A 72,089-nucleotide genomic window follows, 5' to 3' on the forward strand; every position below is an offset into this window, starting at 1 on the left:
TGAGGGGAATTATAATGATAATATAATAATGTAAAATAATATATAACATATAATAATATGTTGCTTTTTTCTAGGCAATTGTTGTGTTGCTATTTTCTACACAATAGCATTCATGATTTATCTATTATTCAAGTTTATCACATACAATTTTATCAAAATGGGATTCCATTTAGATTTCCTTGTAGGTAAACAGGAAAAGCTAAACCTATTTGTGAGAAATTTGTACCTTAATCACAGGAAAGTGAAAAAGCAAAAGTCGCTCAGTCATATCTGAATCTTTGTGACCCCCATGGACTATACAGTCCATGGAATTCTCCAGGCCAGAATGCTGGAGTGAGTAGCCTTTCCCTTCTCCTGGAGATCTTCCCAAGCCAGGGATTGAACCCAGGTCTCCCGCATTGCAGGCAGATTATTTACCAGCTGAGCCACCAGGAAAGCCCAAGAACACTGGAGTAGGTAGCCTATCCCTTCTCCAGTGGATCTTCCTGACCCAGGAATCAAACAAGGGTCTCTTGCATTGCAGGTGTATTCTTTACCAACTGAGCTAATCAGGGAAGGCCGTTTATCACAGGACTAGATAGGAATTTAAGATCTAGTGAGCCATAATTTGGAGATATATCTATATCTATCTATCTATACATATATATATACCATGTATACCATTTAAATATGATATTCATGTTGCTCATTCACTACTCTTTCATTGATTATAGCAGAAATTGAAGTGGGGACTATTTTGTCTAGAGCAATGGAAGGAGTCATTTATTTGTAGGCAACAATGGAAGTCTTCAAGTAGAAAGATACAATTACGCCAAAAAATTCTTCACCCCAATGATAAACCCCTTTACAGAGAGATACTAAATCACGTACATCAATAAGTAAATAGACACCATTAAAAAATTGCTTGCAAATATATAGTCTGACACAAATTTTTGCTGCATAATACTTAAGGTCTTCTCTGACTCTAGGTCTTATTATGTCAAAGTCTTTTTTGAAGTTTCTGTTTCACGTAGATGTCAATTAGAGACATGCATTTGATGCTCAGCTTTACCAGTAACTCCTATAGAGAATGTAGACACTAGGCTAAATAGAGAATAATACACTGTGAGGGAGTAAAATCAGATGACTGTTTATGAAATACACTATCTGTTAACATCCACATTTTCTGAAAGAGCAATTATGGTAGTGACACTCCAAGATATGAAGAACTAAAATGTGATAAACTGTAGTTTCATGTTTTACTCTCCTATGAAATTACATAATTGATTTGCTTACCTAGTGTTTTTCCATAGAAGTAACACAATTCTTGATTATTCTTTTAGCAAAAAGAAAGAACAATTACTCAGTACGAATTATATCATTTCAGAAGAATTTATTCTTAAGAAATGCGTGAAGCCTCATGAGATAAATGGGAATTTACATATGTTTCACACATGGTTTTGAATCCATTTGAGAGAGTAGAAAAATAATGAGAAAAAACTTAGAGAACAGCAAAGTTAATCAATGATGTTTTAAAAATTGTACAGAGAAGTTGAAATCAAAGAAATGGAAATATTAGGCTATAAATTGAAGAAGCAATTGCTATTATCACAATCTGATCAAAGAATCACATATCTGGCTATGAGGCTTTGAGCCTTGCTATCATGGGCAGTTCTTCAGCCCAAGGGCAAATGGCCCTTTTATAAACGTTTCCACCACAAATAATCTTTTCAGAGCCCTTTTTATGTATTTATTTCTCAGACTGTAGATGAAAGGGTTCAGCAAGGATGTGACCACAGTGTATATCACCGAGGCGATTGTACTTGAATGTGAGCTGTGGATAGCACCAGAGCTAAGGTAAATTCCTAAGACTTTCAATATTGTTCCATTGATCTATATTTCTGTCTTTGTTCCAGTACCATACTGTCTTGATGACTGTGGCTTTGTAGTAGAGTCTGAAGTCAGGCAGAAAATAAAAAGCTCAGAGAAAAATCCACACACCTATGGACACCTTATCTTTGACAAAGGAGGCAAGAATATAAAATGGAGAAAATTTTAAATTGTTCCACCCACCTAACAATTGGTGCTGGGAAAACTGGTCAACTACTTGTAAAAGAATGAAACTAGAACACTTTCTAACACCACACACAAAAATGAACTCAAAATGGATTAAAGATCTAAATGTAAGACCAGAAACTATAAAACTCTTAGAGGAGAACATAGGCAAAACACTCTCCGACATACATCACAGCAGGATCCTCTATGACCCACCTCCCACAATATTGGAAATAAAAGCAAAAATAAACAAATGGGACCTAATTAAACTTAAAAGTTTCTGCACAACAAAGAAAACTATAAGCAAGGTGAAAAGACAACCTTCAGAATGGGAGAAAATAATAGTAAATGAAGCAACTGACAAACAACTAATCTCAAAAATATACAAGCAGCTCAATTCTAGAAAAATAAACGACCCAATCAAAAAATGGGCCAAAGAACTAAACAGACATTACTCCAAAGAAGACATACAGATGGCTAACAAACACATGAAAAGATGCTCAACATCACTCATTATCAGAGAAATACAAATCAAAACCACAATGAGGTACCATTTCACACCAGTCAGAAAGGCTGCTATCCAAAAGCCTACAAGCAATAAACTTCTGGAGAGGGTGTGGATAAAAGGGAACCCTCTTACACTGTTGGTGGCAATGCAAACTAGTACAGCCACTATGGAGAACAGTGTGGAGATTCCTTAAAAAACTGGAAATAGAACTGCCTTATGACCCAGCAATCCCACTGCTGGGCATACACACTGAGGAAACCAGAACTGAAAGAGACACATGTACTCCAGTGTTCATCGCAGGACTGTTTATAATAGCGAGGACACGGAAGCAACCTAGATGTCCATCAGCAGATGAGTGGATAAGAAAGCTGTGGTACATATACACAATGGAGTATTACTCAGCCATTAAAAAGAATACATTTGAATCAGTTCTAATGAGGTGGATGAAACTGGAGCCTATTATACAGAGTCAAGTAAGCCAGAAAGAAAAACACCAATACAGTATACTAACACATAAATATGGAATTTAGAAAGATGGTAATGATAACCCTGTATGCAAAACAGCAAAAGAGACACAGATGTATAGAATAGTCTTTTGGACTTTGTGGGAGAGGGCGAGGGTGGGATGATTTGGGGGAATGGCATGGAAACATGTATGATATCATATAAGAAATGAATCGCCAGTCCAGGTTCAATATAGAATCCTTGGGGCTGGTGCACTGGGATGACATGGAGGGATGGTACAGGGAGGGATGTGGGAGGGGGGCTCAGGATGGGGAACACATGTACACCCGTGGCAGATTCATGTTGATGTGTGGCAGAACCAATACAATATTGTAAAGTAACTAACCTCCAAATAAAATAAATAAATTTAAAATTAAAAAATAAATAAATTAAAAAAGGAAAAAAAAATTCCTAAGGCTGTAAAATAAAATAGGGAGACAACCAAAAGGTGGGACACACAGGTAGAAAATGCTTCATATTTCCCTTGAGCCGATGAGATCTTACATGTGCAAGAAACTATTTTAGAGTAAGAGTAAAGGATACCAGCAAAAGGACCAACACCCATCAGGACAGCTGCTAAATACATCACTATGTTATTAAGAAAGTTGTCAGAACTAGCAAGTTGTACCACTTGATTGAGTTCACAGAAAAAGTGGGGGGTTTGCATTTCTGAAAAGAAGGACAATCACAGCATTATTAAGCTATGTAGCAAGGATTGCAAGGCAATCAGCACCCAGGATATCAAAACCAGCAATACAGAGGCAGGGGCTCATGATAACTGTGTAATGCAAAGGATGGCAGATGGCCACATACCAATCATAGGCCATCACTGTCAGGAGAATGTTATCTAATTCTGCAAAGAGAATGTAAAAATACATCTGGGTGATGCAGGCTTCATCGGTGATAGCTTTGCTCTATGTCTGGATGTTCCACAGTATCTTTGGGATGGTGGTGGAGGTGAAGCAGATGTCTACAAAGGACAGGTTGGAGAGGAAGAAGTACATGGGGGTGTGGAGGTGGGAGTATGGGCTGACAACCAGGATTATGAGCAGGTTTCCAAACACAGTGATCAGGTACATGGTGAGTAAAAGTCCAAATATGAAGGGCTGTAGTTCTGGTTCCCTTGAAAGTTCCAAAAGAAGAAATCCTGAAATCTGCTTATTGTTACTTGGTTCCATGGGGTGGAGCTGACTACCAGGAAAAATGAAAATAATGACAATTTTCACTCATACTGGTATAATAGCTTAAATACTGCAATTCCTATTTAGCCCTCAAGAAGTTGATGTTAATATTTTATTTACAGCTAAGTTCTATTTTAGCATATGTGTGTATGTTTAGCCACTTCAGTTGTGTCCGACTCTGTGTGACCCCAAGGACCATAGCACACCAGCCTCCACTGTCTATGGGATTTCCCAAGAAAGAATTCTGGTGTGTGTTTCATTTTGATATTTGGCAAAACTAATACAATTATGTAAAGTTTAAAAATAAAATAAAATTAAAAAAAATTAAATTAAATTAAAAATATTGATGGATGAATGGATAAGGAAAATGTAATATGTAAATATGTATATATGTTATGCTATGCTAAGTTGCTTCAGTCATGTTTGACTCTTTGAGATCCTGAGGACTGTAGCCTGCCAGGCTCTTCTGTCCATGAGATTCTCCAGACAAGAATACTTGAGTGGGTTGCCATAACTTCCTCCAGGGGATCTTCTAGACACAGGGATCAAGCCCATGGCTCCTGCAGCTCCTGAATTGCAGGCAGATTCTTTCCCACTGAGCCACTGAACTGTGGTGTTGGAGAAGACTCTTGAGACCCTTGGACTTCAGGGAGATCCAACCAGTCCATCTTAAAGGAAATCAGTCCTGAATATTCATTTGAAGGACTGATGCTGTAGCTGAAACTCCAGTACTTTGGTTACCTGATGCGAAGAACTGACTCATTAGGAAAGGCCCTGATGCTTGGAAAGATTAAAGGTGGGAGGAGAAGGGGACAACAGAGGATGAGATAGTTGGATGGCATCACCAACTCAATGGGCATGAATTTGAGCAAGCTGGTGATGGAGAGGGAAGCCTGGCATGCTGCAGTCCATGGGGTTGCAAAAAGTCAGACAAGACTGTGTGACTGAACTGAACTAAACTGAACTGAAAGTTAAAGAAAGACCCATGAGAAGCAGCATGTGTTTCCTGGGGTTATTTTGACTTGAATAAAATACCATATGAATGCAAAGATATACCATTAAAAAAAAAAAGTTCATATATTCTAGAGTTTTAATGTGATACTCCTTCATTCATTTGAGAAATACATATTTAGTACTAACCATGTTCCAAGCACATGGAGGCAGAGTGTTCAGGAAAGTCCAGCAAACTAGCTGTTGTTTGAACAGATTCCTAAAGAGAGACAAGGAGCTAGTGTGATGTCGGAATTGTGTGCCTGGGAGAGGGAGCTGGCACTGCTAAGGACCTGAGGAAGATGCTTGATCCACATGTTCAACAGCAAAGAAGGAAGCCAGTGGGGCAGAGAGATAAGGGAGAGGGGGGAGTGATTAGAGATGGTGTTAGGGATGCTGAGGAACAAGGTGGCCTTCCTGCTATGCTGAACTTTCAGTCCAGAGAATTCCTCCTTCCATGAGGTTCCTTCAGTTTCAGTTCAGTTCAGTTACACATTATCAATTTAGGTATAAAACCATCCTGTGAATCATATCAGATTCACTTCTTGGTTCAATCTGTTGTTCTGATCTGTGTATATAAGTCATTTAGCATATGGGTCCAGGTGCCTCTGCTGTAAGAACTGTTCTCAGTTTCAAGACAAAAGCACATACACAGTCTTATGGACTCTGAGGGAGAGGGAGAGGGTGGGATGATTTGGGAGAGTGGCATTGAAACATGTAAAATATCATGTATGAAACGAGATGCCAGTCCAGGTTTGATGCACGATACTGGATACTTGGGGCTAGTGCACTGGGACAACCCGGAGGGATGGTATGGGGAGGGAGGAGGGAGGAGGGTTCGGGATGGGGAACACATGTATACCTGTGGCAGATTCATTTTGATATTTGGCAAAACTAATACAATTATGTAAAGTTTAAAAATAAAATAAAACTTAAAAAAAAGCACATACACAACACACACATACACACACACAGCATGTTCTTCTGTGTTGTGTCACCATCATACATTGGTCACACAGATTCACCCTCTTTAGGCTGTGAGTGGTTACAGCTCAGCTGGTCAGGTCAAATAATTATTCTTCAAAATAATATATAATTTTACCATGAAATTCCAGTTTATAAACTTCTCACAGAACAATTAATGTGAGGTTCAGTTTTGCTATAGCCAATGTCTGCTTGGTATTTTGAGAAGAATAAAAAGTTTGAGAGTGAAAGAAACAGAGAGAAATGAAATGGATATATGGACATTAAAGGAAAATAATATCCAATATACTCAATGACCCCGAGACAATGCAATAAAGAAAGATTTCCTTGCTTCATCAACATTCCAACTCCAGTGACATCTCCTTGATGTCCTGGAAAAATAATAGAGAAAAATATATTTTGTCCAAAGATGTAAAAAATGATATACTTATGACATGGAACATCTTGGACTTCCCTTGGTGGTTCATTCAGTAAAGCATCTGTCTACAATGTGAGAGACCTGGGTTCGATCACTGGGTTGGGAAGATTCCCTGGAGAAGGAAATGGCAACCCACTCCAGTACTCTTGTCTTGAAAATCCCATGGACAGAGGAGCTTGGTGCAGGCTACTATCCCTGGGGTCGCAAAGATTTGGGCACAACTGAGCAACTTCACTTTCACTATGACATGGAACATCTTACAATTTGAATATCCCAAGAGGAAAAGAAACAATTGGAATATAAACTACCAATTCAATATCAGAAATATACAAAATACAACAGAAGTTGGATATATTTTATATGAAGCATATAAAGCAGAAGTCTTTCTTAAGGACTTTCCCTATTTGTTTCCTCCTGTTCATAAATAAGATCCTTATACTTATTTTCTACTTTTACTGGAAGCATTTTATGCCTCCTATTCCTTCTAAAGGAATTTCCCTGGTGGCTCAGAAAATAAAGAATCTGCTTCTCAATGCAGGAGACATAGGTTCAATCCCTGGGTCAAGAAGATACCCTGGAGAAGGAAATGGTAACCCACTCCAGCAGTTTTGCCTGGGAAATCCCATGGACAGAGGAGGCAGTGGGCTACAGTCCATGGGGTTGCAAGAAGTGGAGCAGGTTAGAGACTAAACCACCACATCATTCCTTCTGAGCTTCCACTATTACCATTTAATTGTCAGGATTGACATTTGTATTTTCAAGAGCAATGTTCACTTTATTTTTAGACCATAAATAAGAACATTAACACCTGGAAAATCAGAAAACAATGGCGAAGGCCTCTGGCCCCTGGGCTATGCAAGATTGGTCCTTGGGTGACCTCAGGTACATGTTCCTGGTTTCCATCCTCTCTGATGCTCTCCTGCAGCGTCTGTGGACCTATCAGAATGGCCTGCCTGCAGATTGAGAGAGAAAGCTTTCTCTGTAGAAGTCAAAATTCCTCCCTAAATGATTACTGATGCAGACAGAATTTTTGTCCCCAAATAAGAAAACAGGAAGTGATTAAATCAAGCATTCGTTGCCAGACAGATGTATAACTTCAAAAGCAAGAACCAGGCCTTCACCAACCAAAGTGACACTGGCTGAGGTACTGCAGCAGAGGAGATATTTACAGCTTCCTGTGTCAGCTTATTAGGCATGTTTTCCTCTGGTTACTCCAACCTTTAAATATATGATTTTCCATGGGGACTCTTTACTGGACAGAATGGATTATTTTTCCTGCTGATTCTCTTCCTAATACACTACATTAAAAGTTAGGTGAATTTATTTTTTATTACTCCTTCCTCTTTAATTCTCTTGCTTCTAAAGCCCTAAGGCTCCCAGTGTGTCATCACATCCCTGAGTACAAAATTTTCTTTAAACTGTAACATTCAGGATTTGTCTTGGCTAGGTCCCTCATGGCTTTAACACTTTGATTTGGGTCAGGGACAGAACCACTGAAATCTCTAAACATTACTATTCTCCTCTTCAAAATGGGGGATGACTTTGCTACTTTAGAATAAAACCATGGTCAGTATACTCCTTGGATGCATGATAGTTTCTCCAAGCCAATTAGAAATTTCCCAGTTATATCAGATGTTAAGAGATATCCTTTAATACCTCAGTACTAAATGTTTGTACTTAGAGATATTTATATGTTGACATGTACTGTAAACTCTCTTAGTGTAATATATGTGTGTGTGTGTGTGTGTGTGCTATGCTCAGTCACATCTGTCTTTGTGACCCCATGGACTGTAGCCTGCCAGGCTCATCTGTCCATGGGATTGCCAGTCAAGAATACTGGAGTGGATTCTTCCCATCACAGTGAACTTCCCAAGGCAGGGATCAAGCCCATATATTCTGCATTGAAGGCAGATCCACCAGGTGGATCAGGCAGTAAAGAATCTGCTTGCATGCAGAAAATGCAGTACATATATACAGATAGATAGATATAGATATACAGATATATAGATATATAGTGTGTGTGTGTGTGTGTGTGTGTGTGTGTGTGTGTGTGTCTATGTGCCATAACCTGACATGAGTGGATATTTGGGAACCTGGCGGTGAGACACAGCAAAGGCTCAGACGTGAAGCAGTGTCTAAACCGGGCCATGGCACCTACTACTGGTGCTTACATGGGCTTCATATCAGAGGCAACTCCAATCATTGACTACAGCTGGATGCCACGGCCACACCCCTACCCATGCCAGAAGTCCATGCAGGTCCCAGCTTCCTGTATTTGCAGCCCATAGTATTACAAGAACAGCAGCCCTATTATAGGACCACAAGAGCTTCAGACCCAAAGATGCTTCTGAGCAGGGGAGGGCCAACTATTGGTGGTGCTTGCAGAGACAGTGCATCAGAGGCAGTCTACATCTCCAGCTCTGCCCAGGCCAACAGGTCCATGACGCACCACATGTTGAGTGCCATACACTGGCACTTCTTGCTCCAGCACTGCTCCCTTCTGGGTCGACCAAGCTGGTGCAAGAGTGGGGAAGCACACACTTAGGGGGAACAAAGTCAGCTCAGACCTGACCCTCAGGGCTTCTGCTCTAGCAACTTGGTACCTGTCTCCCTTCCATTAGGCCAGTGTGTTGTTAGTCACTCAGTCTTGTCTGACTCTTTGTGAGCCCATGGACGGTATTCTGCCAGGCTCCTCCATCCATAGAATTTTCCAGGCAAGAATACTGAAGTGGGATGCCATTTTCTTCTTGCCTCTAAACAAAGAGAAAGACATATCTCATACCTGACTCAAGCCCAAGCCTTCCATACCTCCTAACAAGATGATTGCAATCAGTGAACCCCAAAGAAAGGCATGAATTGTGATAACATCAGAACCAGCTCTTCCAGTAAAGCCACTGGGCACACATCAACTGTATGTGACTGTTCCCACAGAAAGACACCACTTTAAGATATAAAGAGTTAACTTTGGTGCATAATTTCAGAAGACAGACAAAGGTAATTAAAATGAAAAGACAGAGGAATTTGTCCCAACTTAAATGATGAGATATCATGCCTAAAAAAGAGCTAATGAAAGAGAAACAAACAGTTCACCAGATTTGGAATCAATGCATTAGTAAAGATATAAAACTCTATTTTCTCAACCTAAAATGATTCAAGGTCTCTTCCAAGAAGTTTTACTTTCACATTCACCCTGTGCATTTAGTTAATAAGTGGAAGAACATTGTGTTACATGTGTCTCTTTCAATTCTGCTTTCCTTGGGGTGTATGTCCAGCAGTGGTGTTGGAGGGTCATATGGCAGTTCTATTTCCAGTTTTTCAAGGAATCTCAACAGTGTTCTCCATAGTGGCTATATTAGTTTACATTCCCACCAACAGTGTAAGAGGGTTCACTTTTCTCCACATACTCTCCAGCATTTATTGTTTGTAGACTTTTGGATAGCAGCCATTGTGACTGGTGTGAAATAGTATTCATGTGGTTTTGATTTGCATTACTCTGATAATGAGTGATGTTGAGAATCTTTTCATGTGTTTGTTAGCCATCTGTATGTCTTCTTTGGAGAAATGTCTGTTTGATTCTTTGACCCATTTTTTGACTGGGCTATTTACTTTTCTGGAATTGAGTTGAAGGAGTTGCTTATATATTTTGAGATAAATTATTTGTCAGTTGCTTCTTTGTTATTTTTTTCTCCCATTCTGAAGTTTATCTTCTGACCTTGCTTATAGTTTCCTTTGTTGTGCAAAAGCTTTTACATTTAATTAGGTCCCATTTGTTTACCTTTGCTTTTATTTCCATTACTCTGGAAGGTGGGTCATTGAGGATTCTGCTGTGATTTATTTCAGAGAGTGTTATGAATGTGTTTTCCTCTAAGAGGTTTATAGTTTCTGTTCTTCTGTTTAGATCTTTAATCCATTTTGAGTTTATTTTTGTGTATGGCGTTAGAAAGTGTTCTAGTTTCATTCTATTACAAGTGGTTGACCAGTTTTCCCAGCACCACTTGTTAAAGAGACTGTCTTTTCTCCATTTTATATTTTTGCCTCCTTTGTCCAAGATAAGGTGTCCATAGGTGTGTGGATTTATCTCTGGGCTTTCTATTTTGTTCCATTGATCTATATTTCTTTCTTTATGCCAGTACCATACTGTCTTGATGAATGTAGCTTTGTAGTAGAGCCTGAAGTCAGACAGGTTGATTCCTCTAGTTCCATTCTTCTTTCTCAAAATTGTTTTGGCTATTCAAGATTTTTTGTATTTCCATACAAATTGTGAAATTATTTGTTCTAGCTCTGTGAAAAATACCGTTGGTAGCTTGATAGGGATTGCATTGAATCTATAGATTGCTTTGGGTAGTATACTCATTTTCACTATATTGATTCTTCTGATCCATGAACACTGTATACTTCTCCATCTATTAGTGTCCTCTTTGATTTCTTTCACTAGTGTTTTATAGTTTTCTAACTGGTTCCAAATAGGAAAAGGAGTTCGTCAAGGCTGTATATTGTCACACTGTTTATTTAACTTATATGCAAAGTACATCATGAGAAATGCTGGACTGGGAAGAACACAAATTGGAATCAAGATTGCCAGGAGAAATATCAATAACCTCAGATATGCAGATGACACCACCCTTATGGCAGAAAATGAAGAGGAGCTAAAAATCCTCTTCATGAGAGTGAAAGTGGAGAGTGAAAAAGTTGGCTTAAAGCTCAACATTCAGAAAACAAAGATCATGGTATCCAGTCCCACCACTTCATGGGAAATAGATGGGGAAACAGTGGAAACAGTGTCAAACTTTATTTTTCTTGGCTCCAAAATCACTACAGATGGTGACTGCAGCCATGAAATTAAAAGACGCTTACTCCTTGGAAGGAAAGTTATGACCAACCTAGATAGTATGTTCAAAAGCAGAGACATTACTTTGCCAACAAAGGTTCGTCTAGTCAAGGCTATGGTTTTTCCTGTGATCATGTATGGATGTGAGAATTGGACTGTGAAGAAGGCCGAGCACCAAGGAATTGATGCTTTTGAACTGTGGTGTTGGAGAAGACTCTTGAGAGTCCCTTGAACTGCAAGAACATCCAACCAGTCCATTCTGAAGATCAGCCCTGGGATTTCTTTGGAAGGAATGATGCTAAAGCTGAAACTCCAGTACTTTGGCCACCTCATGTGAAGAGTTGACTCATTGGAAAAGACTCTGATGCTGGGAGTGATTGGGGGCAAGAGGAGAAGGGGACGACAGAGGATGAGATGGCTGGATGGCATCACTGACTCGATGGACGTGAGTCTGGGTGAACTCTGGGAGTTGGTGATGGACAGAGAGGCCTGGCATGCTGCGATTCATGGCGTCTCAAATTGTCGGACACGACTGAGCTACTGATCTGATCTGATATATAGGTCTTTACTTTCTTTAGGTAGATATACTCCTAAGTATTTTATTCTTTTCATGGCAATGGTGAATGGGATTTTTTCCTTAATATCTTTTTCTGTTTTCTCATTGTTAGTGTATAGGAATTCAAGGGATTTCTGTGTGTTAATTTAATATCTTGCAACTTTACTCTATTCATTGACTAGCTCTAGTAATTTTCTGGTGAAGTTTTTAGGATTTTCTATGTAAAGGACCGATGTGGTCCTAAACTGGTAGAGAAATAGGACGGGAGAACACTTTCTCCCCAACAAATTCATCAAAAGAACATTTAAACCCTGAGTAAATTCCACAAAACATGTTCTGAATGCTGGGAGAGGACATCAGGCACCCAGAAAAGCAGCCCATTGTCTTCGAAAGGAGATGTTTTATCAATGGTGCTGAATAGATGGAGAAGTCTTGAGGCTACTGTAAAAGTAAGACTGAAAACCAGAAGCAGGAGGCTTAAATCAAAATCCTGAGAACACCAGAGAACTGCTGACTCCAGGGAACATTAATCGACAGGAGCTCATCAAATGCCTCCATACCTACACTGAAACCAAGCCCCATCCAAAGGTCAACAAATTCCAGACCAAGACCATGCAAATTCTCCAGCAACACAGGAACACAGCCCTGAGCTTCAAAACACAGGCTGCCCAAAGTCACTCCAAACCCATTGACATCTCATAACTCATTACTGGACACTTCATTGCACTCCAAAGAAAAGAAGACCAGCTCCACCCACCAGAACACCGACACAGGCTTCCCTAACCAGGAAACCTTGAAAAGCCAGTTGTACAATCCCACCCACAGTGAGGAAACTCCACAATAAAGAGAACTCCACAAACTGCCAGAATACAGACCCCAAATACAGCAATCTAAACAGGATGAAGAGATAAAGGAATACCCAGCAGGTAAAGGAACAGGATAAATGCTAACCAAACCAAACAAAAGAGGAAGAGATAGGGAATCTACGTGATAAAGAATTCCGAATAATGATAGTGAAAATGATCCAAAATATTGAAATCAAAATGGAATCACAGATAAATAGCCTGGAGACAAGGATTGAGAAGATGCAAGAAAGGTTAAACAAGGACCTAGAAGAAATAAAAGAGAGTCAGTATATAATGAATTGGAGAAGGAAATGGCAACCCACTCCAGTGAATAATGCAATAAATGAGATCAAAAACACTCTGGAGGGAACAAATAGTAGAATAACAGAGGCAGAAAATAGGATTAGTGAAGTAGAAGATAGAATATAGGAAATAAATGAATCAGAGAGGAAAAAAGAAAAATGAATTAAAAGAAATGAGGACAATCTCAGAGACTTCCAGGACAATGTTAAACGCCCCAACATTTGAATCATAGAAGTCCCAGAAGAAGACAAAAAGAAAGACCATGAGAAAATACTTGAAGAGATAATAGTTGAAAACTTCCCTAAAATGGGAAGGAAATAATCACCCAAGTCCAAGAAATCCAGAGAATCCCAAACAGGATAAACCCAAGGCGAAACACCCCAAGATACATATTAATCAAATTAACAAAGATCAAACACAAAGAACAAATATTAAAAGCAGCAAGGGAAAAACAACAAATAGCACACAAGGGGATTCCCATAAGGATAACAGCTGATCTTTCTAATAGAAACTCTTCAGGCCAGGAGGGAATGGCAGGACATACTTAAAGTGATGAAAGAAAATAACCTACAGTCCAGGTTACTGTACCCAGCAAGGATCTCATTCAAATATGAAGGAGAAATTAAAAGCTTTACAGATGAGCCAAAGCTGAGAGAATTCAACACGACCAAACCAGCTCTCCAACAAATGCTAAAGGATCTTCTCTAGGCATGAAACACAGAAAGGGTGTATAAACTCGAACCCAAAACAATAAAGTAAATGGCAACGGGATCATACTTATCAATAATTACCTTAAATGTACATGGGCTGTGAAAAGAGACAAAGAAGGACATTACATAATGATCAAAGGATCAATCCAAGAAGAAGATATAATAATTATAAATATATATGGACCCAACATAGGAGCACCACAATACGTAAGACAAATGCTCACAAGTATAAAAGGGTTTTTCTATGTAGATGATCATGTCATCTGAAACAGCAAGTTTTAATTCTTCTTTTCCAATCTGAATTCCTTTTATTTCTTTTTCTGCTCTGATTGCTGTGGCCAAAACTTCCAAAACTATTTTGAATAGTAGTGGTGAGAAAATGCACCTTTGTCTTGTCCCCTGACTTTAGGGGAAATGCTTTAATTTTTCACCACTGAGGATAATGTTTGCTGTGGGTTTGTCATATACAGCTTTTATTATGTTGAGGTATGTTCCTTCTTTTCCAATGAGTCAACTCTTCGCATGAGGTGGCCAAAGTACTGGAGTTTCAGCTTTAGCATCATTCCTTCCAAGAAATACCAGGGCTGATCTCCTTCAGATTCGACTGGTTGGATCTCCTTGCAGTCCAAGGGACTGGATAAGGGGACGACAGAGGATGAGATGGCTGGATGGCATCACTGACTCGATGTACGTGAGTCTCAGTGAACTCCGGAAGTTGGTGTTGGACAGGGAGGCCTGGTGTCCTGCGATTCATGGGGTTGCAAAGAGTCGGACACGACTGAGCGACTGATCTGATCTGATCTGATGTTCCTTCTACTCCTGCTTTCTGGAGAGTTTTTATCATAAATGGATGCTGAATTTTGTCAAAGGCTTTCTCTGCATTTATTGAGATAATCATATAGTTTTCATCTTTCAATTTGATAATGTGGTGTATTATGTTGATTGATTTGTGGATATGAAAAGAATCCTTGCATCCCTGGGATAAAGCCCACTTGGTCATGATGTATAATCTTTTTACCATGTTGTTGGATTCTCTTTGATAGAATTTTGTTAAGGATTTTTGCATCTATGTTCATCAGTGATATTGGAGAGTAGTTTTCTTTTTTTATGGCATCTTTGTCAGATTTTGGTATTAAGGTGATGGTGGCCTCATAGAATGAGTTTGGAAGTTTACCTTCCTCTTCAGTTTTCTGGAAGAATTTGAGTAGGATAGGTGTTAGCTCTTCTCTAAATTTTTGGTAGAATTCAACTGTGAATCTGTCTGGTCCTGGGCTTTTGTTTGCTGGAAGATTTCTGACTACAGTTTCAATTTCCATGCTTGTGATGGGTCTATTAAGATTTTCTATTTCTTCCTGGTTCAGTTTTGGAAAGTTTTACTTTTCTAGGAATTTGTCTATTTCTTCCAAGTTGTCCATTTTACTCTCATATAGTTGCTGATAGTAGTCTCTTATGATCCTTTGTATTTCTGTGTTGTCTGTTGTGCTTTCTCCTTTTTCATTTCTAATTTTATTGATTTGATTCTTCTCCATTTGTTTCTTGATGGGTCTGGCTCATCTGGATGAGTTTGTCAATTTTATTTATTTTCTCAAAGAACTAGCTTTTAGCTTTGTTGATTTTTGCTATGGTCTCCTTTGTTTCTTTTTCATTTATTTCTGACCTAATTTTAAGATTTCTTTCCTTCTACTAACCCTGGCGTTCTTCATTTCTTCCTTTTTAGTTGGTTTAGGTGTAGAGTTAGGTTATTTATTTGACATTTTTCTTGTTTCTTGAGGTAAGACTGTGTTGCTATAAACCTTTCCCTTAGCACTATTTTTACATTTCATGCAAAGATGGGCTTGATAAAGGACAGAAATGGTATGGACCTAACAGAAGCAGAAGATATTAAAAAGAGGTGGCAATAATACACAGAAAAACTGTACAAAAAATATCTTCATGACCCAGATAATTACGATGGTGTGATCACTCACCTAGAGCCAGACATCCTGGATTGTGAAGTCAAATGGGCCTTAGAAAACATCGCTACGAACAAAGCTAGTGGAGGTGATGGAATTCCAGTGGAGCTACTTCAAATCCTGAGAGATGATGCTGTGAAAGTGCTGCACTCAATATGCCAGCAAATTTGGGAAACTCAGCAGTGGTCACAGGACTGGAAAAAGTCAGTTTTCATTCCAATCCCAAAGAAAGGCAATGCCAAAGAATTCTCAAACTACTACACAATTGCACTCATATCACATGCTGGTAAAGTAATGCTCAAAATTCTACAAGCCAGGCTTCAGTAGTACATGAACTGTGAACTTCCAGATGTTCAAGCTGGTTTTAGAAAAGACAGAAGAACCAGAGATCAAATTGCCAACATCTGCTGGATCATAGAAAAAGCAAGAAAGTTCCATAAAAACATCTATTTCTGCTTTATTGACTACGCCAAAGCCTTTGTGTGAATCACAATAAACTGTGGAAAATTCTGAAAGAAACAGGAATACAAGACCACCTGACCTGCCTCTTGAGAAATTTGTATACAGGTCAGGAAGCAACAGTTAGAACTGGACATGGAACAACAGACTGGTTCCAAATAGGAAAAGGAGTACATCAAGGCCATATATTGTTACCCTGCTTATTTAACTAATATACAGAGTACATCATGAGAAATGCTGGGCTGGAAGAAGCACAAGCTGGAATCAAGATTGCTGGGAGAAATATCAGTAACCTCAGATATGCAGATGACACCACCCTTATGGCAGAAATTTAGGAGGAACTAAAAAGCCTCTTGATGAGGGTCAAAGAGAAGAACTTAACATTCAGAAAACAAAGATCAAGCATCTGATCTCATCACTTCATGGGAAATAAATGGGGAAACAATGGAAACAGTGTCAGACTTTATTTTTTTGGGCTCCAAATTCACTGCAGATGGTGACTGCAGCCATGAAATTAAAAGATGCTTACTCCTTGAAAGAAAAGTTATGACCAACCTAGATAGCATATTCAAAAGCAGAGACATTATTTTGCCAACAAAGTTTCGTCTAGTCAAGGCTATGGTTTTTCCTGTGGTCATGTATGGATGTGAGAGTTGGACTGTGAAGAAAGCTTAGTGCTGAAGAATTGATGCTTTTGAACTGTGGTGTTGGAGAAGACTCTTGAGAGTCCCTTGGACTGCAAGGAGATCCAACCAGTCCATTCTGAAGGAGGTCAGCCCTGGGATTTCTTTGGAAGGAATGATGCTTAGGCTGAAACTCCAGTACTTTGGCCACCTAATGGGAAGAGGTGACTCATTGGAGAAGACTCTGATGCTGGGGGGGATTGGGGGAAGGAGGAGAAGGGGATGACAGAGCATGAGATGGCTGGATGGCATCACTGAATTGATGGACGTGAGTCTGGGTGAACTCTGGGAGTTGGTGATGGACAGAGAGGCCTGGCATGCTGCGATTCATAGGGTCACAAAGAGTCGGACACGACTGAGCGACTGAACTGAACTGATAGGTTTTGGGTTGTTGTGTTTTCATTTACATTCGTTTTTATGCATATTTTGATTTCTGTTTTGACTTCTTCTGTGATTTGTTGGTTATTCAGCAGCGTGTTGTTCAGCCTCCATATATGGGAGTTTTAATAGCTTTTCGCTTGTAATTGACATCTAATCTTACTTCACTGTGGCCAGAAAAAATGCTTGGATGATTTCATTTTTTTAAATTTACCTAGGCTAAATTTATGGCCCAGGATGTGATCTATCCTGGAGAAGGTTCTGTGCGCACTTGAGAAAAAGGTGAAATTCATTGTTTTTGGGTGAAATGTCCTAGAGACATCAATTAGGTCTAACTGGTCTATTATATCATTTAAAGTTTGCATTTTCTTGTTAATTTTCTGTTTAGTTAATCTGTCCATACATTTGAGTGGGGTCTTAAAGTCTCCCACTATTACTGTGTTATTGTTAATTTCCCCTTTCATACTTGTTAGCATTTGCCTTACATATTGTGGTGCTCCTATGTTCGGTGCCTATATATCTTGTTATTATATCTTCTTCTTGGACTGATCCTTTGATCATTATGTAGTGTCCTTCTTTGTCTCTTTTCACAGTCTTTAGTTTAAAGACTATTTTACCTGATATGAGTACTGCTACTCCTGCTTTCTTTTGGTCTCTATTTGCATGGAATATCTTTTTCCAACCCTTCACTTTCAGTCTGTACGTGTCCCTTGTTTTGAGGTGGGTCTCTTGTAGACAGCATACATAGGGGTTTTGTTTTTGTATCCATTCAGTCAGTCTTTGTCTTTTGGTTGGGGCATTCAACCCATGTACATTTAAGGTAATTACTGATAAGTATGGTCCCATTGCCATTTACTTTATTGTTTGGGGTTCAAGTTTATACATCCTTTCTGTGTTTCATGCCTAGAGAAGATTCTTTAGCATTTGTTGGAGAGCTGGTTTGGTCGTGTTGAATTCCCTCAACTATTGCTCTTCTGTAAAGCTTTTGATTTCTCATTCATATTTGAATGAGATCCTTGCTGGGTACAGTAACCTGAGCTGTAGGTTATTTTCTTTCATCACTTTAAGTATGTCCTGCCATTCCCTCCTGGCCTGAAGAGTTTCTGTTAGAAAGATCAGCTGTTATCCTTATGGGAATCCCCTTGTGTGCTATTTGTTGTTTTTCCCTTGCTGCTTTTAATATTTGTTCTTTGTGTTTGATCTTTGTTAATTTGATTAATATGTATCTTGGGGTGTTTCGCCTTGGGTTTATCCTGTTGGGAATCTCTGGATTTCTTGGACTTGGGTGATTATTTCTTTCCCCATTTTAGGGAAGTTTTCAACTATTATCTCCTCAAGTATTTTTTCATGGTCTTTTTTTTTTTTGTCTTCCTCTTCTGGGACCCCTATGATTTGAATGTTGGGGCATTTAACATTGTCCCAGAGGTCTCTAGGTTTCCTCATTTCTTTTAACTCTTTTTTCTTTTTTTCCCCTCTCTGGTTAATTTATTTCTACCATTCTATCTTATACCTCACTTATACTATTTTCTGCCTCAGTTATTCTACTGTTGGTTCCCTCCAGAGTGCTTTTGATCTCAGTTATTGCATTATTCATTATGTATTGACTCTTTTTTTATTTTTTCTAAGTCCTTGTTAAACATTTCTTACATGTTCTCAATCCTTGTCTCCAGGCTATTTATCTGCAATTCCATTCTGTTTTCAAGATTTTGGATCATTTTCACTATCACTATTCTGAATTCTTTTTCAGGTAGATTCCCTATCTCTTTCTCTTTAGTTTGGTTTGGTGGGAATTTATCCTGTTCCTTTACCTGCTGAGTATTTCTCTGCCTTTTCATCTTGTTTATATTGCTGTGTTTGGGGTAGCCTCTCTGTATTCTGGAAGTTTGTGTTTCCTCTTTATTGTGGAGGTTCCTCACTGTGGATTGGGTTGGATGGGTGACTTGTCAAGGTTTCCTGGTTAGGGAAGCTTGTGTCAGTGTTCTGGTGGGTTGAGCTGGATTTCATCTCTCTGGAGTGCAATGAAGTGTCCAGTAGTGAGTTTTGAGATGTCAATGGGTTTGGTGTGACTTTGGGAAGCTGTATATTGAAGCTCAGAGCTATGTTCCTCTGTTACTGGAGAATTTGTGTGGTATATTTTGCTCTGGAACTTGTGGGCTTTTGGGTGGTGCTTGGTTTAAGTGTAGGTATGGAGGCTTTTGATGAGTTCTTATCAATTAATATTCCCTGGAGTCAGGAGTTCTCTGGTGTTGTCAGGTTTTGGACTTAAGCCTCCTGTCTCTGGTTTTCATTCTTATTCTTACAGTAGCCTCAAGACTTCTCCATCTATACAGCACTGATGATCAAACATCTAGGTTAATGATGAAAATTTTCTCTACAGTGAGGGACGCCTGGAGAGGTACACAGAGTTTCATGGAGAAGAGAAGAGGGAAGGGGAAGATAGAGGTGACCAGGTGAGAAGAGGGGAAATCAAAGGGAGAGAGAGAGCAAGGTAACCAGTAATCACTCCCCTAAGTGCTCTCCACAGTCTGGATCCCTCCGAGATGTTCACGGAGTTACACAGAGAAGAAAAGAGGGAGGCAGGAGACAGAGGTGGCTAGGAGGATAAAAGGGGGAATCAAAAGGAGAGACAGAGATCCAGCCAGTAATCAGTTCCCTAAGTGTTCTCCACATCCCGCAATACACAAAGAGATTCACAAAATTGGTTAGAGAAGAGAAGGGCTAGGGAGGAGATAGAGGTGACCTGGTGGAGAAAAGGAGAGTCAAAAGGGGGAGACAGCAATCAAGCCAGTAATCTCACTCCCAAGTAAAAATGGGTACTGAAGATTGGCTTCTTAAAGGTACACAATTGATAAATACCAATAAGCAAAGATTAAAAATCTAGAGTAGAGGTTATATTCTCAACAATACAATATTAATAAAACAAAACAAATGCACAAAAATTATTATATATATATATATACATATATGAAGTCTGCTTTAAAAATAGGGTCCTTTTTTGAAAGGTAATAGTAGGTTATAAATGGAGAAGGCAATGGCATCCCACTCCAATACTCTTGCCTGGAAAATCCCATGGGCAGAGGAGCCTGGTAGGCTGCAGTCCATGGGGTCGCGAAGAGTCAGACACGACTGAGCGACTTCACTTTCACTTTTCATTTTCATGCATTGGAGAAGGAAATAGCAACCCACTCCAGTGTTCTTGCCTGGAGAATCCCAGGGACCAGGGAGCCTGGTGGGCTGTCGTCTATGGGGTCACACAGAGTCGGACATGACTGAAGTGACTTAGTAGCAGCTTAGCAGTAGGTTATAAAAATGAAAATCAAAGGAGTAATATAGGACTGAGAAAACATTAAAATGACAATAATAAAAATATATCTAGAAATTTCGCTGAAGCTGTGGCAGACAGAGTGGGGTCAGTTCATTTTCAGATAGTTCCTTGATCCAGCTTATACATTTCAAGATCTATAGGTCCCTTCCAATGTAGTACGTGCTAACTACACGGTTTTAATCTGTTACACCTGTCACTTCCAGAGCAGTTCCCTCTGTTTATTTTAGCTTCTTCTGTTTGCCAAGTCTCTTCAGTGTCTAACTTCCGCCCTGACACAAGAAGGTGATGGTGGTCATTTTTTTAGGCTTACTTGTTCAGTCCTGCTGTGCGGAGGGACTAAGCCTACAAACAACTATCACTGGCGTGTGTGGGGAGTGCTCACAGTGTTTCAGCTGCACTGGGTTTGCACTGGCTCACTGCGTGTGTGCTTTCATGGTCTACACTTCTCAAGCTCTAGGTTGCTCTGCCAGGAACTTTCTGAGGTGGGCCCTGGGTTGTGTGCACTTCCCAGGTCTAAGCTGCTCAGATTCAGATTCTCGGGTACTCCACAAAAGTGCAGAATCAGTTGGGCCTGCATTTTGTGCCCTTCCCAGGTCCGAGTAGCTCAGGTGACCAGATGCTTGGTGAGCGTGGTCAACCCCAGGTCGGGGGTGCATCTTGTCACCTTCCCTGTCCCAGCTGCTCAGTTTTCTGGGTGTACAATGGGCGCGCCCTCTCAGGTGTGCCAAGTGTCTCTTCTGGGGAGCTGATCTCTGGCTGCGACCCTCCCAGCAGATGTCAACCATCCAGAATCCCAAGAAGTCTTAGTTAGCAATGAAGCCTACTTGTAGTTTGGTAGAGGATGCCTCTCTGGAGCCGCAATTGCCCTCTTCTGGCTCTGGCTGCCCCCGCCTGCCTGTCTCCAGCAGGGGATGGGCCAGTCAGCAGCTGGCTAGCTCTGCTCAGTCCTTTGTTCTGTGATCAGGGCTGGCAGTGTCTTAGGTTAGGGCTTTTCATGGGATAGTTCTCTCTCCCTCTCTCTCTCTCTCTCTTTCTCTTTCGCTATCCCGCAGTCCTGGTTGCTATCTCAAGTTAGTCCCCTCAGACTATCCTTGGGGCATTCAGGCCCAGTCTTTACCCTAAACAATGCAGCCCGTGCCTCCCTGTCCAGCCCCCACTTGCTAGTGGCAGATGAGAGTGTCTGGGATGTTTCTCTGCTGAGAGTTACCCTTAGGCATGTAATCTGTAGGTCTTAATTAATTATTTATTTATTTTTACTCCCAGTTATGTTGCCCTCTGAGATTCCAAGATTCACCAAAGACCTGCCATTAGAGTGTTTCCTGGTTTCTCTCTTTTTTAAGACTCCTTTCCCGGGACAGATCTCTATCCCTATGTCTTTTTTCTCTCTTTTTATCTATTATATTTTGTCCTACCTCCTTTCGAAGACAATGGGCTGCCTTTCTGGGTGCCTGATGTCCTCTGTCAGCATTCAGAAGTTATTTTGTGGAATTTGCTCAGTGTTCAAATGTTCTTTTGATGAATTTGTGGGGGAGAAAGTGGTCTATCCATCCTATTCCTCCACGATCTTAGGACCATCAAGACATAACTCCTAATAAATTCTTCATAATTCTATGATACTCCATCAAAGAAAGGGAATTACAAAATATTTTTAATTCAAAGATAGGAAAATGGTGAGTAGAAAAAAATAAAAACTCTCTCTATATAAGACTTAGAATAGACACTTCATTGCACTCCAGAGAGACAAATCCAGCTCCACCCACCAGAACATGGACACAAGCTTCCCTAGCCAAGAAACCTTGACAAGCCACCGATATAACCCCACCCACAGAGAGGCAACTCCATAATAAAGAGAACTCCAAAAACTGCCAGAATACAGAAAGGCCACCCCAAACTCAGCAATATAAACAAGATGAAGAGACAGAGGAATACCCAGCAGGTAAAAGAACAGGATAAATGCCCACCAACCAAACAAAAGAGGAAGAGATAGGGAATCTACATGATAAAGAATTCCAAATAATGATAGTGAAAATGATCCAAAATCTTGAAATAAAAATGGAATTACAGATAAAAAACCTGGAGACAAGGACTGAGAAGATGCAAGAGGTTAAACAAGGACCTAGAAGAAATAAAAAAAGAGTCAATATATAATGAATAATGCAATAAATGAGATCAAAAACATTCTGGAGGGAACAAATAGTAGAATAACAGAAGCAGAAAATAGGATTAGTGAAGTAGAAGATAGAATGGTAGAAATAAATGAATCAGAGAGGGAAAAAGAAAAAAGAATTAAAGGAAATGAGGACAATTACAGAGATCTCCAAGACAATGTTAAATGCCCCAACACTCGAATCATAGGAGTCCCAGAAGAAGAAGACAAAAAGAAAGACCATGAGAAAATACTTGAAGAGATAATAATTGAAAACTTCCCTAAAATGGGAAGGAAATAATCACCCAAGTCGAAGAAACCCAGAGTCCCAAACAGCATAAACCCAAGGCAAAACACCCCAAGACACATTTTCATCAAATTAACAAAGATCAAACACAAAGAACAAATATTAAAAGCATCAAGGGAAAAACAACAAATAGCACACAAGGGGATTCCCATAAGGAAAACAGCTGATCTTTCTAATAGAAACTCTTCAGGCCAGGAGGGAATGGCAAGACATATTTAAAGTGATGAAAGAAAATAACCTACAGCCCAGATTATTGTACCCAGCAAGGATCTCATTCAAATATGAAGGAGAAATCAAAAGCTTTACAGACAAGCAAAAGTTGAGAGAATTCAACACCACCAAACCAGCTCCCCAACAAATGCTAAAGGATATTCTCCAGGCTGGAAACACAAAAACGGTGTATAAACTTGAACCCAAAACAATAAAGTAAATGGCAATGGGACCATACTTATCAGTAATTACCTTAAACGTAAATGGGTTGAATGCCCCAACCAAAAGACAAAGACTGGCTGAATGGATACAAAAACAAGACCCCTATATATGTTGTCTACGAGAGATACACCTCAAAACAGGGGACACATACAGACTGAAAGTGAAGGGCTGGAAAAAGTTATTCAATGCAAATAGAGATCAAAAGAAAGCAGGAGTAGCAGTACTCATATCAGATAAAATATACTTTAAAACAAAGGCTGTGAAAAGAGACAAAGAAGGACACTACATAATGATCAAAGGATCAATCCATGAAGATTATAAATATATATGCACCCAACATAGAAGCACCACAATATGTAAGACAAATGTTAACAAGTATGAAAGTTGTTATGTGACTGAACTCAGTTAAGGTTTCTATGTAATCTTAGAATATTCTTGAGGGTCTTCCCTGGTGGCTCAGTGGTAAAGAATCTCCTGCCAATGCAGGAGACAGGTTTGATCCCTGATCCAGGAAGATCCCACATGTCATGGAACAATTAAGCCCATGCGTCACGACTATTGAGCCTGTGCTCTAGAGCTTGAGAACTGCAACTAATGAGCCCACGAGCCACAACTACTGAAGTCGGTGTGCTCTAAAGCCTGTGCTCTGCAACAAGAGAAGCCACCGCTACAAGAAGCCCACGCACCACAGATAGTGAATAGCCCCTGCTCATTGCCACTAGAGAAAAGCCCGCACAAGCAACAAAGACCCAGCACAGTCCAAAGAAAAAAAGGTTCTGGTGGACTGGAGTGAAGATCTGCTCATCATGCAGCTGCCCAAGACAAGCCTCAAAAATAAGTTCCTTTGATTATTAAGTGAAGTGAAAGTGAAGTCGCTCATCGTGTCCTACTCTTTGTGACCCTATGGATTGTAGCCCACCAGGCTCCCCAAATCCATGGGATTTTCCGGGCATGAATACTGCAGTTGGTTGCTGTTTCCTTCTCAAAGGAATCTTACTGACCCAGGGATCGAACCAGGGTCTCCTGCATTGTAGGCAGATGCTTTACCATCTGAGCTACCAGGGAAAGACTTGCTTATTAAACCTGTTACCTATTAAAAAAAAAGAAGAAGAAGAAAAGAAAAGAAAGGGGAAATTAACAATAACACAATAATAGTGGGAGACATTAATATCCCACTCACACCTATGGATAGATCAACTAAACAGAAAATTAACAGGGAAACACAAACTTTAAATGATACAATAAACAAGTTAGACCTATTTGATATCTATTGGACATTTCAGCACCAAAAAATGAATTTCACCTTTTTCTCAAGCGCACACAGAACCTTCTCCAATATAGACAACATCCTGGGCCATAAATCTAGCCTTGGTAAATTTAAAAAAAATCTCGAAATCATTCCAAGCATCCTTTCTGACCACAATGCAGTAAGATTAGATCTCAATTACAGGAGAAAAACTATTAAAAATTCCCACATATGGAGGCTGAACAACACGCTACTGAATAACCAACAAATCACAGAAGAAATAAAAAAAATCAAAATATGCATAGAAACGAATGAAAATGAAAACACAACAACCCAAAACTTATGGGACACTGTAAAAGCAGTGCTAAGGGGAAAGTTCATAGCAATACAGGCATGCCTCAAGAAACAAGAAAAAAGTCAAATAAATAACCTAACTCTACACCTAAAGCAACTAGAAAAGGAAGAAATGAAGAACCCCGGGGTTAGTAGATGGAAAGAAATCTTAAAAAATAGGGCAGAAATAAATGTAAAAGAAACAAAAGAGACCACAGCAAAAATCCACAAAGCCAAAAGCTGGTTCTTTGAAAGGATAAATAAAATTGACAAACCATTAGCCACACTCATCAAGAAACAAAGGGAGAAAAATCAAATCAATAAAATTAGGAATGAAAATGGAGAGATCACAACAGACAACACAGAAATATAAGGATCATAAGAGACTACTATCAACAATTATATGCCAATAAAATGGACAACGTGGAAGAAATGGACACAGTCTTAGAAAAGTGCAACTTTCCAAAACTGAACCAGGAAGAAATAGAAAATCTTAACAGAGCCATCACAAGCACAGAAATTGAAACTGTAATCAAAAATCTTCCAGCAAACAAAAGCCCAGGTCCAGACAGCTTCACAGCTGAATTCTACCAAAAATTTAGAGAAAAGCTAACACTTATCCTACTCAAACTCTTCCAGAAAATTGCACAGGAAGGTAAACTTCCAAACTCATTCTATGAGGCCACCATCACACTAATACCAAAACCTGACAAAGATGCCACAAAAAAAGAAAACTACAGGCCAATATCACTGATGAACATAGATGCAAAAATCCTTAACAAAATTCTAGCAATCATAATCCAACAACATATTAAAAAGATCATACACCATGACAAAGTGGACTTTACTCGAGGGATGCAAGGATTCTTCAATATTCACAAATCAATCAATGTAATACACCACATCAACAAATTGAAAAATAAAAGCCATATGATTATCTCAATAGATGCAGAGTCAACCCTGTATGAGAGACAGCAAAAGAGACACAGATGTATATAACAGTCTTTTGGACTCTGTGGGAGATGGAGTAGGGGGATGATTTGGGAGAATGGCATTAAAACGTGTATAATATCAATTAAGAAATGAATCGCAAGTCCAGGTTCGATGCAGGATACAGGAAGCTTGGGGCTGGTGCACGGGGATGACCCAGAGGGATGGTATGGGGAGGGAGGTGGGAGGCGGGTTAAAGATAGGGAACACGTGTACACACGTGCTGGATGCATGTTGATGTATGGCAAAACCAATACAATATTGTAAAGTAAATAATAATAGTAATAATAATTTAAAAATTAAAAAAATACATGCAGTGAAAGCCTTTGACAAAATTCAACATCCATTTATGATAAAAAGTCTCCAGAAAGCAGGAATAGAAAGAATATACCTCAACATAATAAAAGCTATATATGACAAACCCACAGCAAACATTATCCTCAATGGTGAAAAACTGAAAGCATTTCCCCTAAAGTCAGGAACAAGACAAGGGTGCCCACTCTCACCACTACTATTCAACATAGTTTTGGAAGTTTTGGCCACAGCAATCAGAGCAGAAAAAGAAATAAAAGAATCCAAATTGGAAAAGAAGTAAAACTCTCACTGTTTGCAGATGACACTATCCTCTACATAGAAAACCCTAAAGACTCCACCAGAAAATTACTAGAGCTAATCAATGGATACATTAAAGTTGCAGGATATAAAATCAACACACAGAAATCCCTTGCATTCCTATATACTAGTAATGAGAAAATAGAAAGAGAAATTGAGGAAAAAATTCCATCCACCATTGCAATGAAAAGAATAAAATACTTAGGAAAATATCTACCTAAAGAAACTAAAGACCTATATATATAGAAAATTATAAAACACTGGTGAAAGAAATCAAAGAGGACAGAGAAATATAGATGGAGAAATATACCATGTTCATGGATTGGGAGAATCAATATAGTGAAATTGAGCATACTACCCAAAGCAATCTATAAATTCAATGCAATCCTTATCAAGCTATCAATGGTATTTCTCAGAGCTAGAACAAATAATTTCACAATTTGTATGGAAATACAAAAAAACCTCGACTAGCCAAAGCAATCTTGACAAAGAAGAATGGAACTGGAGGAATCAACCTGCCTGACTTCAGGCTCTACTACAAAGCCACTGTCATCAAGACAGTATGGTACAGGCACAAAGACAGAAATATAGATCAATGGAACAAAATAGAAAGCCCAGAGATAAACCCACACACCTATGGACACCTTATCTTTGACAAAGGAGGCAAGAATATACAATGGATTAAAGACAATCTCTTTAACAATTGGTGCTGGGAAAACTGAACCACTTGTAAAAGAATGAACCTAGAACACTTTCTAACACCACACACAAAAACAAACTCAAAATGGATTAAAGATCTCAACGTGAGGCCAGAAACTATAAAACTCATAGAAGAGACCATAGGAAAAATACTCTCTGACGTAAATCACAGCAGAATTCTCTATGACCCACCTCCCAGAATATTGGAAATAAAAGCAAAAATAAACAAATGGGACCTAATTAAACTCAAAAGCTTCTGCACAACAAAGGAAACTATAAGCAATGTGAAAAGACAGCCTTCAGAATGGGAGAAAATAACAGCAAATGAAGCAACTGACAAACAACTAATCTCAAAAATATACAAGCAACTCCTACAGCTCAATTCCAGAAAAAAATGACCCAATCAAAAAAATGGTCCAAAGAACTAAATAGACATTTCTCCAAAGAAGACATACAGATGGCTAACAAACACATGAAAAGATGCTCAACACCACTCATTATCAGAGATATGCAAATCAAAACTACAATGAGGTACCATTTCACGCCAGTCAGAATGGCTGTGATCAAAAAGTCTACAAGCAATAAATGCTGGAGAGGGTGGGGAGAAAAGGGAACCCTCTTACACTGTTGGTGGGAATACAACTAGTACAGCCACTATGGAGAACAGTGTGGAGATTCCCTAAAAAACTGGAAATAAAACTGCCTTATGATCCAGCAATCCCACTGCTGGGCATACACACTGAGGAAACCAGAACTGAAAGATACACGTGTACCCCAGTGTTCATCACAGCACTGTTTATAATAGCCAGGACATGGAAGCAACCTAGATGTCCATCAACAGATGAATGCATAAGAAAGCTGTGGTACATATACACAATGAAGTAATACTCAGCCATTAAAAAGAATACATTTGAATCAGTTCTAATGAGGTGGATGAAACTGGAGCCTATTATACAGAGTGAAGTAAACCAGAAAGTAAAACACCAATACAGTATACTAATGCATATATATGGAATTTAGAAAGATGGTAATGATAACCCTGTATGCGAGCCAGAAAAAGAGACACAGATGTATACAACAGTCTTTTGGAGTCTGTGGGAGAGCGAGATGGTGGGATGATTTGGGAAAATGGCATTGAAACATGTATAATATCATATACGAAATGAATCGCCAGTCCAGGTTTGATGCATGATACTGGATGCTTGGGGCTGGTGCACTGGGATGACCCAGAGGGATGGTACGGGAGGGAGGTGAGAGGGGGAATTAGGATGGGGAACACGTGTATACCTGTGGCGGATTCATGTTGATTTATGGCAAAACCAGTATAATATTCTAAAGTAATTAACCTCCAGTTAAAATAAATAAATATACATTAAAAAAAACCCATTTACATAGTTTTAAAAAAGAGTGAGAATAAAGCTTAACAAGAGAGTTTCTAATATTGTATAAAGATACTGAATTCAAAGAAAAAAAAAATGGAAATACCAAAATATAAGTGGAAGAAGAAAATTTTATTTCACAATGATCAAAGAAAAAGTTCTGGTTTGATACTTTGAGTTATGCAATCCAGAGCACTAGTATAATTGGTCTTTTATACAAGGCATGAAATACAATCTCTTTAGACTCTCTTTTATATCTCAGTTTCTCAGACTGTAAATGAAAGGGTTCAGCATGGGTGTGACCACAGTGTACATCACTGAGGCGACTGTACTTGAATGTGAGGTGTGGGTACCAGCAGAGCTAAGGAACACTCCTAAGGCTGTAAAATAAAATAGGAAGACAACTGAGAGGTGGGACACACAGGTGGAAAATGCTTTATACTTCCCCTGAGTTGATGTGAGTTTACATATGCAAGAAACTATTTTAGAATATGAGTAAAGGATACCAGCAAAAGGACCACCACCCATCAGGACAGCTGAAAAATACATCACTATGTTATTAAGAAAGTTGTCAGAACTGGCAAGTTGTACCACCTGACTGAGTTCACAGAAAAAGTGGGGGATTTGCACAACTGGACAAAAGGACAATTGTAGCACCATTAAGCTGTGTACCAAGGAATACAAGGCAATCTGCACCCAGGATATCAGAACCAGCAGTCCACAGAGCCGGAGGCTCATGATGACCATGTAGTGCAGGGGGTGGCAGATGGCCACATACCGATCATAGGCCATCACACTTAGGAGAATGTCATCTAATCCTGCAAAGAGTATGTAAAAATACATCTGGGTGATGCAGCCTTCATAGGTGATACCTTTGCTCTTGTTCTGGATATTCCACAGCATCTTTGGGATTGTGGTGGAGATGAAACAGAGGTCTACAAAGGACAGGTTGGAGAGGAAGAAATACATGGGGGTGTGGAGGTGGTAGTCTGAGCTGATGGCCAGGATAATGAGCAGGTTTCCAAACACAGTGATTAGGTACATGCAGAGGAAAAGCCCAAATATGAGAGGCTGCAGTTCTTGTTCTTCTGAAAGTCCCAGAAGAATAAATTCTGAAATTTGTGTACTATTTCCTGGTTCCATGGGGTAGAGGTGACTACCAGGAAAAAAAACCAAAAACAACATGACTAGTTTGCACACAAACTGGCATAATTCACATAGCTGAAATACTGCAATTTCTATTTAGCCCTGAAGCAATTGAACTTATTACCTTATTTATAGAAAAGTTCTCTTCCAAAGTATACTCCATTTCATCTCTGACAAAGATTTTTTGTCCCATTCTCATCACATTGGCAAAGAGCTCATATATTCTAGAGTTCTAATGAGGTATTTCTTCATTTATTTGAGAAATACATATTTAGTGCTGACCCAGTAGAAAGTGATGAAAAATAAATCTCTCCCAACCAAGGATGGTGAAAGAGGATATTCAAATACAACATGATAGAATATATCAGAATGTCACAGATGCTCTGAAGAAACCAAAACCAGGTATAAAGGAGAGAGTGGTAGGAGGTGTTATTTTGTCCTGAGTGTTCAGGGAAGAGCTTCAAACTAGGTGATGTTTGAAGATTCCTGAAGAGAGAGAAGAAGCCTTTGTGATGTCAGAAGAAGTGTGTGCCTGGCAAAGGGAGCTGCCCCTGCTAATAACCTGACAAAGATGCTTGTTCCACATGTTCAAGTGAAAACAAGGAAGCCAGTGGGGTGAAGGAATAAGTAGGAGGGGAAGTAATTAGAGATGTCAAGGATGCTGGGGAAAAATGTGGCCTCCCTGCTACAGCTGAACCTTCAGCACATAGAGAATCCCTCCTTCCATGTGGTTCCTTGCACTTTATGAATTTAGTTTGAAACCATCCTGCGAATTATGTCCGTTTCCCTACTTAGTTCCATCTATTGACCAACTTCTGACCTCTGTATTATAAGTCATTTTAACATATGAGTACAGATGCCTCTGCTTTAAGAACTGGTCTCTCTTCACAAGGCACAGGCAAACATACACACACACACACACACACGATGTTTCTGGCTTGTGTTACTATCATAAACTGGTCACCCAGATCCACCCTCATTAGGCCATGAATGATTAACACATGGAAAAACCAATACAATACTGTAAAGTTAAAAAATAAAATAAAATTCATAGCTTGTCAGATCAAATTATTTTTCTCCAAAAGAATGTATAACTTTTACCCAGAAGTTTCAGGATTTTAAGAAATTTATGTGTTTTTTAATTGAAGCATAATAGCTTTACAGAATTTTGTTGTTTTCTGTCAAACCTCAACATGAATCAGCCGTAGGCATACATATATCCCCTCCCTTCTGAACCTCCCTCCTATCTCCCTACACAACCCTCCCCCGAATTCCAGTTTATAAACTTCCTATAGAACAATAAATTGTTGGTAAGGCCCATTTCTTCTCGATATTTTGAGAAGAATGAAAAGCATGAGAGAGAAAGAAAAAGAAAAATGAAATGGACATAGGCAAATTAAGAGGGAAAATATCCAATAAACTCAAATGACCCCTGAGACGATGCAATAAAGAAAAGTTTCCTTGCTTCATCAATATTCCAATTCCAGTGGCATCACCTTGATGCCCAAGAAATAATAATAAAGAAGAATATATTTTTTCAAGGGCATAAACAGGGATATATTCATGACGTGATATATCTCAAGAGAATAAGCAAATGGAACATAAACTACCAATTCAAAATAATAAATAAATGAAATACAACAAAAGTTGGATATATTTTATATGAAGAAGCAGAATATTTATTTTTCCTGAGGAGTTTTTCCTATTTGTTTACTTCAGTTCATAAATAAGATTACTAGACTTAATGTCTACTTTTACTGGAGGCCTTTTATGCCTCCAGTTCCTTCCCAACCCATGGGGCTGCCTTGGTTGCTCTTAAGTAAAAAAATCCGCCTGCAATCCAGGAGGCCAAGGTTCAGTCCCTTGGTCAGGAAGATCCCTGGAGAAGGATATTGCAACCCATTCCAGTATTTTGGCCTGGGAAATTCCATGGACAGAGGAGCCAGGTGGGCTACAGTCCATGTGGTCACAAAAGGATCAGATACAACTTAGCAAGTAAACCACCACCACCATTCCTTCTAACTGAACTTCCTCTATTACCATTTGTCAACATTGACGAGTGAAGGCTTCACGTTATTATTATTATTTTTTTTACCTAAATAGATACACTAGTATTAGGAAAGCCGGAAAATAACTGCAGTGACCTCCTGCCTCTGGACTATGCTAGATTGGTTCTCAGTGACCTCAGGTACATGTTCCTGGATTCCGTCCTCTCTGACCTTCTCCTGAAATGTGTGAATTGTGGAGCTGTCACCTGCCTGAAGATTAAGAGAGAAGGCTTTCCCTGTAGAAGTCCAAGTTCCTTTCTGAATTATTGATGCAGACCAAATTTTTGTACCTAAACAAGACAACAGGAAGGGTTAAAATCAAACATTGGTTCCCAGAAAGATTCAGGAATCTAAATTAAGGACTAGGTCCTCAGCAACCAAAGCGGCACAGGCTGAGGGGCTGCAGCAGAAGAGATATTTCCAGCTTCTTGTGTCAGCTCACAGGGCTTCTCCGGTGGTTCAGTGATAAAGAATCCACCTGCAATGCAGGAGTCGCAGGAGATGGGGGCTTGATCCCTGGGTCAGGAAAATCCCCTGGAGGACTGCATGGCAACCCACTCCAGTGTTCTTGCCTAGAGAACCCCATGGACAGAGTTGCCTAGAGGGCTACAGTCCGTGAGGTCTCAAAGAGTTGGACAGGACTGAAGGGACTTAGCAAGCATGCACACATGTCAGCTAATTGGGCATATTTTCCTTTTGTTACTGCAGCCTCCAAGTACATGATTCCCCTTGGGGACACTGGGCTGGACATAATGCAATTATTTTTCTCTTGATTCTCTGTTGCTAGGTGATTGCATTATAGGTTGGGTGATTCAGTTTTTATCATTCCTTCCCCCTTAATTCTCCAGATTTCAAAGCACTAAGGCTCCCAGAACCTCATCACATCCCTGAGATCTAATTCTTTTTAAACTATAACACTGAGGATTTGTCTTGACGAGGTCCCTATGGTCTTCAAAGCTTTGATCTGTGGTAGAGATAGAGAAAAAAAGAAAAAAACTACTGAAATCTTTAAAACTACTATTTCCCTCTTCAGAACTGGGGATAACTTTGCTCCTTCAATATAAAAATGTGGGTATTATACTCCCTGGATTCATACTAGTTTTTGCAAGCCAATTACAAGTTTCTCAGTTATATCAGAAGTCAACAGCTGCCCTTTAGTTTCTCATTATAAAATGTTTATAAGAAAAATATTTATATGTTGATATGATAAGTGAAAATCACTCAGTCGTGTCTGACCCTTTGCCCCACATGGACTATACAGTCCATGAAATTCTCCAGGCAAGAATCCTGGAGTGGGTAGCCATTCCCTTCTCCAGGGTATCTTCCCAACCCAGGGATCAAACACAGGTCTCCCACATTGCAGGCAGATTATTTACCGGCTGAGCCAGAAGGGAAGCCCAAGACTACTGGAGTGCGTAGCCTATCCCTTATCCAACGGATCTTCCTGACACAGGAATTGAACCAGGGTCTCCTGTGTTGCAGGCAGATTCTTTACTGAGTTATCAGAGAAGCCTGGTATGATATTAATATGACCATAAACCAGGCTTCCCAGGTAGCTCAGTGGTAAAGAATATGCCTGCCAATGCAGGAGATGTGAGAGATGCAGGTTTGATCCCTGGGTCGGGAAGATTCCCTGGAGGAGGAAATAGCAACCCACTCCAGTATTCTTCCCTTGAGTATCCCATGGACGGAAGAGCCTGGCAGGCTACAGTTCATGGGGTCACAAGCAGTTGGACACAACTGAGTGACTAACGCATGACTATTAAACTATCTTAGCATGTTATAGTGATTACCAAATTTAATTTTTTAAATAGTGCGTTTTTTGAGGTAGCACTTTTTTGAATTCCATTCTCTGTTGTCAGATTGGAACTCAGAAGGATTTAATGTTCTTCTTAAAAGTACAAACCAAGTAAGGGCAGGAGTCTGGATTGAGGTCTCTTAGTTCTGGAACTCTGTCCCAGTGATTCTCAACCAGACATGATTTTGACACTGGAGATACTTGGAAATATCTGAAGGGATGCTACTAATCTTCTATAAACCACAGAACAGCACCCAATACAAATAATTCTCCTGTCCAAGGCAGCATAAGAATGAGAGAAATCCTATTCCAGACAAGAATATCTATAAATTCACTGTTCATACAATTTGTTCATACAAATCACCAAGGTCTGTGGTTCAAATGTTTATTCGGATTCCTCAGGTCTCTAGTGGCCCAGGGACTGTGTTTCTGATCATTTGAGCTGCAATATCAGATTCCAGTTCAAATTCTTTACACCCTGAAAGAAGGGAACTTCTTTAACACTACCACTGGTGGTACTTTGATACTTGCCACTCCTAATAATCTTTTCAGAGCCCTGTGTATGTCTTCGTACCTTAGACTATAGATGAAGGAGCTCAGGATAGGTGTGATCACAGTGTACATCACTGAGGTGATTGCACTTGACTCTAAGCAGAAGGGCATGAGTAGCCACAGGGCTGAGGTACACTCAAAGCCCATGCAATGAAACAAGGATACAAGTGAGAAGTGAGATGCACAGGTGGAAAGCACTTTGCACTTCCCCCAAGCTGATGGTATTCCAGATAGAGAGGAAACTATCTTAGAGTAAAGAATCCCAGGTAAGAAATTTGTTGTTCAGTCACTCAGTTGTATCTGACTCTTTGTGACCGCATGGACTGCAGCATGCCAGGCTTCCCTGTCCCTCACCATATCCTGGAGCTTGCTCAAACTTATGTCCATTGAGTCGGTTATGCCATCCAGCTGTCTCATCCTCTGTTGTCCCCTTCTCCTCCTGCCTTCAATCTTTCCCAACATCAGGGTCTTTTTTTTTTTTTTTTAACAAGTCAGCTCTTCACATCAGGTGGCCAAAATATTGAAGCTTGAGCTTCAGCATCAGTACTTCCAGTGAATATTCAGTATTGGTTTCCTTTAGGATTGACTCATTTGATCTCCTTGCAGTCCGAGCAACTCTCAAGAGTCTTCTCCAACACCACAGTTCAGAAGTATCAATTCTTTGATACACAGACTTCTTGGTGTTCCAACTCTCACATCCATACATGACTACTGGAAAAACCATAGCTTTAACTAGATGGACTTTCTTCAGCAAGGTCCCTGCTTTTTAATACACTGTTGAGGTTTGTCAAAGCTTTTCTTCCAAAGAACAAGTGTTTTTTAATTTTGTGACTGCAGTCACCATCTGCAGTGATTTTGGAGCCTAAGAAAATAAAGTCTCTCACTGTTTCCATTGTTTCCCCATCTCTTTCCCTTGAAGTGATGGGACCAGATGCCATGATCTTAGTTTTTTGAATGTTGAGTTTTAAGAATGCTTTTTGACTCTCCTCTTTTACTTTCATCAAGAGGCTCTTTAGTTCCTCTTCACTTTCTGCCATAAGGGTGGTGTCATCTGCATATCTGAGGTTATTGCTATTTCTCCTGGAAATCTTGATTCCAGCTTGTGCTTCATCCAATCCAGCATTTCTCTGCATGTAAGTTAAATAAGAAGAGTGACAATATACAGCCTTGACATACTCCTTTCCCAGTTTGGAACTGGGAACCAATTACCAACCTGAAATTTAACAGTTTCAAATTACATCATCATGTCTTTAAGAAAGGTGTCACAATTGACTATTTGGACCTCTTATTTGCTTTTACAGGAAAAGTACAGAATTCCAAGAAGGTACAGAAGGAAAGTTGCAACACTGTTAATATTTGTAACAAAGAATGTAGGGCATTCATGTACCAAACACCAGAACCAGCAATCCACAAGTGTGTGTGTAGGGAGGGGTGCAGGGGCTGGTGGTGTTCATGGTGACAGGATGGTGAAGAGTTTGAAAGATGGCCATGAAGTGGTCATAGGTCTTTGTGGTCAGTACAATGCTGCCCAAATCGACAAAGAGTAGGTAAAAGTATATTCATAGGTTATGGCTTTGCCTTCTTTGGGATGGTGATGAATGTGAAATGTATCTTAAAGGAACAGATTGGAAAAGAAGAATTACATGGGTGTGTGAAGTCAGAGATGGTGGCTAGGATAATAAGCAGGTTTCTAAGCACAGTGATCTGGTACATGGGGATAAAATGTGCAAATATAAAGTGCTGCAGTTCTGGTTTCCCTATTAATTTCAGAAGAAGAAATTTTGAAATTCGTGTATCATTTCCTGGTCTCATGTGGCCCTCATCAACTTGTTGCTTTTTGTTTCTTTGATAATAGCCATTCTCACTGTGTGAAGGTGTACCTCATTGCAATTTTGGTCTCTGTTTCTTTGAAGATTAATGATGTTAAGCCTCTTTTCATGTGTCTGTTGGCCATTTGTATATCTTCCTTGGGGGAAAATGTCTATTGAGGGTCCTCTACCTATTTTTAATATGGTTGTTTATTTATTTATTTAAATTGAGTTGACTTACTCTGGTATATAGTTTAAGTTTTCTGTTTTTGCCTATCAACTTGATTTTTTTTGGTACTTCTGCCCTCTCATTTGAAGTAGAAGAGAACACTTCAACTTTGCTTATGATGGTTCTGGGTGCTGAACACCCCCAGCTTTTCTTTATTTGGGAGAGCCTTTATTTCTTCTTCATATCTGAAGGACACCTTTGCTGGATGGAGGATTCTTGGCTAGCAGTTTTTATATCACAATAATTTGAGAATGATATTCCATTCTCTCTTGGCCTATGGATTCTGCGCTAAGAAATTTCTTGATAACCCAATGCAGGTATCTTTGCAGGGTGCTCACTTTTTTTCTGGATACCTTTAATATTCTTTCCTTTTAATAACTTTTATTGAAATGTAATTGATTTACAATGTCATATTAGTTCCAGGTATAGAGAAAATTATATATATCAGAGGAGGCAATGGCACCCCACTCCAGTACTATTGCCTGGGAAATCCCATGGACAGAGGAGCGTGGTAGGCTACAGTCCATGGAGTTGCAAAGAGTTGGATGCGGCTAAGCGACTTCACTTTCACTTTTCACTTTCATGTATTGGGGAAGGAAATGGCAGCCCACTCCAGTGTTCTTGCCTGGAGAATCCCAGAGATGGGGAAGCCTGGTGGGCTGCCGTCTATGGGGTCGCACATAGTTGGACACAACTGAAGTGACTTAGAAGCAGCAGTATATATATATATATATATATATATATATATATTCTCTTTTTATATTATTTTTCTAGTATAGATTATTATAAGATATTGAGTTTATTTTCCTGTATTTAATTCCCTAGGTCTTTGTTGATTGTCATATCTATCTATCTATATATAGAGAGATATTAGTATATAAAAACAGCATTCTTTCACTGACTTTTAAAAAAATTTTTCTTTATTTATTTGCTGTATTTCTGACTGCACCAAGTCTTCCTTGCTTTGTTGGGGCTTTCTCTGGTTGCGGAGGTTGGGGGTGCTACTCTTCACCATGGTGACCTCTCTTGCTGCAGAGCACAGGCTGTACAGTACAGGCTCAGTAGTTGTGGTGCCCCTTCTTAGTGACTTTGTGGCATGTGGAATCTTTTCAGACCAGGCATCATCCCCAGTGCCTGTTCCCACCTTGGCAGGCAGATTCTTGCTTACTGCACCACCAGGGAAGTCTTTTCATTCATTGACTTTTGACAGTTTTAATACGTGTGTGTTGGAGAAGGTCTTTTGCATTGAAACATTTATGTGTTCTATTATACCTCTGTAGATGTGTGCATTCGGTTCTTGCCCCAGACTTGGAAAATTTTCAGCTATTATTTCTATACATAATCTCTCTGTTCCTTTCTCCCTCTCTTCTGCTTTTGAGACACCCAATATCCTTCTTACCTGTTCTAGTAGAGTCAGAAGTTTCTCAGAGAATATCTTCATTAAAAAAAAATATATATATATATGTTCTGTCCTCACATCTACCTGAATCATTCTACCTTTGAACTCACTATCTCTCTACTCCATATGGTCTCCATTTCCAGTGCTTTGCAATTCATCCTTCATCTCATTTACTGAATTCTTTAGCTCCAGAATTTCTGTTTACTTATGTTTAAGAGCTTTCATCATTTTGGACACTGTTCCTAATGTTCATTATTTTTATTCCTCAGCTAACTGATGTGTCTTTGTGAGTTTTCTTGTAGCTTGTTGAGCTTCTTCATGACTATGTTGAATTCTCCACTTGCTTGATCACAATCTTCAATTCAGTCCAGTTCAGTTCACTCACTCAGTTGTGTCCGAATCTTTGTGACCCCATGATTGCAGCACACTAGGCCTCCCTGTCCATCACCAACTCCCAAAGTTCATTCAAACTCATGTCCATCAAGTCAGTGATGCCATCCAGCTATCCCATCCTCTGTCATCCCCTTTTCCTCCTGCCCCCAATTCCTCCCAGCATCAGAGTCTTTTCCAATGAGTCAACTCTTTGCATGAGGTGGCCAAAGTACTGGAGTTTCAGCTTTAGAATCATTCCTTCCAAAGAACACCCAGGGTTGATCTGCTTTAGAATGGACTTGTTGGATCTCCTTGAAGACCAAGGGACTCTCAAGAGGCTTCTCCAACACCACAGTTCAAAAGCATCAATTCTTCAGCGCTCAGCTTTCTTCACAGACCAACTCTCATATCCATACATGACCACTGGAAAAAACGTAGCCTTTACTAAATGGACCTTTGTTGGCAAAGTAATATCTTTGCTCTTGATTATGCTATCCAGGTTGGTCATAGCTTTCCTTCCAAGGAGTAAATGTCTTTTAATTTCATGGCTGCAGTCACCATCTTCAGTGATTTTGGAGCCCCCCAAAGTAAAGTAACACACTGTTTCCCCATCTATTTGCCATGAAGTGATGGGACCAGATGCCATGATCTTCGTTTTCTGAATGTTGCGCTTTAAGCCAACTTCTTGACTCTCCTCTTTCACTTTCATCATCGATCACAATCTTACAGGATGTTAAATTAGTTCATGGAGAACTGTCATTTTCTTTTTGTGATTCCATGTTACTGTGGTTTTTCATGATGCCCAGTGGGTTGCTCCTCCGTCCATTCATTTGAAGGAGCAAACAGTGTTCTTATGTAGGTAAAGCCTTGTATACTTTGATTCTAACAATTCAACAGATTGCTAACAGAGTTCCTTCTGCGTTTTTCAATTAAGTGACTTTGTGGCACAAGATTTTGCTTTCTTTCACATGAGCTGTAAGAGGGTAACAGGCAGGAAGGCCAGGGTTCTCCAAATGGAGGAAATAGCCTGCAAGTGTCAGACATTTTTATCTCTCTTAAGCGGCAGGAGGAAACAAACTAGCAATATTTTTTCCTTCTCTATACAAATTTAAAGGGAGGTTTCTCTTAAAATACTGTGTGACCATAATGACACCTGGTTTCACCTGAAGTTAGCTATTCTTGAGCCTAGAGATAACCAATGCCTTTTTCTTATGGAAATGTTTGTCTTAAGCTATGCTAATGTACTATGCCTTTACCCCAAACTCTGTCTCCAAGTTGGTTCCGCCTCTTGGCCCAGAACCTACTTGACAAACCAGTATGGATATTGTTCCCCTAATCTATGTAAATGAAACTATTTGTATGGTGATTTGTCCTTCTTCAAGATTCAAGTTAATAATTTTATGGCCCAGGATAAACCATTTGGCGCCAAGACTATCCCAAAATGCATCTTATGGGTGAGGGGCCTGGTGCCATTCTAAATTTTAAGACATTCCTTTCTTTCATTAACAGACTGCTAGTGACTATATAACATCCAGCTGAAGACTAGCAGGGGGGTATTCATTTTGCCCCCTTCTGATGCCTATGTCAGAAGCTTTCTCTATCTCCTTTATACTTTAATAAAACTTTATTACACAAAAGCTCTGAGAGATCAAGCCTCATCTCTGGCCCCGGATTGAATTCTTCTCCTCCAGGCGCCAAGAATCCAGGTGTATTCGCGTGATTCAACAACAACCTTTCAGCTGCTCCTGGCTATATTTGAGGAACTACATTTTTTTGCATTTCATGGCCTCTTCCATAGGCATTGTCATTGTCCTTGCCATCAATGTTTGTTACACCAGCATCACAGGTGACCTGGTGTTGTCAGTGTCCCTGATGTGGCTGGCATCTTTGCTGGAGGTTCCCAGAGTGTTAGGTGCTCTTGCCACATGCAGGGTGACCTTGCTTGGGCACCCCCCCCGCCACCTGATACCTGGTTCCCTGGGGCTGCAGGTGCTGCTGCATCCAGGAGGCCAGGGTTACGCACACCACCCCAAGTGGGACTCCCAGGTGCTCTGGGGCTGCAGGCTTAGCTGCCTCAGCCATGGGGTTGGATCAGCATCACCAACTCTCCTGTTCCCCTGGCTCCACCTCCTGCATGTGAAAAATCCGCTCACCTTCAGATGTACAACTGTGTGTATCTCTGGTGTCCCAACGTGTTGGATAGGAAAAAAAAAAAAAAAAACCTTTAGTTATGCATGATGTTATGTATAAGTTGTAGATTGAGGGGAGCAACAAAGGGAGTGTCTTCTGCCACCATAATACTCATGTCACCAATAATAGACTTTTCCCCACAAGCTATAAGGTTAAAATTGTGGCTTCCCAGGTGCTGCTGCTGCTGCTAAGTAGCTTCAGTTGTGTCTGACTCTGTACGACCCCATAGATGGCAGACCACCAGGCTCCCCTGTCCCTGGGATTCTCCAGGCAAGAACACTGGAGTGGGTTGCCATTTCCTTCTCCAAGGCATGAAAGTGAAAAGTGAAAGTGAAATCGCTCAGTTGTGTCTGACTCTTCGCGAACCCATGGACTGCAGCTTACAAGGCTCCTCCGTCCATGGAATTTTCCAGGCAAGAGTACTGCAGTGGGGTGCCATTGCCTTCTCCCTTCCCAGGTGGCTCAGGTGGCTCAGTGGTTAAGAATTCACCTGCCAATGCAGGAGATGCAGGAGATGCAGGTTCGATTCCAGGGTCAAGAAAATCCCCAGAAGGGGAAATGGCAACCTACTCCAGTATTCTTGCCTGGAGAATCCCATGGACAGAGGAGCCTGGTGAGCTACAGTCCATGGGTTCATAAAGAACAGACACCACTGAGGACACATGCATAAGCATAAGATTAAAATACACAAATGGAGTAGACTATCATATATTCAGATCAGATCAGATCAGTCGCTCAGTCGTGTCCGACTCTTTGCGACCCCATGAATCGCAGCACGCCAGGCCTCCCTGTCCATCACCAACTCCCAGAGTTCACTCAAACTCACATCCATCGAGTCAGTGATGCCATCCAGCCATCTCATCCTCTGTCGTCCCCTTCTCCTCCTGCCCCCAATCCCTCCCAGCATCAGAGTCTTTTCCAATGAGTCAACTCTTCGCATGAGGTGGCCAAAGTACTGGAGTTTTAGCTTTAACATCATTCCTTCCGAAGAAATCCCAGGGCTGATCTCCTTCATAATGGACTGGTTGGATCTCCTTGCAGTTAGTGAAGAAATAATTGCTACATGGCTCCATACAACCTCATGGATGAGCTTTAGAGTTCCAACGTATAGAATTACTGAGAACATAGACTCATGAGAAATCCAGCAGAGATCAGAACACCTCCTTAATATTAAATCTCGTTTGATAATAAAGACATCATATTAGAACAGTTACTGTTAGGATGAGTGGTTATGTGGCAACAAGTAACTGAATAAAATAAAAAATGGCATAGAACTGAGATTAACTCCAATAATCTCACTCTATGCATTTATTCTGATCTTTAAAGATAGCATTCACTACTCTGTTTTTTAATTGTATTACAGATAATTATATTCAAAAGTTTATTCTATTGCAGTTTCCTCCCAGGTAAGCAGGATATTGGCAAACATGTTTGCACAAATTGTGACCTGAACCACATGACTGGATAGGCAGTCAAGCTCTCTAGTGAGTCATCTTTGATCATGAGGTATATACACATACTATACATATAGAAAGATTTGACCCTTGAATAATGCAGAGTTTGGAAGCAAGGACACCTTGTGCAATTGAAAATCTGCCTGTAACATTGCAATCAACTTTCCTTATCCATAGCTCCACACCCTCTGATTCAGTCAACCCTTTTATAAAATTATATAAATTGCCCTGGATTTCACTTGTACACTTTTTCATATGAGTACTATATCTCATGAATTTTTTTTTTCCAGAAAGCAAGGCAAAAATTACTCAGGATGACATTTGTCTTTTAAGAAAATATTATTCCTCATGTCACTCCATAAAAAATAGAAATGCCCAAATATCTCATATCTAAAGTTCGGAAAATTTTGAAGTAGAAAGAAGCACAACTTTAAAAAAAAACCCTAAATGATAGTATGAAAAGAAATTTTAATAAAGTGAGTAACTGAGATTGTATAGAAAAGTTGAATTTTTATACAAATGGATATCCAAGGAATTAAGTAGAAGGAGCAAATTTTATTCCACACTGAGGAAAGTGTCACAATTACTGATTCTCAGGCTTTGAGCAATGCAGTCAAGGGCACTTCATCTGCCCCAGGACAATTGGCCTTTTTATAGCTACTATTCCATAGACTCTCTTCAGAGCCCTCTTTATGTCTTTGTTCCTCAGACTGTAGATGAATGGGTTCAGCATGGGTGTTACCACAGTGAACATCACGGAGGCTGTTGCACTTGAGTGTGAGCTGTGTGTAGCAGCAGAGCTAAGGTACACCCCCAGGCTTGTAGAATAAAATAATAAGACAACTGAGAGATGAGATGCACAAGTGGAAAATGCTTTAAACTTTCCCTGAGTTGATAAGATTCTTTGTACGGAAGAGACTATCTTAGAGTAAGAGTAAAGGATACCAGCAAACGGCCCACCAGCTAGTAGCACTGATGCCAAATACATCACTGTGTCATTAAGAAAGGTGTTAGAACAGGCAAGTTGGAGCATCTGATTGAGTTCACAAAAAAATTGGGGAATTTCCACCTTTGTACAGAAGGTTAGCTGCAAAGCCATTAAACTTTGTAACAAGGAATGCACAGCACTCACCACCCAGGGCACCAATACCAGCAGTCCACAGAGCCGAGGGTTCATGATGACTGTGTAGTGCAGGGGGTGGCATATGGCCACAAAGCGGTCGTAGGCCATTACTGTCAGGAGGAAGTCATCTACTCCTGCAAGGAATATGTAAAAATACACCTGGACGATGCAGCCTTCATAGGTTATGACTTTGCTTTGGTTCTCAATATTGTGCAGCATCTTTGGGATGGTGGTGGAGGTGAGGCAGATGTCTACAAAGGACAAGTTGGAGAGGAAGAAGTACATGGGGGTGTGAAGGTGGGAGTCAGAGATGGTGACCAGGATGATGAGCAGGTTTCCAAACACAGCGATCAGGTACATGGAGAGGAAAAGCCCATAGATGAGGGGCTGCAATTTTGGATCTTCTGAGAATCCCAGAAGAAAAAATTCAGAAAAGTGTGTATTGTTACCTGGTTTCATGTGGTGGAGGTGACTACCAGGAAAAATGAAAATAACATGAGTAATTTTCACACAAATTGGCATAACTCACATAATGCAATTTCTATTTTGCTCTCAATAAATTAATTTTAATATCTTGTGTTTAGAAAAGTTCTATTTCATCTCTAGCTGGGCATTTTTGACCCCTTCTAAGCATATTCCCAAAGAAGTCATGCATTCTACAGTTGTAATGAGAAATACTTTCATACATTTGAAGAATATATATTGAGTGTCAACCATGTTCAAAGCACATATTGTTTAGTTGCTAAGCCGGATCTGGCACTTTTGAGACTCCCCGAACTGTATGTAGCCTGCCAAGCACCTCTGTCCATGAGATTTCCCAGGCAAGAATACTGCAATGGGTTGCCATTTCCTTCTCCGGGTGATCTTCTCAATCCAGGGTTTGAACCCGCCTCTCCTGCATTGCCAGATAGATTCTCTACCAATGAGCCACCTGTCAAGTCCCTCCAAACAAATACAGGTAACAAATAGACGGTGCTGAAAAACAAAAATGTTCACAATCCAGTGATGGTGAAAGATAATGTGTAAATATAATATGTCAAGTAATAACAGTTGGTATGAAGAAAACAAAGCTAGATATAAAAGAGTGTAGTAGGAGGTATTTTCATGTACTGAGTGTTCAGGTAAGGCCAGCAAACAAGGTGATAGTTGAACAGAGAGCTCAAGAAAGAGAGAGAAGGATCTATTATGATATCAAGAGAAATATGTGCCTGGCGAGGGAATGGCCACTACAAAAGACCTAAGGAAAATGCTTGTTTTTGCACTTTATGAATTTAGTTGCAAAAGCATCCTATGAATTAAAGCATCTCCCATCCTTAGTACCTTCTGCTAACTGAGGTCTGGGCTCCGTGATATAGGGCACCTTAATATATGAATCCAAGCACCTCTGCTTAAAGGACTGTTCTCAAGGCACAAGCTCACACACACTCTCACACCTTGTCCTCCTGGGCTATGTTCCTAACACACATTTCTCACCCAGAACCACCCTCCTCACACCATATACCATTGTAACTCAAGATGACCATATCAGATCATCTTTATCTTACAGAATGTGTAAATGGTACCCAGAATGAATGGATAAGAAAGCTGTGGTACATATACACAATGGAGTATTACTCAGCCATTAAAAATAATACATTTGAATCAGTTCTAATGAGGTGGATGAAACTGGAGCCTATTAAACAGAGTGAAGTAAGCCAGAAAGAAAAACACCAATACAGTATACTAACACATATACATGGAATTTAGAAAGATGGTAACAATAGCCCTGTATACAAGACAGCAAAAGAGACACTGATGTATAGAACAGTCTTTTGGACTCTGTGGGAGAGGGAGAGGGTGGGATGATTTGGGAGAATGACATTGGAATATGCATAATATCATATATGAAACGAGTGACCAGTCCAGGTTCGATGCACGATACTGGATACTTTGCGGGCTGGTGCACTGGGAAGACCCAGAGGGATGGTATGGGGAGGGAGGGGGGAGGAGGGTTCAGGATGGGGAACACATGTATACCTGTGGCAGATGCATTTTGATATATGGCAAAACCAATAAAAATATTGTAAAGTTAAATAAAAAAAAATCCAGTTCACAGACTGCCCATAGACCAATAAACTTGGGGTTCATTTTTATGATCGCTTTCAGCTTTGTATTTAAAGAAATATAAAAAGTATGTGAGTGTGTGAAAGAGAGGTGGAGGGAGAGAGAAGAGAGGGAAATGAAATAGACATTAGGGGGTTAAAAGATTTAACAAGCTCTAATAGTCCCTGAGACTACATGATGAATTAAACCTTCCTTTGTTTGGCAACATTCCAATTCCAGTTATCTCTACTTGATGTCCAGGAAAAATAATTTTCAAAAAGAAAAATACATGTTTACCTTGACAAAACAGTTATACTTTTATAATGAATGAAACTTGAAATATTTGACTACCCCAAAAGAAAAATGGGCAAAGTAAATAAAGTGAAGTGAAGTGTCTCAGTCGTGTCCGACTCTTTGCTACCTCATGGACTGTAGCCCACCAGGCTCCTCCATCCATGGAATTTTCCAGGCAAGAATACTGGATTGGGCTGCCATTTCCTTCTCCAGGGGATCTCCTTGACCCAGGGATCGAACCCAGGTCTCCCTCATCGCAGACAGACGCTTTACCATCTGAGACACAAACAAAAATGAGTATCCAAAGGAAAACAACAAAAGCTAAACGTGTTTTATATAAAGCAATAGAAGAAAGATTCCCAAAATCTTTTCCATTTCTTTGACCAATTTTTTACTGTGCTATAGGGAATGAGGCAAGCTCTTTCCCAGTTTTCTTATGGGGCATCGTGTGTTTGTTATTCTTGGAGTTTAAGCACTGTCATATTTTAAAAACAAATCTGATGAGCATAGCCCAATGTTATTCTGGTCTTTGTTCAACACGCAAAAGGCTTTTCAAACTATACTCTGACACCATGTCAATCCATCCTATTGTCCTGAATAAATTTTTTCATAGGATTCATGCCTGAACATGTTATATTATATTATATTAAATGTTCATTGTACTATTACTTTACCATGACAATGCAAAATCCTAATCATCAGAGACTTCAACTGCTATGGCCACTATTTTTTTTTCCATAATATCCTTTTATTATCACAATCTGTACATATCTGTAGTTGTTTTTCTCTTTTCATTCCTATTATTGTTGACCTATAGCTTTTCTTTTTTAATATAAATTTATTTGTTTTAATTGGAGGCTAATTACTATTGTACTTTCAGAAAGATATGTGAATATATGTGCACTTAAATAGAAAAAAGGCCTTTCCAGGTGGCGCTAGTGGTAAAAAAAAAAAAAAAAAAAAAAGACAAACCTGTCTGCCAATGCAGGAGGCATAAGAGAGGCAGGTTCAATTCCTGGGTCAGGAAAAAAAAAAAAAATCCTGGGTCAGGAAGATCCCCTGGAGGAGGGAATGAAAGCCACTCTAGTATTCTTGCCTGGAGAATCCCATGAACAGAGGAGCCTGGTGGGCTACAGTCCATACGGTCACAAAGAGTCAGAAACAACTGAAGCCACTTAACATGCATGCAGGCAAACAGAAACATATGTATAGAACAGTCTTTTGGACTCTGTGGGAGAGGGAGAGGGTGGGGCGATTTGGAAGAATAGCATTGAAACATGTATAATATCATATATGAAATGAGTCACCAGTCCAGGTTCAATGCACGATATTGGATGCTTGGGGATGGTGTACTGGGACGACTCAGAGGGATGGTACAAGGAGGGAGGAAGGAGGAGGGTTCAGGATGGGGAACACGTGTATACCTGTGGCAGATTCATGTTGATATATGGCAAAACCAATACAATATTGTAAAGTTAAAAAATAAAATTAAAATAAATAAATAAATAAATAAATAACCACAATCACAGAAAACTAGTCAATCTAATCACACAGACCACAGCCATGTCTAACTCAATGAAATTAAGCCATGCAACGTGGGGCCACCCAAGACGGACAGGTCATGGTGGAGAGGTCTGACAGAATGTGGTCCACTGGAGAAGGGAATGGCAAACCACTTCAGTATTCTTACCTTGAGAACCATATGAACAGTATTGAAAAGGCAAAATGATAGGATACTGAAAGAGGAACTCCCCAGGTCAGTAGGTGCCCAATATGCTACTGGAGATCAGTGGAGAAATAACTCCAGAAAGAATGAAGGGATGGAGCCAAAGCAAAAACAATACCCAGCTGTGGATGTGACTGGTGATAGAAACAAGGTCCGATGCTGTAAACAGCAATATTGCATAGGAACCTGGAATGTTAGGTCCATGAATCAAGGCAAATTGGAAGTGGTCAAACAGGCGATGCCAAGAGTGAACGTCGACATTCTAGGAATCAGCAAACTAAAATGGACCGGAATGGGTGAATTTAACTCAGATGACCATTATACCCACTACTGCAGGCAGGAATCCCTTAGAAGAAATGGAGTAGCCATCATGGTCAACAAAAGAATCTGAAATGCAGTACTTGGATGCAATCTCAAAAATGACAGAATGATCTCTGTTCATTTCCAAGTCAAACCATTCAATAGCACAGTAATCCAATCTATTCCCCAACCAGTAATGCTGAAGAAGCTGAAGTTGAACGGTTTTATGAAGACCTCCAAGACCTTTTAGAACTAACACCCCAAAAAGATGTCCTTTTCATTATAGGAGACTGGAATGCAAAAGTAGGAAATCAAGAAACACCTGGAGTAACAGGCAAATTTGGCCTTGGAATATGGAATGAAGCAGGGCAAGGCTAATAGAGTCTAGCCAAGAGAATGCACTGGTCATAGCAAATATCCTCTTAGAACAACACAAGAGAAGATTTTACATAGGGACATCACCATATGGTCGATACCAAAATCAGATTGATTATATTCTTTGCAGCCAGAGATGGAGAAGCTTTATACAGTTAGCAAAAACAAGACCAGGAGCTGACTGTGGCTCAGACCATGAACTACTTATTGCCAAATTCAGATTTAAACTGAAGAAAGTAGGAAAAACCACTAGACCATTCAGGTATGACCTAAATCAAATCCCTTTTGATTATACAGTGGAAGTGAGAAATAGATTTAAGGGACGAGATCTGATAGATAAGAGTGCTTGATGAACTATGGACTGAGGTTCATGACATTGTACAGGAGACAGGGATCAAGACCATCCCCATGGAAAAGAAATGCAAAAAAGAAAAATGGCTGTCTGGGGAGGTCTTACAAATAGCTGTTAAAAGAAGAGAAGCAAAAAGCAAAGGAGAAAAGGAAAGATATAAGCACCTGAATGCATTGTTCCAAAGAATAGCGAGGAGAGATAAGAAAGCCTTACTCAGCAATCAATGCAAAGAAATAGAGGAAAACAACAGAATGGGAAAAACTAAAGATCTCTTCAAGAAAATTAGAGATACCAAGGGAATATTTCATGCAAAGATGGGCTCAAAAAAGGACAGAAATGGTATGGACCTAACAGAAGCAGAAGATATTAAGAAGAGGTGGCAATAATACACAGAAGAACTGTACAAAAAATATCTTTATGACCCAGATAGTGACGGTGTGATCACTCACCTAGAGCCAGACGTCCTGGAATGTGAAGTCAAGTGAGCCTTAGAAAGCATCACTACAAACAAAGCTAGTGGAGTTGATGGAATTCCAGTTTATCTATTTCAAATCCTGAAAGATGATACTGTGAAAGTGCTGCACTCAATATGCCAGCAAATTTGGAAAACTCATCAGTGGCCACAGGACTGGCAAAGGTCAGTTTTCATTCCAATCCCAAAGAAAGGCAATACCAAAGAATGCTCAACCTACCACATAATTGCACTCATCTCACATGCTAGTAAAATAATGCTCAAAATTCTCCAGGTCAGGCTTCAGCAATACATGAACCATGAACTTCCAGATATCCAAGCTGGTTTTAGAAAAGGCAGAGGAACCAGAGATTAAATTGCCAACATCTGCTGACTTCAGTTTGGTTCAGTCACTCAGTCATGTCCGACTCTTTACGACCCCAAGAATTGCAGCACACCAGGCCTCCCTGTCCATCACCAACTCCCAGAGTTTACTCAAACTCACGTCCATCAAGTCGGTGATGCCATCCAGCCATCTCAGTCCGCTGGATCATCAAAAAAGCAAGAGAGTTCCACAACAATATTTCTGTTTTATTGACTATGCCAAAGCCTTTGACTGTGTGAATCACAATAAATTGTGGAAAATTCTGAAAGAGATGGGAATATCAGACCACCTGACATGCCTCTTGAGAAACCTATATGCTGGGCAGGAAGCAACAGTTAAAACTGGACATGGAACAACAGACTGGTTCCATATAGGAAAAGGAGTACAGCAAGGCCATATATTGTAACCCTGCTTATTCAACTAATATGCAGAGTACATCATGAGAAACGCTGAGCTGGAAGAAGCACAAGCTGGAATCAGGATTGCCAGGAGAAATATCAATAACCTCAGGTATGCAAATGACACCACCCTTAAGGCCGAAATTGAGGCGAAACTAAAAAGCCTCTTGATGAAAGTGAAAGAGGAGAGTGAAAAAGTTGGCTTAAAACTCAACATTCAGAAAACGAAGATCATGGCATCTGGTCCCATCACTTCATGGGAAATAGATGAGGAAACAGTGGAAACAGTGTCAGACTTTATTTTGGGGGGCTCCAAAATCACTGCAGATGGTGATTGCAGCCATGAAATTAAAAGACCCTTACTCCTTGGAAGAAAGTTATAACCAACCTAGATAGCATATTGAAAAGCAGGGATATTACTTTGCCAACAAAGGTCCATCTAGTCAAGGCTATGGTTTTTCCAATGGTCATGTATAGATGTGAGAGTTGGACTGTGAAGAAAGCTGAGCGCTGAATAATTGATGATTTTGAACTGTGATGTTGGAGAAGACTCTTGAGAGTCTCTTGGACTACAAGGAGAGCCAACCAGTGCATTTGAAAGGAGATCAGTCCTGGATGTTCTTTGGAAGGAATGATGCGAAGGCTGAAACTCCATTACTTTGGCCACCTCATGTGAAGAGTTGACTCACTGGAAAGTACTCTGACTAGGAGGGATTGGGGGCAGGAGGAGAAGGGGATGACAGAGGATGAGATGGCTGCATGGAACTCGATGGAAGTGAGTTTGAGTGAACTCCAGGAGTTGGGGATGGACACGGAGGCCTGGTGTGTTGCAATTCATAGGGTTGCAAAGAGTTGGACACAACTGAGCGACTGAACTGAATGATAAGTGATCTTCTCAACCCAGGGGTTGAAACGCCTCTCCTTCATTGCCAGATAGATTCTCTATCACTGAGCCACCTGAAAAGTCTCCCCAAACAAATACAGGTAGCATATATATGGTGCTGAAAGCTGGAAGTTTTCACAATCCAGTGATGGCAAAAGATGATGTGCAAATATAATATAATACGTCAAGTAATAAGAGTTGCTATGAAGAAAACAAAACTAGATATAAAAGAGAGTAGTAGGAGGTACGGAGAAGGCAATGGAACCCCACTTCAGTACACTTGCTTGGAAAATCCCATGGATGGAGGAGCCTGGAAGGCTTCAGTCCATGGGGTCACTGAGGGTCGGACACGACTGAGTGACTTCACTTTCATTTTCACTTTCATGCATTGGAGAAGGAAATGGCAACCCACTCCAGTGTTCTTGCCTGGAGAATCCCAGGAATGGGGGAGCCTGGTGGGCTGCCATCTATGGGGTCGGACACAACTGAAGTGACTTAGAAGCAGCAGCAGTAGGAGGTATTTTCATGTATTGAGTGTTTAGGTAAGGCCAGCAATCAAGGTGATAATTGAACAGATAGCTCAAGAAAGGGAGAGAAAGATCTAGCATGATATCAAGAGAAATATGTGCCTGAGGGAATGGTCACTACAAAGGACCTAAGGAAAATGGTTGTTCCTTGCACTTTATGAATTTAGTTGCAAAAGCATCCTGTGAATTAAAAAATCTCCCATCCTTAGTACCTTCTGCTGGCCGAAGTCTGGGCTCTGTGATAAGGCACATGAACAGATGAGTCCAAGTGCCTTCACTTTAAAAAGAACTGTTCTCAAAGCATAAGCACACACTCACAGACACACACACACACACGCTCACACCACTTCCTCCTGGCCTATGTTCCTGCTACGGATTTCTCACCCAGAACCATCCTGCTCACACCATATACCATTATAAACTCAAGCTGATCATGTCAGATCATCTTTCTCCTACAGAATGTATAAATGGTACCCAGAAATTCCAGTTCATAGCTTGCCCAGAGACCAATAAACTTGGGGTTTATTTTTATGATCACTTTCAGCTTTATATTTAAACAAATATAAAAAGTATGTGTGTGTGTGAAAGAGAGGCAAGGAAGAGAGAGAAGAGAGGGAAATGAAATAGACATTAGAGAGTAAAAGATTTAATAAGCTCTAAATGGCACCCCAATCCAGTACTCTTGCCTGGAAAAATCCCATGGAGCCTGGTGGGCTGCAGTCCATGGGGTTGCTAAAAGTCAGACATGACTGAGCAACTTCACTTTCACTTTTCACTTGCATGCACTGGAGAAGGAAATGGCAACCCACTCTGGTGTTCTTGCCTGGAGAATCCGAGGACGGTGGAGCCTGGGGTCGCACAGAGTGACTTAGCAATGGTCCAGTACGTTGGCCACCTCATACGAAGAGTTGACTCATTGGAAAAGACTCTGATGCTGGGAGGGATTAGGGGCAAGAGGAGAAGGGGATGACAGAGGATGAGATGACTGGATGGCATCACCGACTCAATGGGCATGAGTTTGAGTGAACTCTGGGAGTTGGTGATGGACAGGGAGGTGTGGCATGCTGCAGTTCATGGGGTTGCAAAGAGTTGGATACGACTGAGCGACTGAACTGAACTGAACTGAATGGTCCCTGAGATTATGTGATGAATTAAAGCTTCCTTTGTTTCACAACATTCCAATTCCAGTTATCTATACTTGATGCCCAGGAAAAATAATTTTCAAAAAGAAAAATACATGTTTTCCTTGACAGAAACAGTTATATTTTTATAATGAAAGAAACCTGAAGTATTTGACTACCCCAAAAGAAAAATGGGCAAAGTAAATAAACCAACAAAAATGAATATCCAAAGAAAAACAACAAAAGCTAAACACATTTTATATAAAGCAATAGAAGACATTTTCCAAAAATCTTTTCCATGTCTTTGACCAATTTTTTACTGTTCTATAAGGAATGAGGGAAGCTCTTTCCCAGTTTCCTTATGGGGCATCATGTATTTGTTATTCTTGGAGTTTAAGCACTATCATATATTTAAAATAAATCTGATGAGCATACCCCAATGCTATTCTGGTCTTTGTTCAACATGCAAAAGGCTTTTCAAACTATACTCTGTAAATTCTACAGACACCATGTCAATCCATCCTTTTGTCCTGAATAAATTTTTTCATAGGATTCATGCCTGAAGATGTTATATTATAATAGATGTTCATTGTACTATTATTTCACCATGACAATGCAAAACAGAGACTTCAACTGCTATGGTCACTATTGTACTTTCAGAGAGATATGTGAATATATGTGCACCTATATAGAAACAGGGGCTTTCCAGGTGGCTCTAGTGGTAAAGAACCTGCCTGCCAATGCAGGAGGCATAAGAGAGACAGGTTCAATTCCTGGGTCAGGAAGATCCCCTGGAGGAGGGAATGCAAGCCACTCCAGTATTCTTGCCTGGAGAATCCTATGGATTCTAGGTGAATATCTAGAAAACTACACACTAAAATCCATAAGTATGCCGAACTGCCTTAAAGGAAGAAATCCAGCATAAGATGACATATTTAACTAAGTAAAATGAAAAGGCATTTTTATGGCAAAACAGTCCCCAAAAGGTCAACTGAGAAACAACAATTCTTAAAAATCATTTCAAAAGCTGGTAGTGGTAAAATAAGAAATTTATATTATGTGGGCATATAATAATAAAATTGACACATCAAAATGACAATTCAAGGTATTGATTTTTTATCAATCTCAATAACAGTTAAGGAAAGAACACTTTTTCACAACCATCCATCTGGGGAAATACTTACAGAGTTGTCACACAGTTTACAGTGGTGCTTTGAAACAGGGGGCACAGGTGCACTATCTGTATTTGCGGACAGAAATTTAAGCTGTTAAACTGATGGGAAAACCATCCGAACAACAGCACAGATATTAAAAGTACAGAAGTTCTTTACCTGCAGGCTTCTCAGTCTCAACACTGTTGATATTCTCAGACAGGTTGTTCTCTGTGGTGGGGTGTGTCCTGTGTCTTGCAGGATGCCTAGAGCATCCCTGACCTCCACCCACTCTTCCCAGAATAACAGACAGATATTTCTACAAGCATTGTTCAGTGTTCCCAGGGAAACAGAGTTGCTCTTGCTTAGAAACACAGTTCAAGCTTAACAATCTCAAATATTTTTGTAGGAATGATATAATAACAACGTGAAGAGAAAGATTAGGAAAGACAATCTGCAGTGTGAGTAGCACAGCTCCTTATGAAATACTAAACAACTATTGAAATAATGAACCTATATTGCATTGGATATTGGTTGATTGGAAAAAAATCCCTGGGGCATTATTGACCAGTAAAGAAAGGTAGGGGAAAAAAAGACGGCACTGAATCAAAAGTATCTGTGATGTGCATAGGATTCTATTCATACATTTGTAGAAAAGTGTATGAATAGGTGTTTGTACCTAATATAGAAAGAAAAGTTTAAAAGAAACCAAGCATATGTGGGACAATGTTACTGAGAATAAAGCTAGGTTAAGTGGTAGTAGTTTTAAAAATAACCGAATGTAACAAGATTGAATTAATATCTATAACTATGTTTCATAAAGACCTGAACAGTAATAATTTAATGATACCAACATTGGGCACTAATTCAATGTTAAATTGCCAAAGAAAACCTATGGACCACAGCCCACCAGGCTCCTCTTTACATGGGATTCTCCAGGCATGAATACTGGAGTGAGTTGCCATGCCCTCCTCCAGGGCATCTTCCAGACCCAGGTATCAAGCTATTTCTCTTATGTCTCCTGCATTGGCAGGTGGGTTCTTTACCACTAATGTCACCTAGGAAGCCCATAATAAGTGATTAATTAGCACTAAAAAATATGCAGGAAAACAATCACTGGCATGTTTTTAAAGCAAGTATTGTCAAGCGAAGAATATTACAGTGACAGCTCAATTCGTTCAATAAAAAACATAAAAAGCATTAGAGAGAACACCATATGACTGACCACATAAATTTCATAAATTACCAAACATTCTCACAAATACATCTATATATACATAAAATAACTAAATGGCAAGAATTTTGTGGAAAGAAATTAAGCCTCCAATTCATTTTGAATAATGTGAGCAAAGTTACAAAGGGTTCTCACAAACAATTTTTGATCAACAGAGTAAATGTGTAACACAGAGATAAATATATATGTGTATATGTGTGTTTGTGTGTGCTCAGTCATTTCCAACTCTTTCTATATGAGAATGCATATAAAACGTTTCAGCAAAGGTCTTTCCCGATTGCCCAGTGAGTAAAGAATCTGCCTGCAATGCAGGAGACACAGGAAATGTGGATTTGATCCCTGGGTGGGAATGATCCCATGGAGGAAGAAATGGGAACCCATTCCAGTATTCTTGCCTGGAGAATCCCATGGACAGAGGAGACAGCAGGTTACAGTCCATGGGGTTACAAAGAGGCAGACAAGACTGATTGACTGAATATTACAGAAAAGAAAAGGTTTCTATCTGTCAAGAATATTTTTTAATTGATTTGTTTTTAATTGGAGGGTGATTACTTTACCATATTGTATTGGTTTCTGTCCTACACCAACATGAATCAGCCATTGCATACATATGTTTGCAGGGATATATTTTCATGAAGCCCTTGGTTCAGATCGTACTCATTAATATGGAAACAGTCAAATATGACCTATCTTATAAAAAACCCTTACTTCACATACATCTGTCCACATCTAATAACTTATTTCTCTATTCTTGTTACTTCATATTGTCATTAGGCTTATGTTCAAATTTTACTGGAAACACTTTATGCCTCCCAGTCTCTCTTCTACTTGAACTTCCATTTTTATCATTTAATTGGCAACAGTGAGCCTTACCTTACTGAGGTCAATCTTTGCTTCTCTTTAGCAGGCCTGCTCAGTTGCTCAGTAGTGTCCAACTCTTTGCAAGCCTGTGGACTGTAGCCCACCAGGCTCCTCTGTCCATGGGATTCTCCAGGCAAGAATCCTGAAGTGGGTTGCCATGCCCTCCTCCAGGGGATCTTCCTAACCCAGGATCGAATCCGTGTGTCTTATGTCTCCTGCATTGCCAAGCAGGTTCTTTACTACTAGAGTCATCTGTGAAGCCTTTGCTCCTCTTTTAGTGCTAAGTAAATGCATTTTTTTATGAAGTAGGGTTTCCTGAGTGGTGCTAGTGAAAAAGGATCAACTGCCAATGCAGGAGATACAAGAGACTCAGGTTCAATCTCTGGGTTGGGAAGATCCCCTGAAGGGGGAATTGGCAACTCACTCCAGTATTCTTGCCTGAAAACTTCCATGGACAGAGGAGCCTAGCAGGCTACAGTCTGTGGGGTTGCAAAGAGTCTAACATGACTGAGTGAAAGAGCATGAACACACAATAATCAGGATAGCAAACTACCACACTAATCTCTGGTATCTGAGCTAGACTGGTTTGAATCACAGGTGACCTCAAAAAAATGTTCAAGGTTTGCATTGTATTTCTCTCCCACAGCGGCTTTGGGCTCTCAGACTCACCTCGATGGGAACTGAAAGAAAGGTCTTTGTGTGGAAGTTCAAATGCCTCCTAGAGGGTTGATAATAGAGACTGAAGTACTGTCCACACAAGACAGCTGCAGGGAGTAAAGGACTGATTTCCCAGCCAAACTCAGGTTTTCAAAGGAAACATGTCCTGTAGCATCCAAGACTTCTCAGGCTGAGGGGACCACAGCAGAGAGATTTTATAGCTCACCTGGCTTCTCATTAGGCATATTTCTGCTGTAACACCCATACTCTGTACCTGATTTCCCTGGGGGACAGTGGTCTGGACAGAAAGGAAAATTTTCCAGTTCATTCTTTGTTCCTTAGAGATCAGTTTACAAGGCAGGTGAATTCTGTTTTTATTACTCCTTCTCCTTAATTCTCCTGTGTCCAGAGGTCTAAACCATCCCAGCATCTTATCCCAGTCTGAGCTAAAGTTTCCTCAAAGTCTAAGGTTAAGAATTCTCACTTAATTAAGTCCCTCAGATCTTTAAAGTTTTCACTAGTGGTGAACACATAATTCCTGATAGTTCTAAACAATATTTTATGAGTGTGACAACTGTGTCCTTTCATATAAAACCTTAGGCACTACATTCCTTGGCTCCCTGACATTATTGCCATCTCAGTTAGGATTTTTATGCTTATATCAGAAGTTAAGAGCTGTCCTTTAGTACATCATTATGTTTTTAATTATGAGACAAATATAGATATTTTTATGCACTATAATCTAACAGCACATTATGTGGATTGTCTGCTTTAATTTTTATGGAAGTTCATGCTGTGATGTAGTCTTCTTATATATCATGACTTCATTCTGCATTATAGAAATGAGACACAGAGGGGTTTAATGCTCTGCTCCAAGGTATGACCAAGGAAGGGATGGAGTCTGGACTGGGTGTCTTGATTGTCAGAATGATTTTAGTTCATAAATTCTATGGCAGTGATTTACAATCAGAGATGACTTTGCAGCAGGTGATATTTTTCAGGGTCTAAACGGATCCTACACATGTAATACATAGGACAGCATCCAATACACAAAATTCAGTTCAGTTCAGTTCAATTCAGTCACTCAGTCATGTCCAACTCTTTGTGACCCTATGAATTGCAGCACGCCAGGCCTCCCTGTCCAACACCAACTCCTGGATTTCACTCAAACTCATGTCCATCGAGTTGGTGATGCCATCCAGCCATCTCATCCTCTGCCGTCCTCTTCTCCTCCTGCCCCCAATCCCTCCCAGCATCAGAGCCTTTTCCAATGAGTTAACTATTTGCATGAGGTGGCCAAAGTACTGGAGTTTCAGCTTTAGCATCATTCCTTCCAAAGAAATCCCAGGGCTGATCTCCTTATACTGCCTCAAATAAAATCAGGGAAAAGGAATTAAACTTATTCTAGTATAGCACTTTCCTAAGTTGACTATTCTTAAAAAGTACCAAGGATATGATTCAAATGCAGATTATGATTCAGCAGGTCTGATTCAAGGTACCAGGGACTCTGTATTTCTGACAATGTCCTACCTGTTCTTGATGCTGCAGGTCCTTCTCTGGGTAGCAAGAAAATGATTCTGTTAGATTCAGATATAAACAGTTTTAGGTCTTCATCAAGAATCTTCCATGTATGTAATTTTGAACATCTCACTCACTTTGTGAGCAGTGGTAAATTCTGTTTGATTTTTTTAGTGAGAGAAGTCAAGGGTGGGATGTTTTGAGAGAATAGCATTGAAATATGTACCTTACCATATGTAAAACAGATGACCAGTGCAAGATCAATTCATGAAGCAGGTCACCCAAAGCCAGTGCTCTGGGACAACCCAGAGGGATAGAGTAGGGAGGGAGGTGGGAGATGGGTTCAGGATGGGTGGGACACATGTATACCTATGGCCAATTCATGCTGGTATATGGCAAAAAACCATCAAAAATACCATATGGTAATTACCCTCCAGTTAGAGTAATCTTTTCAAAAAGCACTTTTGAGTGACATCAAATGATATATATCTGAGAAAAGACACTTTACTAGGCAGAATAAGATACTCAAAAGATAACCACACCCCATTCTCAAGACCTTTTGAATATCCTATCTAGGTGGCAAGGAAGACATTTGAGTGGGTAGCCTATCCCTTCTCCAGGGGATCTTCCCAACCCAGGAACTGAACCAGGATCTCCTGCATTGCAGGCAGATTCTTTACCAGCTGAGATAACAGAAGCCTGAGATTATATTAGCAAATTGAATAAAGTGGATAATCATTGATCTTGATATCAGATTAGCATGGATATTCAGCTTGGAATAATGTAATCACAGTGATCCTCTAAATGCAGAAGAGAACGGATGAAGAATTAGAATCAGATAGATATTTTTAAATGCTCTGAACCTGGGTTTGAAGATGGAGGAAAGACCATGAACCAAGGAATGCTGGTGGCCACTAAAAGTAATACAACAAAGGAAACGCATTGTTCTCTGGAGTGTTCAGGAGGATCTCAGTCCTGCAGATATCTTAATTTTAGCCCAGTGAGACTTTAGAATTTTGAAGAGTTTTAAGATATATATATATATATATATATATATATATATATATATGTATGTTTTAAGCCACTAGCATGGTAATTTGTTATGGAACTTTAAGACAGGTATTTGTTTTAAGCCACTAGTGTGGTAATTTGTTACAAAAGCGTATATGCGTGCTAAGTCACTTTAGTGGGGTTTGACTCTTTGTGACCCCAGGTACTGTAGTTCTCCAGGTTCCTCTGTCCATGGTGATTCTCGAGGCAAGAATACTGGAGTGAGTTACCATGCCCTTCTCCAAGGAGTCTTCCCAAATCAGGAAAGACTCTGATGCTGGGAGGGATTGGTGGCAGGAGGAGAAGGGGATGACAGAGGATGAGATGGCTCGATGGCATCACCGACTCAATGGACATGAGTCTGGGTGAACTCCAGGAGTTGGTGATGGACACGGAGGCCTGGCGTGCTGCAATTCATGGGGTCACAAAGAGTCCAATACGACTGAGCGACTTAACTGAAATGAACTGAATAATTACTCAGTTATTCAAGTCTATTTCATATAATTGTACTAAAAAGTGATTCCATTGAGGTTGTTTTTTATTTATTTTAATTGGAGGCTAATTACTTTACAATATTGTAGTGGTTTTGCTATACATTGACATGAGTCCACCACCGGTATACATGTGTTCCAGGTAACCATACCAGGTTAAAAGTATATATCTGTTTGTTCAGAAATCTGTGACTGTGAATCACAGGACTAGAAGGAGTTTAAGCTCCCTAGTGAGTTGGACTTTGGAAATAAATGTATATATACATGATATTTATATTGCTTATTCAACATCTCAGAGAAGGCAATGACACCCTACTCCAGTACTCTTGCCTGGAAAATCCCATGGACAGAAAAGCCTGGAAGGCTGAAGTCCATGGGGTCGCTGAGGGTTGGACACGACTGAGCGACTTCACTTTCACTTTTCACTTTCACTTTTATGTATTGGAGAAGGAAATGGCAACCCACTTCAGTACTCTTGCCTGGAAAATCCCATGGATGGAGGAGCCTGGTAGGCTGAGTCCATGGGATCGCTGAGGGTCAGACACAACTGAGCGACTTCACTTTGACTTTTCACTTTCATGCATTGGAGAAGGAAATGGCAACCCACTCCAGTGTTCTTGCCTGGAGAATCCCAGGGACGGGGAGCCTAGTGGGCTGCCATCTAAGGGGTTGCACAGAGTCGGACACGACTGAAGTGACTTAGCAGCAGTATTCAACATCTCTTAGTGGCTATGATAAAATTTATAATTGGGAAGATATTTTATTTAGAACAATGGAAGGAATCATATTTGTAGCTAACAAAGTAAATTTTCAAGTAGTAGAAGAAAGATAATTCATTATAAAATATAATTACACCAAACAATCCTTCATGCCAATGATAAACCCCTTTATATATGGACACTGATGTTACATACACAAGAAAAAATAATTTGCATAGTTAAAACCTGGTATAAATATGTGCTTCATTTTAGTTAGGGTCATCTTAGAGTCTAGACATTACTATATCAAACTTTTTATTGAAATTGGTGTTTCAAAAAAAAAAAAAAGAAAGAAAGAAATTGGTGTTTCACATAGACTACCATTGGAGACATGTATTGATGATCAGTTTTTCTAGTGACTCTGATAATGATGGCTCAGCAGGTAAAGAATCGCTCTGCAATGCAGGAGATGCAGAAAATGCGGGTTGGATCCCTAGGTGGAGAAGATCCCTTGGAGTAGAAAATGCTAAGCCCCTCAAGAATTGTTGCCTGAAAAATTCCCACAGACAGAGGAATCTAGTGGGCTACAGTCCATGGGATGGCAAACAGTCAGACTCTACTGAGCAACTGAGCACGCACTGGTAACCAATATGCACACTGAGCTAAATAAAGAAGGAGATCCTATAGAAAATAAAATGAAATGCCTTGCTATGAAACACACTATATGTTAAAGTCAACATGTGGGGGAAGATAAATTATGGTAGTGATGTACAAAAGGAATAATGAACAAAAAGTGTTAAACTGAGATTTCATATTCTTATGAAATTCTGTCATTGGATTTAGTCACCAATGTAGTTTTTCTTCCTCATAAAAGTAACAGAACTAATGATTATTCACTCAGTAAAATGAAACAAACTTTATCTGTATATAATATGGCAAAGTAATGTCTCTGCTTTTTCCTTTGCCAATAAAGGTCTGTCTAGTCAAAGCTATGCTTTTTCCAGTAGTTATGTATGGATGTGAGAGTTGGACTATACAGAAAGCCAAGTGCCAAAGAACTGATTCTTTTTTACTGTGGAGTTGAAGACTCTTGAGAGTCTCTTGGACTACAAGGAGAACCAACCAGTCCATCCTAAAGGAAATCAATCCAAAATAATCATTGGAAGGACTGATGCTGAAGCTGAAACTCCAATCCTTTGGCCACCTGATGTGAAGAACTGACTCTTTGAAAAAGACCATTATGCTGGGAAAGATTGAAGGAGGGAGGAGAAGGGGACAAGAGAGGATGAGATAGTTGGATGGCATCAGTGACTTGATGGACATGAATTTGTGTGTTGCAGAGACCAGTACTTGAGAAACTGAGCACCATGCTCAGAAAGTTGGAGAACTCCAGTTTATTAAGCCAGTGGGACCTGAGGAGTTAGCACTCCAAGCTCTGAGCACCGAACAAAGGGTTACAGAGTTTTTATACATGAACAGGAATCACTAAGTGGGTTTGCGGTTTGGAGGGGCTGGACGATTGCAGACAGCAGAACAAGGGTGAGAGAGATAAGCTCCAGCTCCTACTATTGTGAGTCCCCACTTTATGAGACTGATGTGATCTAGACTTTGCAAATAGCAAGCTGAGTTACAGAGGCAGAAGGAGCAGGAGGTTATGTAAAATTTTAACTTTTCCTCTTCATTCTCCCTTCTTGATGCTCTATCTATCACTCATTGCAGAAAGCATCATCTCATATTTTGGTAGGTCATTCAGAGCTCTCCATTGTTTAAGGGGCTATATTGAGCTATTACCATTTGTAAACTTATGGATTTAATTCAGGAGATTATGAACTGGGTAATAGCATTGAGGATATAAGGGCCAAACAAGAGCATCACAAAGAACATGAAGAGAGGACTGGTTAAAGGGAGAAGCCACAATGCTCAGCTTCAGATATCATTCCAATTACCCCAGGAATATGCTAGTTCTTTTCCCCTGTTCATGATTCATTACCTTAGCTCTTTGGCCATGTACCTGACTGTTCCTGATTGGTTTACATAAGAGCAGCATTCTTCATTCTAGAAGAGGCAGAGTCCTCCCTTTTTAGCTGTCAGTAGGTCGAGCCGTTTCCTATTCTGTAAAACCACCTCAGCCAAGGAGTCTAGTTGGTCCTGTAACAAAGAGCACAACAATAATATTGATTAGGGATAGAGGCCAGGGTGGACAATGAAAATCATCAATATTTTGATTGCTGTATCCTCAAGCTTCCACCGTGCATTGACTAGTCAGCTTTCCAGAGTGACTAGAGCAGGGCTCAGCGACCTTTGTGGGTGAAGGTGGTTGTCTTTGGAACCGGACATTGAGAGGGTTTTGGGGGTCCTGAACTGCTTTTCAGATATCCACATGACAGGAAGTAGCTGTCTTCTTGACTCGTGTGGTGGATCCAAGGGATGACACCTGTAACTTTAACATCAATATGAATTGCCAGGACGACTTTATGAGGGCCTGTCCAAACTGGCTGAAGGCTGAAGTGTTGTTGTTGTTGTTGTTTTTTTTTTCCTAATCTTTAACCCATACCTCATATCCTGGCTAATAGGGATGAACCCAATTGCCCAAAGGAATGAATGTCCTTTCTAAGGTTTATTGGGGGTATGGTGGAAAACTTTTCCCAAGGCCTGGAGGTGTTGGGAAATCTCCTGGTCAGCTAGTTGTTGGTGGTCTCCCTTTAGCTTTTCTATCACTGGGGGTGGTCTCCCATATAATATCTCAAAGGGAGAATAGCCTAAGGACCCCAGGATGCATTAATGGAGGGAGATGAGAGTCCACAGAATGATAAGGCAGCTTGTTCCAGCATTGTCTGGGTGTTCCCCAGGGGATATTCTTGTTGCACTACTACTTGGAGAAACAAACTTAATGAGAAAGTTAAAGATATATTACCCAAAGATTAATAGTAGTAGAAAAGCTGCTGTGGAGCTAGCCACGAGAACCAAGTCCAGACATTTGTTTGTACATTAGTGTTTCTCTAGGTATAAGAAGATGCAAGAATTTGAACTCACAAAAATCTTTACCTGAAAACATTTGACTATCTGAAGGCCTGTTTTCTGGGTTTTTCCCAGAGCACAGAGTGCCTTATTTTTTGTCTCCACCCTGAACTCCTTTCAAGGGGATGTAAAGGTCAGCATCTTGTAGTGGTCATGGTAGCTGGCAACGGCCAACTTCCAGTCAGCAGGGCCCCTTCATAGGCACATATTTGACCATGGTTTTGGGGGCATGTCATAGCCATTACATTCCACAGTGCTGGGAAGGCTCATTCCCAGGTCTACCGAAGATTCCATCAACAGGCCACTCAATGTGCTGTCACTAGACCAGGCCTTGCAAGCAGCAAAAGTCTCTGGGATATACCTGTCTTACTAGCCTCTTGGTCCAGGGAAATATTTCCTCTTGAAGAAGCATCAAGAGGAAATATTTTTATTTATTAAGATTAAATATCTAGATTTAAATATCTAGATTTATTAAAACTGATTAAAATATCTAGAGTTACATTATTACAATTATTGATCTCATGTGGAACTGCATATCACCATTTCATCATAGGCTTAGTCACATATTTGGTAACATAAGATATAATCTTCTGAAGCAAGATACATAGAAAATATATAGCTAGCATTTATTAGTAAGGTCACAAGCAAGAACTTAAGTCAAGAACTTTCCCATAGCCCTGGCTCTTTGATTTTCAGCTGTTGTTTATCGAATTTTAATTTCCTGATTTAGGAGCAGACTAAAACTATTGCCATGTTTTAAGGACATCAAGATATCAAATGTCTTACCGTGAGGAGTTATTTTTTGTGGAAGCAGAATGAGCTATGTCTACATGTACCATAATCTTAAATAATGTTTATTTACTTTACTAAAGTAACAAAAATATTAAAAAAAAACAAATATAAATCATTAAAGGCAAAGAAATTCATAATCGGTTATCAAAAGCTGCATTCTAAGAAAACTTTGTTCTCTAAACAGATAGAAGACCAAATTCCAGTCTAGTACCAGCTTATTATTAATAACAAAATTTGTTTATCTCCTTAAACTTAGAAAGTCTTTTCCATAAATCTTGAAGAACTAGCAGTATTATTCTAAAGGCATGAGAATAAAACCATAGAAGGCATGCTTGAAACTGATTCTGTTGCAAGTGACAAAGAAACAGGTTCACCATACTTCAATATGATAACTAGAATTATAATTGACCATATTTTATCAGGCATATCAGATCTATATGAATTTCACATAATTTTAGTTTATCTATGTTAGTAGCATCAACCATACAGTATAACCTGAAAAGACTTATCACCCCTTCAACAGTATTTCTCATGTAATTTAACAGGTCCAATGAACCCAGGTAGCTTAATAGCTCTTTGGGATGTCTCAGGGGCCCTCTGAAGCATCCCAGAGTTAGCTAGAAGTCAAGTTACTTAGGAAGTTTTGTCGATAAATGTCAAAAGGGTTTATAACAGTCAGGTAGGATTATATAAGTCACTTTGAAATAATAGTTATTTATTTAGCCAAAGGTAACAAAAGATTTCAAAGGTAAATATAGAACAGATCAGTTAAGAGGAAGAAAGTATGTCCTCTTAACAGAGAAAAAGGCTGAATTCAAGTTTTGCACGAGCTTACTTTAAACTCATTTAGGTAAACGTCATTAAATTTATTTTAAACTTAGTCCTAACCATACATAAAACTTTTTTTCAGGGTCCGCTTCCCACAAGATTTTTAATTACTTTCTTTAACAGACACCTGTAAGTCTGACCTTTCTTTTAGCTTTATAAAATGTAATTTTACTTTTATATCTTTTTAAAAAATTGGGGGGGGTGCTAAGATGGCGAAGGAATAGGACAGGGAGATCACTTTCTCCCCTACAAATTCATCAAAAGTTCATTTGAAAGCTGAACAAATTCCACAGAGCAACTTCTGAACACTGGTGGAGGACAACAGGCACCCAGAAATGCAGCCCATTCTCTTCGAAAGGAGGTAGGAAAAAATATAAAAGATAAAAAGAGAGACAAAAGGGTTAGGGACAGAGACCCATACCAGGGAGGGAGTCATGAAGAAGTTTCCAAACACAAGGAAACCCTCTCGCTAGTGGGTCTGTGGAGAGTTTTGAAATCTCAGAGTGCAACATAACCATGAAGAAAACACACACACACACACACACACACACACACACAGATTACCTGCCTAACCACAATTCCCAGAAGAGAAGTAGCCCACATGCTCACGTCCACCAGCAGCAAGCAGGGGCTGAACAGGGAGGCATGGGCTGCATGCTTAGGGTAAGGACTGGGCCTGAATGCCTTGAGGACAAGCTAAGGGAGCTAACGTAAGATAGCAGCACAAAGAGTGGGATAGCCTGAGAGAAAAAAAAAAAAAGAGAGAGAGAGAGCTTTCCCAGGAAAAGCTCTAAGCCACAACTTGGTCCGTTCAAAGAACAAAGGACTGAGTGAATACCAGAGGAGAGCTAGCCAGCTGTGGACCAGCCCCTCCCCCTGTTGGTGGCAGAGAGGCAGGCGGGTGAGAGCCAGAGCCAGAAGGCGAGGGGCAATCTCGGCCCCAGAGATAGCTGCTGCTGCTAAGTTGCATCAGTCGTGTCCGACTCTGTGCGACCCCATAGACGGGAGCCCACCAGGCTTCCCCATCCCTGGGATTCTCCAAGCAAGAACACTGGAGTGGGTTGCCATTTCCTTCTGCAATGCATGAAAGTGAAAAGTGAAAGTGAAGTCGCTCAGTCGTGTCCGACTCTAGCGACCCCATGGACTACAGCCTACCAGGTTCCTCCGTCCATGGGATTTCCCAGGCAAAAGTACTTGAGTGGGGTGCCATTGCCTTCTCCGCCAGACATAGCATCCTCTGCCAAACTGTGAGCAGGCTCCCAGTTGTTAACCAAGTCTTCCTGGGATCCTGGGCGATTGATGTCCACCAGGAGGGTCACAGTCAGCGATCAGCTCCCCAGAAGAGACACACGGCACACCTGAGACAGTGCTCTCGGTGCACCTGGGAAACTGAGTGGCTGAGACCGGGGAGGTGATAAGACACTCCACCCAACTGGGGGGAGTGCCTTCGCTAAGCACCTGATCACTTGAGCTGCTTGGACCTGGGAAGGGCACAAAACACAGGCCCAACCGAATCTGCGCCTTTGTAGAGTACCTGAGAACATGAACCTGAGCAGCTAAGAGCTGGGAAGTGCACACAACCCAGGGCTCACTTTAGAAAGTTTCCCAAGAACAACCTGGAGCCTGAGTAGTGTAGACTGGGAAAGCACATACACTGTGAGTGGGGGGAAACCCAGTGTGGCCCAGACACTGTGAGCACTCCCTGCACACACCAGTGATATTTGTTTGCAGTGCTCCTCCCTCCTCACAGCACAATTGAGCAAGTGAGCCTAAGTAAATGGCCACCTTCACCACCCTGTCTCAGAGGGGAAATTTGACACTGAAGACACTTGCGAACAGGAAGCTAAAATAAACAAAGAAGAGGGAACTGCTTTGGAAGTGGCAGGTGCAACAGATTAAAACCCTGTAGTTAGCATTAACTACATTGGAAGGGGCCTATAGATCTTGAGAAGAAGTATAAGCTGGAACAAGGAACTATCTGAAACTGAACTGACCCCACACTGCCCATAACAGCTCCAGAGAAATTCCTAGATTTATTTTACTCTCTTCATTTTTAATTTAAAAAAAATTTTTTTTGGAATTTTCCCATTATTTTATTACCATAGCACACAAGTGTATGTAGAGACATATACCTTATGTACACAGATATTCTATAGAGCAATAACTGTAGCGAATGTTTTATATTTTGTAAGATTTATTTAGTATCCTGCTTCATAGGTTCTTAAAGTATATTTTAATGTGTCATTTTTTATTCTACTGATTGACTAGGTTGCTAAAATCTGACTTGGTTACTCATTCTCCAACTCTTAATTCTCTTTTTCAATTACATGCAATTTTACTTTTGAAGAAAGCAGTAGTTCGTCAATATGAAATTCTAAGGTAATTTTATGTAAGTAAATTTTCTAAATACCTGAGGCATATGCACTTTAGTATTCACATTTTTTGGCATTTTATCTATATTAAAATAGTTTTAAAATGTTCTTTGCCCTTTGATGCATTCTCTTTTTTATATAATTTATTTTATTCTTAAAATATTGTATTGGTTTTCCCATACATCAACATGAATCCGTCACGGGTGTACACGTGTTCCCCATCCTCTACTCCTCTCCCACATCCCTCCCCATACCATCCCTGTGCATTATCCCAGTGCACCAACCTCAAGCATCCTATATCATGCCTTGAACCTGGACTGGCAATTTGTTTCATATATGATATTACAGATGTTTCAATGCCATTCTCCCAAATCATCCCACCCTCTCTCTCTCCCACAGAGTCCAAAAGACTGTTCTATATACCTGTGTCTCTTTTGCTGTCTTGCATACAGTGTTGTTGTTACCATCTTTCTAAATTCCATATATATGTGTTAGTATACTGTATTGGTGATTTTCTTTCTGGCTTACTTCACTCTGTATAATAGGCTCCAGTTTTATCCACCTCATTAGAGCTGATTCAAATGTATTCTTTTGAATGGCTGAGTAATACTCCATTGTGTATATGTACCACAGCTTTCTTATCCATTTGTCTGCTGATGGACATCTAGGTTGATTCCATGTCCTGGCTATTTTAGACAGTGCTGCAATGAACATTGGGGTACATGTGTCTCTTTCAATTCTGGTTTCCTCAGTGTGTGTGCCTAGTGGTGGGATTGCTGGGTTGTATGGCAGTTCTATTTCCAGTTTTTTAAGGAATCTCCACACTGTTCTCCATAGTGGCTGTACTACTTTGCATTTCCACTAACAATGTAAGAGGGTTCCCTTTTCTTCACACCCATTCCAGCATTTATTGCTTGTAGACTTTTGGATCCCAGCCATTCTGACTGGTGTGAAATGGTACTTCATTGTGGCTTTGATTTGCATTTCTCTGATAATAAGTGATGTTGAACATCTGTTCATGTGTTTGTTAGCCATCTGTATGTCTTCCTTGGAATAATGTCTATTTAGTTCTTTGGCCCATTTTTTGATTGGGTCATTTATTTTTCTGGAATTGAGCTGCAGGAGATGCTTGTATATTTTTGAGATTAGTTGTCGGTTGCTTCATTTGCTATTATTTTCTCCCATTCTGAATGCTGTCTTTTCACCTTGTTTATAGTTTCTTTTGTTGTTCAGAAGCTTTTAATTTTAAGTAGGTCCCATTTGCTTATTTTTGCACTTATTTCCAATATTCTGGGAGATGGGTCATAGAGGATCCTGCTGTGATTTATGTCGGAGAATGTTTTGCCTATGTTCTCCTCTAGGAGTTTTATAGTTTCTGGTCTTACATTGAGATCTTTAATCCATTTTGAGTTTGTTTTTGTGCATGGTGTTAGAAAGTGTTCTAGTTTCATTCTTTTACAAGTGGTTGGCTAGTTTTCCCAGCACCACTTGTTAATGAGATTATCTTTTCTCCATTGTATATTCTTGCCTCCTTTGTCAAAGATAAGGTGACCATACATGCGTGGATTTATCTGTGGGCTTTCTCTTTTGTTCAATTGATCTATATTTCTGTCTTTGTGCCAGTACCATACTGTCTTGATGACTGTGGCTTTGTAGGACAGCCTGAAGTCAGGCAGGTTGATTCCTCCCGTTCTGTTCTTCTTTCTCAAGATTGCTTTGGCTATTCTAGGTTTTTTGTATTTCCATACAAATTGTGAAATTATTTGTTCTAGTTCTGTGAAAAATACCATTGATAGCTTGATAGGGATTGCATTGAATCTGTAGATTGCTTTGGGTAGTATACTCATTTTCACTATATTGATTCTTCCAATCCATGAGCATGGTATATTTCTCCATCTATTAGTGTCCTCTTTGATTTCTTTCACCAGTGTTTTATAGTTTTCTATATATAGTTCTTTAGTTTCTTTAGGTATATATGGTCCTAAGCATTTTATTCTTTTCATTGCAGTGGTGAATGGAACTGTTTCCTTAATTTCTCTTTCTATTTTCTCATTGTTAGTGTATAGGAATGCAATTGATTTCTTTGTGTTGATTTTATATCCTGCAACTTTACTATATTCATTGATTAGCTCTAGTAATTTTCTGGTGGAATCTTTAGGGTTTTCTGTGTATAGGACCATGTCATCTGCAAACAGTCAGTTTTACTTCTTTTCCAGTCTGAATTCCTTTTATTTCTTTTTCTGCTCTGATTTCCATGGCCAAAATTTCCAAAACTATGTTGAATAGTAGTGGTGAGAGTGGGCACCCTTATCTTGTTCCTGACTTTAGGGGAAATGGTTTCAATTTTTCACCACTGAGGATAATGTTTGCTATGGGTTTGTCACATATAGCTTTTATTATGTTGAGGTGTGTTCCTTCTAATCCTGCATTCTGGAGGGTTTTTTTTTTTTTTTTTATCATAAATGGATGTTGAGTTTTGTCGAAGGCTTTCTCTGCATTTATTGATATAATCATATAATTTATACCTTTCAATTTGATAATGTGGTGTATTACATCAAATGATTTGTGGATATGAAAAGAATCCTTGCATCCCTGGGATAATGCCCACTTGGTCATGATGTATGATCTTTTTAACATGCTGTTGGATTCTGTTTGTTAGAATTTTGTTAAGGATTTTTGCATCTATGTTCATCCGTGATAGTGGCCAGTAGTTTTCTTTTTTGTGGAATCTTTGTCTGGTTTTGGGATTAGGGTGATGGTGGCCTCATAGAATGAGTTTGGAATTTTACCTTCCTTTGCAATTTTCTGGAAGAGTTTGAGTAGTATAGGTGTTAACTCTTCTCTAAATTTTTGGTAGAATTCAGCTGTGAAGCCATCTGGTCCTGGGCTTTTGTTTGCTAGATTTCTGACTACAATTTCAATTTCCATGCTTGTGATTGGTCTGTTAAGATTTTCTATTTCTTCCTGGTTCAGTTTTGAAAAGTTGTACTTTTTTAGGAATTTATCCATTTCTTCCAAGTTGTCCATTTTACTGTCATATAGTTGCTGATAGTAGTCTCTTATGATCCATTGTATTTCTGTGTTGTCTGTTGTGATTTCTCCATTTTCATTTCTAATTTTGTTGATTTGATTCTTCTCCCTTTTTTTCTTGATGAGTCTGGCTCATGTTGATGAGTTTGTCAATATTATTTATTTTCTCAAAGAACCAGCTTTTGGCTTTGTTGATTTTTGCAATGGTCTCTTTTGTTTCTTTTTCATTTATTTCTGCCCTAATTTTAAGATTTCTTTCCTTGTACTAACCCTGGGATTCTTCATTTCTTCCTTTTTAGTTGCTTTAGGTGTAGAGTTAGGTTATTTATTTGTCTTTTTTCTTGTTTCTTGAGCTATGGCTGTATTGCTATAAACTTTCCACTTAGCACTGTTTTTACAGCCTCCCATAGGTTTTGGGTTGTGTTTTCATTTCCTTTTGTTTCTAAGCATATTTTGATTTTTTTTTTGATTACTTCTGTGATTTGTTGGTTATTCAGCAGCGTGATGTTCAGCCTCCATATGTTGGAATTTTTAATAGTTTTTCTACTGTAATTGACACCTAATCTTACTGCAATGTGGCCAGAAAAGATGCTTGGATGATTTCATTTTTTTTTTTTTTGAATTTACCAGGGTAGATTTATTGTCCAGGCTATGATCTATCCTGGGGAAGGTTCCGTATGTACTTGAGAAAAAGTTGAAATTCATTGCTTTCGGGTGAAATGTCCTATATATATCAATTAGGTCTAACTGGTCTATTGTATCATTTAAAGTTTGTGCTTCCTTGTTAATTTTGTGTTTAGTTGATTATCCATAGGGGTGAGTGAGGTATTAAAGTCTCCCACTATTATTGTGTTATTGTTAATTTCCCCTTTCATATTTGTAAGCATTTGTCTTACATACTGCAGTGCTCCTATGTTGGTTGTATATATATTTATACTTGTTATATCTTCTTCTTGGATTGATCATTTGATCATTATGGAGTGCCCTTCTTTGTCTCCTTTCAGAGCCTTAGTTTTAAAGTCTATGTTAACTAATATGAGTATTGCTACTCCTGCTTTCTTTTTTTCTCTATTTGCATAGAGTATATTTTCCAGCTCTTATTTTCAGTCTGTATGTGTCCCTTGTTTTGAGGTGTGTCTCTTGTAGACAACATATATAAGGGTCTTGTTTTTGTATCCATTCAGAAAGTCTTTGTCTTTTGGTTGGGGCATTCAACACATTTACATTTAAGGTAATTATTGATAAGTATGATCCCGTTGCCACTTACTTTGTTGTTTCTGATTCGACTTTATACACCCTTTTTGTGTTTCTGTCTAGAGACCCATTAGCATTTGTTGCAGAGCTGTTTGATGATGATGAATTCTCTGAGCTTTTGCTTGTCTGTAAAGCTTTTGATTTCTCCTTCATATTAGAATGAGATCCTTGCTGGGTACAGTAATCTGGGTTGTAGGTTATTTTCTTTCATCACTTTAAGTATGTCCTGCCATTCCCTCCTGCCTGAAGAGTTTCTGTTGAAAGATCAGCTGTTGTCCTTATGGGAATCCCCTTGTGTGTTATTTGTTCTTTTTCCCTTGCTGCTTTTAATATTTCTTCTTTGTGTTTGATCTTTGTTAATTTGATTCACATGTGTCTTTGGGTGTTTCACCTTGCATTTATCCTGTTTGGGACTCTCTGGGTTTCTTGGACTTGGGTGATTATTTACTTCCCCACTTTAGAGAAGTTTTCAACTATTATCTCCTGAAGTATTTTCTCATGTTCTTTCTTTTTGTGTTCTTCTGGGGCTCCTATTATTTGAATGTTGGGGCGTTTAACCTTATCCCAGAGGTCTCTGAGATTGTCCTCATTTCTTTTAATTCATTTTTCTTTTTCCTCTCTGATTTGATTATTTCTTTTTTAAATATAAATTTATTTATTTTAATTGGAGGTTAATTATTTCACATTATTGTATTGGTATTGCCATACATCAACATGAATCTGCCACAGGTATACACGTATTCCCCATCCCGAGCCACACTCCCTCCTGCCTCCCCATACCATCCCTCTAGGTCATCCCAGTGCACCAGCCCCAAGCAACCAGTATCATGCATTGACTTGGACTGGCGATTCGTTTCCTATATGATATTATACATGTTTAAATGCCATTCTCCCAAATCATCCCACCCTCGGCCTCTCCCACAGAGTCCAAAAGACTGTTCTATACATCTATGTCTCTTTTGCTATCTCACATAAAGGATTATCATTACCATCTTTCTAAATTCCATATATTTGCATTAGTACACTGTATTGGTGTTTTTCTTTCTGGCTTACTTCACTCTGTATAATAGGCTCCAGTTTCATCTACCTTATTAGAACTGATTCAAATGTATTCTTTTTAATGGCTGAGTAATACTCCATTGTGTATATGTACCACAGCTTTCTTATCTATTCATCTGCTGAAAGACATCTAGGTTGCTTCCATGTTCTGGCTATTATAAACAGTGATGCGATGAATATTTGGGTAGACGCTCCTCTTTCAATTCTCGTTTCCTCAGTGTGCATGCCCAGCAGTGGGATTGCTGGGTCATAAGGCAGTTC

At 39.7% G+C, this 72,089-nt stretch overlaps 2 protein-coding genes and 1 pseudogene across 2 annotated transcripts; all 3 read right to left on the reverse strand.

Annotated features, from left to right (window-relative positions):
- Positions 1 to 1,641: 1,641 nt before the first annotated feature.
- Positions 1,642 to 4,224, reverse strand: LOC102287283 (olfactory receptor-like protein OLF4; annotated as a pseudogene).
- A 24,836-nt stretch (positions 4,225 to 29,060) lies between these two features.
- On the reverse strand, positions 29,061 to 29,945 carry LOC102286997 (olfactory receptor 7A5). The gene has a single exon (XM_014478396.2). The coding sequence runs from the start codon at positions 29,943 to 29,945 to the stop codon at positions 29,061 to 29,063; it is 885 nt and encodes a 294-aa protein (XP_014333882.2).
- A 12,466-nt stretch (positions 29,946 to 42,411) lies between these two features.
- LOC102286701 (olfactory receptor 7A17) lies at positions 42,412 to 43,380 on the reverse strand. The gene has a single exon (XM_014478383.1). The coding sequence runs from the start codon at positions 43,378 to 43,380 to the stop codon at positions 42,412 to 42,414; it is 969 nt and encodes a 322-aa protein (XP_014333869.1).
- Between the last annotated feature and the right edge of the window lie 28,709 nt (positions 43,381 to 72,089).

The sequence above is a fragment of the Bos mutus genome, chromosome 7 (genome assembly GCF_027580195.1).
Source record: "Bos mutus isolate GX-2022 chromosome 7, NWIPB_WYAK_1.1, whole genome shotgun sequence".
Taxonomy (NCBI): Eukaryota; Metazoa; Chordata; class Mammalia; order Artiodactyla; family Bovidae; genus Bos; species Bos mutus.

Excerpts from the sequence above, each read along its gene's own strand:
- LOC102286997 (XM_014478396.2), bottom strand. The coding sequence starts at position 29,945 with ATGGAACCAGGAAATAGTACACAAATTTCAGAATTTATTCTTCTGGGA.
- LOC102286701 (XM_014478383.1), bottom strand. The coding sequence starts at position 43,380 with ATGAAACCAGGTAACAATACACACTTTTCTGAATTTTTTCTTCTGGGA.